The 72,089-nt window shown below is 48.1% G+C and overlaps 1 long non-coding RNA gene across 1 annotated transcript; it reads right to left on the reverse strand.

Annotated features, from left to right (window-relative positions):
• Window positions 1-1,125: 1,125 nt before the first annotated feature.
• Window positions 1,126-58,230, reverse strand: LOC146049921 (uncharacterized). Its single transcript, XR_014466235.1, has 3 exons — window positions 57,575-58,230; window positions 32,798-33,054; window positions 1,126-1,595 (listed from the first exon to the last, which is right to left on the reverse strand). It is a non-coding gene; the product is annotated as an uncharacterized LOC146049921 (long non-coding RNA).
• Between the last annotated feature and the right edge of the window lie 13,859 nt (window positions 58,231-72,089).

Here is a 72,089-nt window from a genome sequence, read left to right on the forward strand (position 1 = left end):
CAAGACGTCAAAAAGTGAATAGAATTTAACGCTCATCAACCTTGTTATTATTATGAGATTTGAAACAAACATTAAATTAAAATGAAATAAAAATGTGATTTTTTTTTTTCCCCAATAGTTTAACTTTTAGTGAGTTTTCTGGTTTTATTAGCAATTGCATGTATTTGTTTTTTATTTAAAAACCTGTCTAGCTACATAAATACACATGGTAATTATAACTTTTCCTTGGTTTGTTTCATCTGGCTGTTTCCGCAAGGAGGAGAAATCGTTCACCATCGAATGATTTCTCTAGCCTAAGTCTATACTTACTTTTGAGATTCCCGCTATCCACCAAATTGGATGCATGTTCACGCTTGCATTTGCAGGGGTACGCCCAGAGTTTTCATGGGCGCGCCTATGCAAACTCGGAGATTGCAGTTAACTAAGCTGCTGTGACATCACTAATCCTGACCCTCTGTAAGCGATTACCATTCTGCAGTGGTTCATTTCTGCAGAGTAGGTTTGCCCGACTGTCAGCCACTCTGTGCTCATTTACCAGCCCACTGTCTGTCACACCTTCCTCATTGGTGGCTTGTCACTGCATCACCCAGTACATGAATGTGGTTGATGCCGGCATTAGCCTCATACAGAGGGGTAAATTTACTAAGATCAGAGTTCTATTGAAGATAGGATGTTGCCAATAGCAACCAATTAGATTCTATCGATTATCTTCTAGACGGTGCTAAATAAATAAGAAGTGGAGTCTGATTGGTTGCTGTGGCCAACATCCCATCCTCAATAGACCTCCCATGTTATTAAATTTACCCATACTTGCCGACTTTTAAGCTGCTCTCTCCGGGAGAGGGCAGCCAGCTCTGTTAGGCAGAGGGGCGGGGCCATATCCGGGAGTGAAAAAGAGGCGGTTCAGGGTGGGACCACATAGATGCTGTCCTGTTGGGGGGCGTGTCTACAGTGTCGTGTCATTTTAGCCCCGCCCCCCGCCGTGCAATGCTGGTATTTCAGGCATTGCTCTGCAGGGGGTGGGGCTAAAATGCCGTGATCGCGGCATTTTATCCGCGGACCCCCCGCCGAGGGACAGATCGCGGGAGATGAGGGGATATGTGGGAGGATTGCCACCCTTTCCTGGGGATCGGGAGGGGGACCCGATTTCCGGGACCCGACCGGCCATTCCAGGAGGGTAGGCATCCCTGAATTTACCCCAGAGAGTTTTGTAAGTATCGGTAACTACAGTAGGCCATGATGGGTTAAGGGTGCAGAAATGTTTTACAGATGGCAGGGAAGAAGTATTCCCTATATACAGTACGTGCCATCTGACTCCGTCTCACTGAGGATTACAGAGCCGTGCTTTATTATCACAGAATAGTTTTATCGCTGTATATTGATATACTGTAGAACATTTTGCAGCGATTTAGCTGTTCGTATTTCCATGTTCTTGTGCCGCCGGAAGCAGTGTGAGATTCCCGGGCTGTGCACTGAGGCACAGAACATGTTGTTAGATTTAAGCTCTCCGAGGGCCTTCTGCGTCTCATCCTCCCCTTGCGCTGCGCCCCTCGCATGATGCATCGGTCCCCGGGAAAAGATCTGTCCGTGCTCCGCTGTAAACCAAAGACATGAATTTAAATGACTGATTTTCATGCTGTAAGCGCAGACAACCTGGGGTAGAAAAGCTTTTACTTGTCTGTAATGCAATATGGAAATTGCTGCTTTTTGTTTTGTTTTCTGCTTTTTTTTTTTTTTTTTACATAAAACTAAGTTATTTCTCATCAACTTTCTGCTGGAAGAATCAGAACCAGCGGCAAATCTGTGACATCCATCTTGAGAATGAGGGTGAAAAGAGCGCGATGGCGTAAAGGTCCAGGTCCAAAAGTACTTTAGTAATTATTGACCCTACTTTGACTCCTCTGTCGGTACTGTACAGCAAGTGCAAACTCTCATTGCCTCTCATTACCTCCCTAGTCCATGTACAGCTGTGACCATTTTTACTGGGCGCTGTGTCCAGTGCCGGTGCAAGGCACTGGGGGGGGAGGGGTGTGTGTGTGTGTGTCAGGTGATACGGCGACTGCTAAGTAATTATGGGTAGTGAGGGGGATCGGGTGACCTAGTCTCTCCGGGGGGGGGGGGGGGAGCTTCTGCTGCAAAGTGGCGCCCTCCAGTGGCTGGCGCCCTAGGCAAATGCCTAGAACTGCCTAGTGGTGGCGCCGGCCCTGGCTGTGTCCAATCACTGTAGCTGTGTTCCATATAACATTTGTGCTATAACATTTCATTCTTATATTCTTTCAGACCGCACTCTCAACCCTGGTTAATGCCGGGTCATTGCATCACCAACCCGGGTTGAGATGTGGTGTGAAAGCGACAATCCTGGGTTGAGCAATCCGGGATGTAAACCCTAGTCACAACCAGGGTTGAAGCGGCTATGACCTGGGTCAAGGTGCAGTGAGAACAGGTAACCCAGGTTGAGGGATCCGGGTCCCGTTCACAGTATGGAGGAGTCAGCGCTTGCGCTGTCAGCTCCTGGCGGAGGGTGACAGGGAGATACAGTAGTGGGTTACAGGGGTGGCAGTGGGTGACAGAGAGGTAGGGGCATCACATCTTGCCCACGCTCAGTCCAGTAAGGAAGAGGATGCGGTGTACAGTTACACCTGCGCTATGGGATCACCTGCATATGGTGTGAGCTCCTGATGGGTTGTAGGTAGCTATTCGTATAGAACCTACCAACTACAATGACATCCCTACACTCTGTTACAATACAACGTATCTCTGTTTCCTTTAATAAAACACATAGTTTCTGCTGTGTAACAACCTCGTCCCTAAACGCTGAATATGATTAAGATGCGTCTGGCTGCTGACTGTAAGCACAGATTCGGGGCGTTTTACAGATGCTAATTACATTGCTTCTTTTAATTGAAAAACAACTTTTAGCAATGTCTCATTTGCATTTATGTTGCCAAAAATCCAGGGAAGATAAAACATGTTTATGATGTCGAGAAAATGCAATTTCCTTTTTTTTATTTTCTTGACAACTATAATCTATAAAATTAGTTTACAATTCAAAAGTTTAAAGAAAATGATATGTAAGATGATATACTTCTGCAGAAACAGCAACGCAAATTAAAGGGAGCAATGCCTGATAATGGGACCGCCGGTGTCCTTTTCTGGAGGCTTTCCATAAATTTCAGAGCACGATTTTACGCCCTATGCCCCTATATGCTTCATAACAGAGAAAATGGTGTCCTACATTGGGCCCACTATCACCATAAATGTAAATGATTGCTCCTTTAACAAAAATGTAAAAAATCAGAGAGCAACAAGCACTTCCTGTCATGTGACACACTTTTGTCACATGACAGGAAATGACACCATAGCTGAGTTAATCACTCTGGGTATAAATATTAGTCCATTCTCATTTTACCCCTACCCCTTGAAGAAGTCTCAAGGACAAAACGCATAGGGTTTCCCATATTGACCTGCTACTTCCAAAAAAGATAAGGAAATTACTTGTTTTATCCGGGTTTTTTGTAAATTGTTTTTATAATTTATTTTTATAATATATATTTAATAGAAATTTTCATATACTAAAAAAAATTCTTGAACCTTCGTATTTCACCAATTTTTTTTAATCATTTGTTGAGCATAAATTACCCATGAGTCCGTAGGTTTCTAATACTTCTATTAATTGATTTTGACATATATATATCTACTAGGTGATTCAAACCGTCGTATGGGGCTACGCCCCATTAAATTTACATATAATGTTGTTTTTTAATTATGTTTGTATTTTGGTGAATTGTGTGTGGGGCTGGGGGGGGGGGGTGTTGTGGGTTAGGGGTATGTTGGGTTGGCGTTGTTACAATACACATTGACCCATAGTCACATTACACAGCACATAGTGACTCATATTCGCATTACACAGTGCATAATGACCCATATTCGCATTACACAGCGCATAATGACCCATATTCGCATAACACAGCGCGTAGTGACCCATAGTCACATTACACAGCACATAGGGGGTTATTCTAGTCCATTCCTTCTAACAAAATCCTTCTTAGATGGACAAAACCATGTGCACTGCGGGTGGGGCAGATGTAACTTGTGCAGAGAGAATTAGATTTGGGTGGGGTTTTTCTTCAAAGTGAGATCTATATTGAAGTGTAAAATCATGCAGTCAGTATTTTCCCTGCACAGAAACAAAATAACTCACCCAAATCTAATTCTTTCTGCACATGTTACATCTGCCCCCCTGCAGTGCACATGGTTTTGTCCATCTAAGAAGGATTTTGTCAGAAAGAATGAACTAGAATAAACCCCATAGTGACTCATATTCGCATTACACAGTGCATAATGACTCATATTCGCATTACACAGCACATAGTGACTCAAATTTGCATTACCCAGCGCATAATGACCCATATTCACATTACACAGCGCGTAGTGACCCATATTTGCATTACACAGCGCGTAGCGACCCATATTCTCATGTAGTGACCCATATTCATATTACATAGTGCATAGTGACCGGTTCATATTACATAGTGCATACTGATCCATATTCACATTATACAGGGGATGGGCGTTTGGCAGGCGGTGCTCTGCTCGCTAAGTGGCAAAAGGCCACTTCTTTGCGTGCGATCCTGAATCAGGCCTGCTACACTCTCACACACAGCCAACTCCCTCACAATCTATCATACACACACACGCACACTTACTCTCTGGTTCCCACGCTGCACACACATTGCATTACCGTCAGGCTGTCACAGATCACAAATCAGGAGGCAAGGGCTGCAGCAGCAGTAGTTCACCCGGGCACAGGCAAATTGAGGGGCTTGGCCTAATCACGGAGCCCCCGGTGGCCAGGCCCCCTTTTGGAAACTCGTGCCGTAGGAGCCCAGGCCATCGATCGCAGGTACTGCTAGCTGGCCGGGGTAGCAGTACCGACAAGTAGGAGGTGCAATTGTGCGCACCCCTGTCTGTGCTTCACCTCGTCCGCTCCTCAACTTTTATTACACAGCAGTGGGAGGAGGAGTGTGGTGAGCCGGGTGAGCTGGTGGGCAGGCTCCGGGCGCTCAGTTAAAGTGCCAGTGCCGGTAGCACTGACAAACGGATGCTCCACTGATCACAAATGTTAAAAGGGCAGCGGTACTCTTTACCTAGAACGGCGCCCATAGGGATCAATGTTAAAAGTGTGATTGGACGCGATTTTAGTGTTCAATGGCTCAATGGCCGCGATTTTTCCATAGGAAACAATGTTAAATGGGCCACAGAGCCCAAATAGTCACCCTAAAGTCAGAAATGGCCCCCACAATTGTTAACGCCACCCCACGATCAACGTCAACCCGAAGCGTGGCGAGCGAAGCGAGCCCGCGAGGGGCGGCGGTACGCGTCCTCCGACCTTTTCATACCCCCACTATCCACGTCGGCGTGGAGTTGAGAATAGAATAGTGTGGCGAGCGCAGCGAGCCACCGAGCCCGAAGCGTGGCGAGCGGACACGGATACCTTCACAGGTAAACGCGTCCCTTCGCGGGCTTCACAGGTATCCGCGTCCCCTCGCGGGGCTCGGTTGGCTCGCTGCACTCGCCACACTATTCTATTCTCAACTCCACGCCGACGTGGATAGTAGGGGTATGAAAAGGTCGGAGGACGCGTACCGCCGCCCCTCGCGGGCTCGCTGCGCTCGCCACGCTTCGGGTGCACGTTGATCGTGGGGTGGCTTTAAAAATTGTGGGGGCCATTTAAGACTTCAGGGGGACTATTAGGGCTCTGTGGCCCATTTAACATTGTTTCCTATGGAAAAATCGCGGGCATTGAGGCATTTAACACTAAAATCGTGTCCAATCACACTTTTAACATTGATCCCTATGGGAAAATCGCGGGCATCGCGGGCATCGCGTCGCACCCGTTTTTTTAGTGCATGCGATGCCCGCGATTTTTTACCCCCGATGACCGCGATGGACATCGTGGGCGCCGTTCTAGGTAAAGAGTACCGGGGCAGCCGCCCCAAGGCATAGGGCAATGCCCTAGGCAATTGCCTAGGCTGCTCTTTACCATAATGCACCGCCCAGAGCGCACGGCAGCAGAAGGAGGGTCCTGCGCAGTGTGCCCACCCGTGTCACTCTCATCCACTGCGCTAATATCTGTGTGACACAGCCACACGTGTGCCACTACAAGTCTCAGCATGCCCTGCTAGCCCCTGATCTATTATACTCACCAGCAACAGAACATTATATGTATCTTGTGTGTATTATGTGTGGTGTGCGTGTATAAGGCTGGGTGGGGGTGGAGTTTCATGTGTGACCCTGCCCAGCGTTATAGACACACTCTCAGGATGATTGACACATGTAGCCAAATATATAAGAGATGCCTAGTAATCTGCTGCCCTTCCCTGTTGGAGATAGAGGTGTTAGAGAGAGAATACATCTGTGCTTTATTCTGGAGGAAACTCTTTTTATTTCTTCTTTTCCCGGCATTATTCAATTAAATCGGGACACACAGGGAAGGAATCCTTGTTTTTAATTTCCATAGGTTTTCCTTCATATGGGTGTGCTCAAGTACGTTAAAAGAATTTCAAGTATTTAGAACACCATTGGTCACACGACTTCAGACTCAGCTAATAAGGAAGAATTACCTTCCTCCCCTGGAATCTGTGGAATCACATAATACATGCTTTGAAGATGTATCACATTATTCTCCTGATGAAGTCACTGTAGACAAAACGCGTTGGGTCATTTATTGTTTTGCCTGTGACAACAAGATCAACCTAAATGGATAAGTTTCCTGATGACCTATTCCTGTTTGCTTTGCTGAACAACAGATCACAGTATATATGAACATTACTGAATAATTTGGGTGCCACACCACTATTGTTTTATTATATATATATATATATATATATATATATATATATATATACATACATAAAGTATACCAGACAAGATTCCGGCACTACCCCCGCAGCCTGCGGCTCACACAAACAGCTTGCCCGGGTGCCCGTCCAAACAGGGGAAACAATCCTCTGATATAGATACGATAAATGAAGCACGTCATTCCGGGTCTTGTATAAGGTGAAACAGAGTTTACTGTTCTTTGCCTACGGCGTTTCAGGCCAGGGCCCATCTTCAGGACATTAACGTTAATGTCCTGAAGACAGGCCCCGTCCCGAAACGCCGTAGGCAAAGAACAGTAAACTCTGTTTCACCTTATACAAGACCCGGAATGACGTGCTTCATTTATCATGTATATATATATATATATATATATATATATATATATATATATATATATATATATGGGATGCAGTTAAGATCCCGGCGGTCGGGATCCCGGCGTTCAGAATCCCGACGCCGGAATCCCGACCGCCGAAATGCCGACACTTTCTCCCTCCTGGGGTGTCCACGACACCCCTGGAGGGAGAATAAAATAGCGTGCCGAGCGTAGCGAGGCACCGGGCCCGCTGCGTGGCGAGCGCAGCGAGCCCGCAAGGGGGGGCGATCCACGTCCCCCCCTTGTCGGCATTTCGGCTGTCGGGATTCCGGCGTCGGGATTCTGAACGCCGGGATCCCGACCGCCGGGATTTAATACTGAATCCATATATATATCTATATATATATGCAACTTTTGAATATACTGCATATAAATAGAATCTGGATACTGTGACTGAAGGCAAATGAGGATTTTACTCTGGTGCTGTGTCTGCTGTGGAACCTGCAAAATAAGGACGACCTTTGTCTGCAGCGCCGGCTGCTTGGGGACCCATCTCAGGAAGTACACGCTGAAAATTAATTACTTGCTGAAGGATTTCCATGCACAAGCTGAATTAATGCTAGGGCTATTGATATCCTCTTTCTTCTCTCTTCATTGTTTGAAAAATATCTTGTTGGGCGCAGAAGTGTTGGTGCCAAAAACTTGTCAAGTGCAGGAGCTGGGCCTGCGGTAACCGGATCCCAGAAAGTCTGTCCAAGGCTGAAATAAGGGACGGTGCGCGGTGAGCGCGGATCAGGCCCAGCCGCCTGAGATCTCACTTGTACATCTGACAGGGCTCTTCTATTATGCATTGGAAATCATTAGCATCGTTAATGTTGGCCCGAACCTCCCGCCGCTTGATGTAGGTCATAAGAAACTTGTTTTTCAGCTATTTCCGAGCGCGCTGCCGACTTTCTGTCACATCGAGTCTTTTCTCATTTGCGAATTTGCATGTGATTGTTCTGTGTGATGGGAAATAAGAAGAATTTAATAATGAAATGTCCAAATCTGCCTGATGCCCTTCCAAGGAAATAACTGCCAAAGGTGCATGAAGTACAGCTGCTATGGGGTCCAGAGCTGAGAGGGGCCACCTTCCCTGTCACCGTTACATGTGTTATATACTGGGGTGTAATTACCATAGGTGCAGGGAGTGCAGCTGCTATGGGGCCAAGAGCTGAGAGGGGCCACCTTCCCTGTCACAGTTACATGTGTTATATACAGGGGTGTAGCTTCCATAGGTGCAGGGAGTGCAGCTGCTATGGGGATAGAGCTGAGAGGGGCCACCTTCCCTGTCACAGTTACATGTGTTCTATACAGGGTGTATCTACCATAGGTGCAGGGAGTGCAGCTTCTATGGGGCCCAGAGCTAAGAGGGGCCACCTTCCCTGTCACAGTTACATGTGTTCTATACAGGGTGTAGCTACCATAGGTGCAGAGAGTGCAACTGCTAGGGGGCTCAGAGCTGAGAGGGGCCATCTTCCCTGTCACAGTTACATGTGTTATATACAGGGGTGTAGCTTCCATAGGTGCAGGGGATAGAGCTGAGAGGGGCCACCTTTTCTGTCACAGTTACATGCAGGACTGCAGCCCCTCCAGTTAAAATCCCAACACCAGAGACACAGACAGACAGCACCGAACTCCGGTGCATCCCCCCTGTGGGCACCCCCCTCAGGAGCTCTGGTGCTGGCTGTCTGTGTCTCTGACATGCTGGTAACCTCCTCTCACCAGACTCCTTGAAGCCGCAGGGCAGACATAGCAACAGCCCAACCCTGTGGGGAGGAGATCAGCATGTAGTGGATTCCTATTGGAAGCTGCTACTGCTCATCATACACAGAGCTGGAAACTCCTCCCCCTCTTGGGCTGCCAGTACATGGAGCGATGACAGCAATAGCTTCCAACAGGAAGCCATTCTGTGCAAATCACCAGAGCTACAGTGCTTCTATGGGCTGCTGTCTGTGCAGACCTGAAGCAATTCCTCTGCAGTGAGCATGCCCAGACTTCAGTGAGTCACTCAGTGTGATGCAGCTGAAGGAAGGTATGCATTGCTCCAGAGAGGTGCATGGAAGTTTTTTTTATTTTAATAATATTTGTGTGTAGATCTTTATTAAGAGTATCATTTTGTGTACTTTTTGTGTACCCCACCCCCCGCACCCGCACAAATGCCCCCACCCAGCGCCGGCGGCCAGGCTCGCACAATACACAGTGCAGCCTGCAGAGCGCCGAGCCTAGGATACAGAGGGGCTCGGTGCTCTGCAGGCTGCACTGTGCAGTGAGTGCTCCGAGTCCCGGGAGAAGATGCTGCTGCGCCGCTGACACCACCGCTGGTAAGTAATTGGGGTGGGGGAGGCGGGGTGCCGGCGCACGAGGGGGGTGCCAGTGAGCGCGACGGAGGGGTGCCGGTGCGTGCGAGGGGGGGTGCCGCTGGGGGCCCGGGCTGAAGGTCAGCTCCGGGCCCCAACATTACTAGTGGCGGCCCTGGTTACATGTTATATACAGGGTGTAGCTACCATAGGTGCAGGGAGTGCAGCTGCTATGGGGACAGAGCTGAGAGGGGCCACCCTCCTCTGGAGCTCGGCACTGTAACCCAGGTAAACCTGGCAATAATCTGGGTCAAAGCGACAGAGTGAATAGGGTATATATATCTACACCAGGGGTTCTCAAACTGGGTCCTCAGGACCCCACACAGATCATGTTTTCCAGGTCATCCAGCAGGTGCACTCATTACTTACTGACACATTTTAAAAGATACACAGATGGAGCTAATTAGCTCAATTGTGATTTTGTGAGGAGACCTGCAAAACATGCACTGTTGGTAGCTCTCGAGGACTAGGGTTGGCTACCCTAGGTATATTACCTTATTACAGTGGTTCTCATCCTCAGCCCTCAGGACCAACCAACAGTTCACATTTTCCAGGTCTCCACACAGAATTCCAATGAAATAATAAGCTTCACCTGTGGATCTTTTAAAATGTGTCAGTGAATGAGTGCACCTGTGCACCTGCCGGGTGACCTGGAAAACATGAACTGTTGGGGGTACTTGAGGACTGAGGTTGGGAACCATGGCCTTATTATACTATACCACAGGGGTTCTCAAACCCGGTCCTCAGGACTCCACCAGTTCACATTTCCCAGGTCACCTGGCAGGTTCACAGGTGCTCTCATTACTCACTGACACATTTTAAAAGATCCACAGGTGGAGCTAATTATTTCACTTGCGTTTCTGTGAGGAGACCTGCAAAACATGCACTGTGTGAGGTCCTGGGGACCGAGTTTGAGAACCTGTGGTCTACACTAAACACAACACACTGTCGTCATCACATCTGTTACTGTCTGGACCAAATAGCAGCTTTGCACTGTAGCATTGAGCCCAACAAATTTGCCTTGAATCACAATTCCTGCCCATTTTTCAGGTCTCTTCCGCTGTCAGCTATAGGAGCGGTCAACATGACGCAGCCAAGGAATGCCATCAGAGAACATTGGCCTCAGAGATACATAGTACCACGGTATGTGTTTTTTATTAATAATAAATGCAATATAATGACTTCAATGCAACCTGGACTTAGCGTATTTTAGCTTGCTGCGGCAGAGCATTATATACGGAAAAAGATGGCTGTGTGTATTGTTAGGAGGCACATATTGCATGCACTGGCGGAGGGGCTGCTTGGACGGTTTACATTTGTGTGTCAGTAAATCCCCTGCTTTGATTGCTCCCATCTCACCAGCCAGCATTGCCACCCGGCAGTTTATCAGGAGACAGTCATTTACAGCATAAAGTGTGAGGGCTATTTAGGGAATTATAACTAGGAATAAAATAGCCGTGGAGTATTTCCGAGGTGTTGTATAGTTTTATACTTTGCCATATAAATAAATCCAGCCCTCTTAGTGATACTGCAGACGGCGGACCCTGGAGATGGGGGTCTCTGTGTGACAGGGGGACGGAACCTGCCCCAAACGCCACAATTCTCACATCCCTTCTGTTTCATTCAGATAAAGAGGACACAAAATAAATGATCATTGTAGATATGACCGGGGTGTCAGCGTTACAAATCATCCTATAGAGATATTTGCATGCAACGAGTTTCTCTGACAAAACTGCAAAGATGATTATAAAACGTCAAATATGAAATAAAATATTCTCTTAGGGGCAATGGATGATATTTTTGAGGTACAGAGCAGAAGCAGCGTATTGTTTGTGACGTTGTCACGCACATTGAAGCCCATTTATATCAAATGATCGATGAATTTAGTCATTGATCCCGACAAATATCAGTTGCAGTGCTGGTCAGGCTGTGCTGGTCACGGTGCGCTGGCTGGTGCGTGGCGCGGCTGGCTGTAGGTGGATCTAGGCATTAGTAACACTGGTTAGCCGGCATGAAAATAAGTGCAAAAACAAGATTCTGGGTGAGATTTAATAGGATGCGATTTTTAGTAAGGTTCTGAAATCGCACCTTATCGCAATTTTTGGAAGAATTTCGACTATTTAATAAGATGCGAATTTGCGTCAAAAAAATGTGTTGCATGCGCACAGCGTCTATTCCTTCAGGCTGGGGGGACTACCAACTGCCTCACACCCCCCCTTCCTTCCCCCCGCCGCATATGGGGGTCGGGACTGATCCTTTAAAAAACCGGGGCGGTCCCGCAAAAAACGGGACTGTTGGGAGGTATGATTTACCTGTTATCAGCCCCAAAAGCCTGTCAATCAACTTGCATATGACGAGCGATTAAAACAGTAGCAGGATTTTATCGCAGGACAGCTTCACACATGCGTACTACAATCAGTATGCATGCACAGTCTATCGATAATCGCCTGGCCTGTTGTTTCACAGCCTAGGGATCAAGTCTGAATAACCCCCATCGTTTCGGGATGAGGTTGTATCCAGGGAGACAAAGGTTAAACTTACACCCATAGCATTGAGTTTGATAATACGTTTAGGTGAGTGTGGTACATGTTCCGTCTGCTGCAGTAATGTAATATCATGGAGAGTAACCAGTGATATCGGATCTCTCATGTACATCTGCGCCTGTAATATCATTATACTGATGGGAACAGAGATGTAATGTACAGCGCACAAGTATGATCAGCCGGGAATTGGGGAGAAGGTCCCTAGGACACACTGAGGGCCTGATTCTGGTTCACTTGCAAAAGCAAATTCTCTCTCTAATGGTCAGAAATATGCTGCACTGCAGGTGGGGCAGATGTAATATGTGCAGAGAGAGTTAGAATTGGGTGGGGTTTTTACTTTAAACTGCTATCTACAGTATATTGCAGTGTAAAAGTAAAGCAGCCAGTATTTACCATGCACAGAAACAAAATAACACCCAAATTATACTAACTCTTTCTGCACATGTTACATCTGCCCCACCTACAGTGCAGCATGGTTTTGTCCATTAGAGAGAAAATGTGCTTTTGCGAGTGAACCAGAATCAGGCCCTGAGTCCTATTCTTTCCTTACAGCGTCTAACTTTGGCTTTATGGTCATATAATCACCCAACTTCCAATAATGGAGCCGCTTATTAGATTGTATTAGTAATGTGCGGATGGGGCAGAGGGAAGCGGAGAAGATCTAAGCGCTGCCCTGGGAAGGGGCCGGGAGCAGAGGGGCTCTCTCAGTACAGAATAAATGTAACTCAGACTAATGTGCTACGATTAGCCCTCTGCCGTAATGGACACCGGCGCCTGCATCCTGTGACCTGTGCCGGCGTGGGGGGCTGGCAGTAACAGGAAGTATGGCACTGCCAGGAGAAGCAACGTGGCACTCTGGGCGGCTGTACGAGCTGTGTGGTGCATGCTTCCTCAGGGCACACCAGGTGGCACCGCATCGGTGATACTGGGTGCAGGGGGCACATCCTGGCATGCTGCTAGCAAGATGCAGTGGTAATTTTCGAAAGTCATTCTAAGCAATTCACAGACTTGCACAGGGCACTGAAAATTAGCTGCCATGCAATCAGGTCTGAATGACCCCCATAAACAAAAGGGCTTCAGCACATAATGACTTCTTTCCTTTCTCCCTCTCGCTTTTACAGCGCTCCCCTCCTCAGCGCTCAGCGATAACGAGGAAGAAGAGGGTCACTTGGCTCCTGGGCAATGAGAGACTGACAGCAGTTGCTAGGAGGGAGGGTGACTATTGTTGTGTACTGTGGGAGATCTCATTATATTCTCAAACACAACCCTAATGCCTGTACCCCTCGGTGTAAGAGGAACGGGCGCAGATAAAGTCCTCACCCTAATTGCCACATGCTGGAGCTGATATAATTGCATTTGGTTGCTTGTTTAGTGTCTGTAATAAGCTGAACGCTGAATGTAACAGCATCAGTGAGCATTAATAAGTGATTGTGTGTAATCGCATCCCATTAATACAGTGTCTTAGATATTATTAGTTTCTATGATGAAAAGGCTGACAGACACTCATAACAAACGTATCTCATCAGCGACACACATAGCCGCTTCTGTGTATGCGATCAAACACCCCCGTAACACACAATGTACATTGCACAAATGCGCAGAGCGCGGCTTTGGTTTATTGCTGTAATCACCGCGTTTCGTATTAACACAATGTTGGTTTGCAATGCCTGCATTTAGGCTTGTTCCTATATCCAGAGATTGTTTCCGCTCTGGATTAGCTATGATATGTCGATATTCATAATGTCAACAAGAGAATGTCGACGGGTATGGATCATTAGGTCTACAACAAGTTGGTTGACAAGCATTGGGTCGACACCATTAGGTTGACATGCAGAAATGTCAACATGGGTCTAGGTCAACATGGGTCTAAGTCAACAGGTCATTAGGTCGACTTGGGCAAGGTCGACAGTCAAAAGGTTGACGTGGGGTTTTTCACCGGTTTTTTTTTTTTACCCGAATGTCAACACAGTCGACATGGACACTGAAATGTAGCACCATGTCCCCTTGCATGGCTCGCTGTGCTCACCATGCTTCGGGCACATTATTTTATTCTCCCACAACGCCCTAGTGGATGGTAGGGCATGAAATACCGCCTGTCGGCACGTCGGCTCAAAGAACCCCCATGTCAACCTTTTCACTTTCCACCTTGCCCATGTCAACCGTATGCCTGTGTTGACCTAATGACCTGTCGACCTAGACCCATGTCGACCTTTCTGCATATCGACCTAATGGTGTCCACCCAGTGCTTGTCTACCTAATGACTATCCCATATCGACATGGTCATAAGGTCGTCTTGGTCAACATTCATCCTGTAGACACCGTTTAAATGTACAGAGCGACAAACTGTGTGGACTGCTGATGTCAATTCTATTTTCCTTCATCGCCAACAAGTCTATCCCAGCTTAAACAGGTTCTAAGATATTCTGTGAAAATGAAGAAAATAGTTGTTTATAAATCTGATGTTGTTAGTTTGCAGTTAATTTCTTCCACTTATCACATGACCTTCCACAAATGAACTTCGTCTACTTTAGTGCACAAATTAAATTAAGACTTTCCAAACTGCCAAAAACCCCATGAATTAGTATAATGAATAAATCAATTATCCCGTCTCTAGTAGTGAGTGAGATTGAGATACCTGTACAATAAAAAAGTAATTAGAATCTCAATTGATAACTTAGCCCTGCATTGAGATACATTTACTTATGTCACGTTATACGACATTGCACTAATTATCTGTATACAGCTGTATCATGTCTAATAACATGTATTATCAGATATAGGCCCTTATTCTGGTTCACTCACAAAGGCAAATTCCTTCTCAAATGGCCAAAACCATGTGCACTGCAGGTGGGGCAGATGTATTGTGCAGAGAGAATTAGATTAGGGTGGGGTTTTACTCAGGGTTGCTGACCTGACCCTCTCCTTCAGGGAGAAAATGCTCTGTTATGCCCCTTTCAGACCGCACTTTTAAAACGGTAAATTGCCGTTTTTTTACCGTTTTAAAACGGTAATGTGTGCGGTCTGAAAGGTCCAGTCCCACTTAACCGGTTAGAAAATGCCGTTTTTTCTAACCGGTTAAAATGCAGGGTCCTACCCGTTTCTGAACCGGTATTTTAGCGCAAAAATCGGCTCAGAAACGGTATTTAGGACCCAGCCAATGAGCTGGGTCCTAAATTCAGCACAGTGAATACTTAATGAGCGCTCATTAAGTATTCACAGCACTGGAGCCCCCCCCCGCGCGTGTCGACGCCCCCCCGCGCGCGTGTCGACGCCCCCCGCGCGTGTCGACGGCCCCCCGCGTGTCGCCCCCCCCGCGCGTGTCGGCGCGCCCCCCCCCCCCCCCCCGTGTCGACTTACCCCGTGCCGGTATCTCCGTTGTGGTTCCCGGCACTGCAGCTCAGTATGCTCGGAAAGCACTTATGAAAAAAGTGTCTTTCAGAAAATGGCTGCCCCCCATACGGAAGACAGTTTTTTTAAACAGGGTTTCCTATGGGGCAGCCATTTTCTGGAAGACACTTTTTTCATAAGTGCTTTCCGAGCATACTGAGCTGCAGTCCACAACGGAGGTACCGGCACGGGGTAAGTCGACACGGGGGGGGCGCCGACACGCGGGGTGGGGTGGGGGCGTCGACACGCGCGGGGGGGCGTCGACACGCGCGGGGGGCGTCGACATGCGCAGGGGGCGTCGACATGCTCGGGGGGCGTCGACATGCTCTCGGTCGACACGCGAGGGGGGGGGGAGCTGCACGGAGGGGAGGGCTGAAGGCTGCACTGGCTTTGACCCTGTATTTGGAAAGTTTCCAAAAACGGGTCTGCCAGTGTCAAAAAATCGGCACTTAAACGGTAATATACCGTTTAAGTGCTGCGGTGTGAAAGGGGTTTTATCTGGCAGACCCGTTTTTGGAAACGTTTCCAAATACAGGGTCAAAGCCAGTTATGCGGTCTGAAAGCAGCATTCCTGGACTTCCCTGGTAATGTATGATTGCCAGCACCTGGGAAGACCAGGAACAGAAGTTCACTATGACATCAAATCTGATGTACACATGCTTCGAATCTGTACACATGCTTCGATTTTTGGCTATTTTCGATTAGGGATGGCCATCGTTGCCTTTGCCATCAATGTTTGCCATTGATGGCAAAAGTGCATAACTATGGATGACCATCGATGTTTTTACATATCAATGGTCATCCATTGTCTATGATTGGCCTGTGGGCCAATAAGAATACCAGGGTGGTGCTTCATGGGTTTCTGGGCGGAGCTATGCTCTGCGTCCCAGGAAAAAAGCAAAACTAAACTATTCGTTTAAGCTTGACATCGATGGTGGGAAACCGTCTGGTTCTCCCCATCAATGGCTAACTATTCAACATCGGCAATAAACCATCGATGTTGCCATCCCTAATCAGAGATGTACTGAAACCACTCATCACACAAGTGGTCTTCTGCTGTGTCTTCAGACCCAGCAGCAGATCACACAAGCATCAGGTGGCGTCTTCTTACCCCTGCTGCATTAGCATTAATGTTGACAGGGTAAAAATGTCAACATGAAAAAGGTAGACACAGGAAAATCGCGACATGACTTGTGTCAGAGTCGACAGCTGTCAACATGGAACCCCAATTAGTGTAACGCATACACCCTGCTTCTGGCTCAGTGCCTCGCTGCCCTTGGCACACTATTAGATTATCCATCTATGGCGACATGGATGGTAAGGTAACAACAAGCCGGTTCTGACCCGCTCTTGCACATGTGGGGTCTTCTGACCATGTTTAGGAGGCTGCTGCGCTACTGCACATGTGGGGTCTTCTGACCATGTTTAGGAGGCTGCTGCGCTACTGCACATGTGGGGTCTTCTGACCATGTTCGGGGGGCTGCTGCGCTACTGTGGTTCTGACCCGCTCTTGCACATTTGGGGTCTTCTGACCATGATAGGGGGGGCTACTGCACATGTGGGGTCTTCTGACCATGTTCGGGGGTCTGCTGCCCTCTCCTGCACATGCGGGGTCTTCTGACTATTTTTGGGGGGCTGATGCCCACTCCCGCACGTGTGGGGTTTTCTGACCATGTTTGATGGGGGGGGGGGGGCTGCTGCACTACTGCACAAGTGGGGTCTTCTGACCATGTCTGGGGGGCTGCTGCACTACTGCACAATTGGGGTCTCCTGACCATGTGTGGGGGGCTGCTGCCCTCACCTGCACATGTGGGGTCTTCTGACCATGTTTGGGGGGCTGCTGCCCTCTCCTGCACATGTGGGGTCTTCTGACCATGTTTGGGGGGCTGCTGCCCTCTACTGCACATGTGGGGTCTTCCGACCATGTTTGGGGGTCTGCTGCCCTTCCTGCACATGTGGGGTCTTCCGACCATGTTTGGGGGTCTGCTGCCCTTTCCTACACAAGTGGGGTATTCTGACCATGTTTGGGGGTCTGCTGCCCTCTCCTGCACATGTGGGGTATTCTGACCATGTTTGGGGGGTGGAGCTGCTGCACTACTGCACAAGTGGGGTCTTCTGACCATATGTGGGGGGCTGCTGCCTTCTCCTGCACATGCGGGGTCTTCTGACTATTTTTGGGGGGCTGATGCCCACTCCCGCACGTGTGGGGTTTTCTGACCATGTTTGATGGGGGGGGGGGGGGGGGGCTGCTGCACTACTGCACAAGTGGGGTCTTCTGACCATGTCTGGGGGGCTGCTGCACTACTGCACAATTGGGGTCTCCTGACCATGTGTGGGGGGCTGCTGCCCTCACCTGCACATGTGGGGTCTTCTGACCATGTTTGGGGGGCTGCTGCCCTCTCCTGCACATGTGGGGTCTTCTGACCATGTTTGGGGGGCTGCTGCCCTCTCCTGCACATGTGGGGTCTTCCGACCATGTTTGGGGGTCTGCTGCCCTTCCTGCACATGTGGGGTCTTCCGACCATGTTTGGGGGTCTGCTGCCCTTTCCTACACAAGTGGGGTATTCTGACCATGTTTGGGGGTCTGCTGCCCTTTCCTACACAAGTGGGGTATTCTGACCATGTTTGGGGGTCTGCTGCCCTCTCCTGCACATGTGGGGTATTCTGACCATGTTTGGGGGGTGGAGCTGCTGCACTACTGCACAAGTGGGGTCTTCTGACCATATGTGGGGGGCTGCTGCCTTCTCCTGCACATGTGTGGTCTTCCGACCATGTTTGGGGGTCTGCTGCCCTCTCCTGCACATGTGGGGTATTCTGACCATGTTTGGGGGGTGGGGCTGCTGCACTACTGCACAAGTGGGGTCTTCTGACCATATGTGGGGGGCTGCTGCCTTCTCCTGCACATGTGGGGTCTTCCAACCATGTTTAGGGGGTCTGCTGCCCTCTCCTGCACATGTGGGGTCTTACGACCATGTTTGGGGGTCTGCTGCCCTCTCCTGCACATGTGGGGTCTTCTGACCATGTTTTCTGGCTGCAGTACAGTCACTGAGCACCGTGAATCTGATTATTGCTCTGAAGAGCTGATAATTGTAATTCAAGTAAAAAATGCACAATCTCTAATTTTTGTAAACACTTTTCAAGACCTCATTAAATCTGTTTTATGTCCTTAATTCTGCCGCCAGCATTTATTATCTGGGGATCTGAAGCTTCTGCATCAACACTTTGCCCAGTCCTGTGCCCTGCTAATGAATTATGTGTACTGTAAATAGGTTCCGAGCCAGCTCCAAGTCTTCTCACTAATGAAATGCGCCACTTGTCTCACACGGCGGTAAGAGATGCTCATAAATAATAAGACGGGCCAGAGAAATGGAGCTGTGAGATAGGAGTGGAATCGTGCATCAAATCACACAATACCCTGGGTTATATTTAGCGTCAGCACAGTACAGTGCCCTGTGTCACTACACTCGGAGCTCACAAGTCCACGCTTAGTGACGTCACTACAGGGCAGGAAGTGACATCACTGCAGCACAGGAGGACATAAATGCTTGCAGGAGCTATATCATTACATGCTCCACACCAAGTGACATCACATATTGCATGAAATCTGAAAGCTTTTCATTTAAAGTGCCTTTTTGATGTATTCCATGCTATTTAGGAACCGCCAATAAACCGTCTGTGTAAATGAGCCCCCAAAGTATATAACACAAAAACATTAGAATTTCAAAATGTCCTTATTTAAGTATTTGTTGGAACTTTCTTTTATTCAGGTCAGTTGATCCGGATGATAGACCAACGCATACTTGAGAAGCCTGGAGAGGCAACATGTCAGGGGGGCGGGAGCAAGGCTGACATCACTTGGGCCGCGGAGAGGGGCGGAGCTTAGATGTTGTGAAATGCCACAATCGCATCATTTTAGCCCCGCCTCCTCTCCACGGACCCGCGATTTCCGGTAATTAAACCAGCGGGCAAGGGGGGAGCGGGGGCAATTACCAGAATGCGGGAGACTTGCCCACCTTCTTGGGGGCCGGGTGGCGGACCCGATTTCCGGGAGGCTTCCGGCCATTCCAGGAGGGTAGGCAAGCCTGGATCAACGGTCAAGAGGTCATATGATCAACACGCACAAAGTTGGCATAGACAAAAGGCCGGCACAAGCAAATGGCCGTCATGGCAATCGTAGACACGTGAAAAAGATGGACATGAGTGTTTCACAATTTATTTATTTTTTCATACTTTACCATCCACATGGACTGCCATTGGGAATAATAAAGTGTTCCTGAAGCATAGTGAGCCAGGGTACATGCTACAATAATTGGGAGTCCGTGTCGACATTGACACCAGAAAATTTGGAAAAACTCATGTCAACTTTTCACGTGTTAACTTTTAAAATGTTGACGATTTGCTTGTGTCAACCTCTTGTCAATCTTGACCTTGTGAATGTTGACGTATTGGTATTGAACTATTAACTGTCGGCCTAGACACTGTCTACCTATCTACCTGGCCTGCGAGCTGTGTGAGGGTCCCCAGTTCACTAATTGGGGGTTCACATGCTCAGGTGTCGACATTCTCTTAGACACCAAAAAACTGTGCAAAACTCATGTCTAATTCATGTGTCAACCTTTTTCATGTTGACATTTGGCTTGTGTCTACCTATTGACCCAATAATCAATCCCGCAATCGGGGTCTGGATCGTTTGCATTTGTAGCTAAGAATCCGCATTTCATATTGTAAACCGCGCACTTTTGTCCCAGCTCTGACGCGATTCTTGTGCCCTCTGTAACATGTATTAGCCTGATGACAGAATGACAGACATTAGAGTCACGGCCATTTGTAGAACACTAAGAGGGTGATTCAGTACCGCTCACTAAGCAGCGGTCGTTTTATGCTTAGCGAACGGCTTACCGCTGCCCAGCTGCATCCAGCCCCTTCCGAATGATGTTGAATCAGGGCCTAAATTCAAACATCTTCATTTTGCTTCTGATGACAGTTTACGGGCAATAACTCTGCAATTCGCTTAATAAGGTGTCATTTACTGCAACATATTGAAATATACTGTGAGTGACTGGGATGTCCCCTGACAGCCCGACCAGGGCACTCTGCGCCACTACTATAAGCCACAGTTGCCATCTTGTCCCCTAAGTCCTCAGCGCGTCGTATCGTTTTATGTCCTGCAGTAAACAAACGTGTTGGAGAAATAAACTGTCCTGCATGAGTCCATTAATAGTAGCTGCAGTCCTGGCGGCTAACGAGATTGATGACTATGTAAAAGATAATTAGACAGACGTGCAGTGATACAAATATCCAGTCGCCGATAAAACGTTATGTGCTGTAATAGCCGCTGATGGCTTCTGGGTGTTGGGAAAAGCTCTTAAAATATCTCTTTATTAATGAATCTCCCTTTCTCTTGTGGAATCAGTAACTCAGATATAACAGCTGCCAAATGTCTCTAATATACAGGCGCAGCCCTGGGATTTACAGATTCCTCTCATGTTCCCAGCTTCCTTTTTTATTACTATTTCCTCCTACATCAAAGGGTTCCTTCATTCATGGTAGTCCTGGCGGATGAGTATCGCGGCGGTACCGTGCCCGTTTTACTGTAATACCTGTTCTGTGTTACCTATCCTGCCGAAATCAATACTGGTTATAATCAGTTTATCTGATTTTTAATTCTTTATTTTAAGTAACTGTCATACAGCCTGTAATATGAAAGTAAGAAGCTGATTGGCTGGTACTTTATCTCTGTCCACTTTATCTCTCTTCAAGGCTCCTTAATGACAATGGGAGGATCAGGCCTGTAGAGAGGCAGGTTAGTGAGGCTAAAGCATTAAGAGCAGTGTATTTTGAGCAAGGAGCATGCTAGTTTAAGCTAAGGCCACTGTGGTGTAATGGGAACGGTTGGCACTATAACATGGCCTAATGTGAACAGGGGGCACTGTGTGGCATAGGACCTTATTTTGGTCCAAACAGCCGCCAGTTTAAACGCCTCCTGCACTACCAACCACAATTGGAAATTCCTAATTTCTTATTTAAAAACCCTGTTATTATCGATTTTAGTAAAATAACACATGATGGCGATTGCAGCCCAGCAGGTGGTCATGTGATTAGCTGCAGCGGCCTCTCGGACAGCGTACAATAACTGAATGCCGCACATATTTTGTCAGTAAACGCTATAGAGAATGAATAAAGGTTCTCTTTCATGCCGGCTCTGGAAGACAAAATGCTAATCTCTAATAATATGTATGAAGTTAATTGTGACATCCTGCTGAAATTCGGGCCTGTACGCCCTGACGGCGTCCGACAGTGACAGTGATCTCAGCTGGTGACCAAGAGAAGTCCAACATGGTGTTTGTAGTCCGGCGGATTCACTTTCATCTCTTCCCGAAAACACATAGCTCCAGCCATACACGTTTCAAGCGTTATTATTTTACGTTCAAAGAGCTTTTATCCAAAATGACATAACTAAAGCTAAGAACTGTCAAATTCCCCGTGTCTAATTTGGTCCCGCACTTCAAAGGCAAGGAACGTGTTCGTAATCAGAGCGGAGAGACAATCTTCCATTTCGCCTCAGACTTGTGACTCCACGTGCCACGACAAAAGACCCCCTTAAGACGTACAGAGTGCAGCCCATTAATATGCCATTTGAATGATATTAGAGGGACACTGTTGTGAATTGAAAGGACTGTAAATGCCTGCTAAAATTTATTGAAATTTAAATTATTTGGAGGGAGAGAATGAATGATTTCACAGTTAATTTAGAAACATATTTCTGTGTGGAAAGCCCCAAACCTTAAAGGCAGAATGGTAGAGAGAAAGGAGTAAGCTGGTTACACATCTCTGGTTTCAGAAGATAGTGAAACGCGTGGCGCTTTGTCCGTTCAACCCAGCTTCCTTTCCCCAAATGTATGTTTTATTGTGCTCTATAGTTAGAGCAGTGTAGGAGAAGATATGAAACTGAAAAAGAACAGAGGGGGAGGGGAATAAACTGACAAACCCAACCACGCGTTTCTCCCTTATAAATATCATGACAACCCGTTCCAATGCTCTCTGTTTTAAGGGAAAGGGTAAGTGGGCATCTGTCGGCTGAGAGAGTAGAGAGAACTGTGCCACAGGGGCTAAATTGCAAATGGGGGGTGGAGAGTAAAGCTACAATGGAGGGGTAATGCTACAACCCATTGACATAATGGGTTGGTGAGGGGGATAATGCAACAGTGGTATAAAGTGTCAAAATCAAACCCAGCACCCTGCCACCTAAACCTAACCACCTAACCTAACCACCCCACCCACAGCTGATTCTTAACTCCCCCCCCCTGCATTCTAACCCTAAACTCCCCCCCCCCACCCCCATTCCTGACCCTAACCGACCCAGCATACTTATGTTCATTGCTGTGTGTGTGGATCTAAAGGTGCCCATACACTAGTAAGATTTATCTTCAGATCTGGCTGGTTGGAACAAAAACATGGTTATGGATGAGTGACAGTTTGTCAGTTTTCCAGCATTTCCAAGCAACTGGTCAACTGTCATTTGCTCTCATCCATAACCAGGTTTTTGTTCCAACCAGCCAGATCTGAAGATAAATCTGCGTGTGTATGGCCACCTTAAGTCCTCAAATCAGTGCACTTGACCAGAAAGTAGCTACCAGGAAGAAGAGACAGAGAGCCTTACCATGAGGTGGGAGAATGTGTGCTTTGAACGTGCAGTACTTGTTCTATTATGTTTGTGTATTTATTAATTATGGCATGTGCAACCCTTTTCCTGGCAACTTATTTATATTATTTAAAAGTTTAATACAGACTATAATATAGTATAAAGTAAGACATATATAGTGATAAATATTATTACTGTACTCCCGCTCTTCTTACAACATTCCACAGAGTGATAATTTGTGTACTGCATTTGGAAACCCCCTCTAGAAATCCTGCCCCCAGTGCTTAATCCTAACCTCCCCCCACAACCTAACTCTAACCTCATCCCGCTGTCCAGCCCTAACCATTGGTGTCCTCAGAATGTTGACATTGCCGATATCTACATTGTGAACCTGTCGACAGTTTGAAACCTAGGCGATATTGTGATGTTGCCACTATTAATGTCAGCCTGGTTACTGACGACTTTACAACCAGATACCAATTCTTGGGAGGGATGTATCACAGGGAATAGCCAGCAGTAATCCTTTAGTGGATAGGGTGAAGCCCTAACACCCGGGAAATTACAGGTCAGCGGGAAGTGAAACATTTGGGATACGGTCATTTGGTCTGCAGCATGTTGGTCGTAGAGCATAAGGTTGAGACCATTAGGTCAACATGGCAATAGGTCGACATGGTTCTAGGTTGACATGGGTCTAGGTCGAAATGGGTCTAGGTTGAAAGGTCATTAGGTTGACACAAGCATTAGGTCAACAGTGTCTTGGTTGACAGTCAAAAGATCAACATGGGGTTTTAAACTGCAAGGGGATGCGGTACATTTGAAACTGCCCATGTCGACTGTGTTCAAAAAACAGTGAAAACCCCATGTCGACCTTTTGACTGTCGACCTAGACACTGTCGACCTAATGCTTGTGTCAACCTAATGACCTGTCGGCCGTCCCATGTCAACCTAGAACCATGTCAACCTAGTGGTGTCGACCAACATGCAGTGGACCAAATGATCCCAACCCAAACATTTATCCCCATTATATGTGTTCTTGATAAAATGTTCCCCGTCTACTCTCAGACTTTATAACGGAATTTATTTTGGCGCATTATTTTGACAAACTAATAACAATAAAACAATAAACCGACTTTTGCTGGATCCGGAAATATGTTCTCACAATAAAAAGTAAAAAAAAAAACACAGAAAAGAAAATCCGCTCCGGGAGCCGCGATCAGAAATGGCGCTGTGAAAACACAAATGTTTGAATAATAGGAATTATGTGCGGCAGAAGGGGGAACAGGGGCGATAAAAGCTCTTTGTGCACCCAGGATGGATTCCGAGTGGACTCTCAAATTATTAGATGGGACATAAAATTGTTCTCTGCGCCAAGAAACGCTCCAGAAAAAAATACATAACAAGAAGAAACACGATGGCTAAAATAAACTTTTGCCGGAGTTTTATTCTCCAGTCTTCCTGACGGCGTCTGAATAGACAATAAATATCGTCCTCGGTAATATACAGTACGGGTATTATTCTTGTGCTGCAGAGCAGAGGATTTGCTGGTCGTTTTAGATTTGCGCTGTACAGTACATAGAGGCTGCTGAAAGCCTGGAACTGCTCCCTCATTGGATGATAATAATACACCGGCTGGAGGATGATATACATCTTAATCCCAATGCCAGGATTTATATAGGCAGTAAAGGTTGGGCCCACCCACGGAGCGCAGATCCTCTGCAGGTGAGAGAGGAGAGGGCAGCTGAGGACACGGATCATTCCCATGTTATCTATAAAACATTGTATGCAATGTCATCTGATTTCCTTAACGTGTACAATGTGTTCATTTGTTTTATTTATTAACAGTTTCATATATAGCGCAGCATATTCCGTTGCGCGTTACAAGGGAGACAATGCATGTGGTATATATAGGATAATATTGTTAATAATTACCCTAGCAGTCTAGCGGCTGTGCTCTCACACCAGCACGCACCGTGACATGGTTCCAGGTCCGCACGGGAGGGACTTTCATTGAATGGAAATCACGCCAGTTCTGCTGCTGGATAGATGATGTTTTGCCTTGTTTTGGAATCCAAGCCTGGCGGGAAAATATTACCTCCCAACATTGGTGGGGTATGGATCATTAGGTCACCAGCATGTTGGTCGACACCATTAGGTCGACATGCATTTTGGTCGACATGCCGAAAGGTTGGCTTGAGTCTAGGTCGACATGGGTTAAGTCGACAGGGTCATTAGGTAAACAGGGGGTAGGTTGACAGTCAAAAGGTCAACGTGGAGTTTTTCAAATTTTTTTGCCCTGAATGTCGACACAGTCAACATGAACACTGAAACGTAGCACCGCGTCCTCTTGCATGGCTCGCTGCGCTCGTCATGCTTCGGGCACGGTTTATTCACCCACCACGCCCTAGTGGATGTTTGGGCATGAAATAACACCTGTCGGCATATGCCGGCTCCAAAAAATGTGAAAAACCCCATGTCGACCTGTTCACTGTCGACCTAACCAATGTCGACCTAATGGACCTGGCAACCTAATTACCCTGTCGACCTAACCCATGTCGACCTAGACTCAAGTCAACCTTCCTGCATGTCCACTTAGACTCGTGTCAACCTAATGGTGTCGACCTAATGACTCAACCAACATGCTGGTGACCCAATGACCGTATGCCACATTGGTGTTAGTGGAGGAGGGATACAGGTGCCCGAAATTAGGGGGCATGGCCTATATCCACTGCACTCCCGGGGCCCAGGACCCGCACAAAAAAACAACACAAGACAATCTGGGGTGTAATGCTGGAGAATCAGCCTGTGCATCTGGCTGAGGCTACCTGCGGTATGGGGGTGCCTGCATTATGGGGGATTTCTGTGGTATGGGGGGTGCCTGCACTATGAAGGATGCTTGTGGTATGGGGGGTGCCTGCATTATGGGCATACCTGCAGTATGGGGGGTGCATGCTGTATGGGGGATGCCTGTGGTATGCGGGATGCCTGCATTTTTGGGGTGCCTTTGGTATGGGAGATGCCAGTGGTATGGGGATGCCTGCGATATGGGGGGTGCCTGCATTATGGGGGATGCCTGTGGTATTGGGGTGCCCACGGTATGGGGGATGTCTGGGTTATGGGGGATGCCTGCGTTATGGGGGTTGTCTGCGTTATGGGGGTTGTCTGCGTTATGGGTGTGCCTACGGTATAGGGGTGTCTGCTTTATGGGGGGAAGCCTGCATTATGGGGGTGCCTGTGGTATGGTGGACTGGATGCCCGTAGTATGGGGGATGCCTGTGATATGGGTGTGCCTGCATTATGGGGGATGCCTGTGTTATGGGGGGAAGCCTGCATTATGGGGGTGCCTGTGGTATGGTGGATGCCTGTAGTATGGGGGATGCCTGCGTTATGGGGGTTGCCTACGGTATAGGGGTGTCTGCTTTATGGGGGGAAGCCTGCATTATGGGGGTGCCTGTGGTATGGTGGACTGGATGCCCGTAGTATGGGGGATGCCTGTGATATGGGTGTGCCTGCATTATGGGGGATGCCTGTGTTATGGGGGGAAGCCTGCATTATGGGGGTGCCTGTGGTATGGTGGATGCCTGTAGTATGGGGGATGCCTGCGTTATGGGGGTTGCCTACGGTATAGGGGTGTCTGCTTTATGGGGGGAAGCCTGCATTATGGGGGTGCCTGTGGTATGGTGGATGCCTGTGGTATGGTGGATGCCTGTGATATGGGGGTGCCTGCGGGGTGCAAGCGGCATTATCCAGGATTATTCTCTAGATCTAAACAAGGCAGCAAATGAATCACTTTGTGGTCTTATCTGAACTTCACAACTATCAATATTTAAGAAGGACAGTAATACATCACAATGGGCGTCACACAGAATCTGCGCTGCGCTGGTACACTACAAGCAGAACAACTTGACGCGCAGGGGCGTAGCTAAGGGTTCATTTTCCTCTCCTCCATTACACACCACCTACTGACCCAACATAAAACCCATATACCGCTACCCCCCACACATCCTGCACTTCAGTCCCTGTTACCCAAAATACATCCCATAACCCTTTATCCCCACCAAAAATACCCTATTCCACCTTCATACACCCTATAATCCTTTACTACTCCCATATACACCCTAGCCCCCCTGTTCATTTCAAATACACCCCCCCCCCCCCCCCTCTCACATCCCACACCTGGGTGGTGACCTCTTTTATGCTTGTATGCAGGACCTCTTACCAGTGCATCTGGGGGACCCGGGCAGGATGTTGTTAGCTAACTGGCTGTCACTCTCTCCTTCCCGAAGAGTCACTTTCCTGGCGCTGCGGCGCAGGCTGGGCTTCTTCCTGCACTCCCGGCGCAGGCTGCCCACCCGGCGCAGGCTGCCCAATCACAGAGCTCAGAAGTCAGCCGCCCGTCCCAGCCGCTGGCGCTGGAGATTCAGTGACGGCTGTCTTCTGAGCTCTGGGCAGCCTGCGCCGGGAGCTGCCTGTCACAGGCGGGAGCAGTGCAGCGGATTGGACACAACAAAGTGCCGAACCGTCACTCGTCGCCCTGCCGCATAACATCGCATTAGCCCACAGTGAACACCCGGTAAAGCTGCCGAAGTGCTGCCCCTAGGCGGCTCTGGGCACCTCTCCAACAGTGGCGGGGGTTGGGCCCCCCTGGCTCAGGGGCCCGGTCGCAGGTGCGACCGCTGCGACCCCTGTAGCTACGCCACTGTTGACGCGTTATCCTGCTACAGCTGTGGTTCTCCCTCTCCACCCACACGTAACACCACCCACACCCGAAAGGTCATGGTCTGTGGATTATAACTGATCCAGCAAAATTGTTGCCTGTGTATAAATAAGGATCCACAAAACCCCAGTGTGACAGTATCCCTGCGCCTGATTGGTTAGAGCACCAGAGAGCCTGCCCTGCAGAACAACTGCCCCTCATGTTGGCGTTACCCATCGCAACCATGCGAGTGGATGTGTTCTGAAAATGGAAACGCATTCCCCAGCATTCTGCCACAACAGGAGAAATTATTCGATGGTCACCAACCATCAAACGATTTATCGTGCCTTCGCAAATAGTAATAGTGGTAACTGATTGTTATTTGGGAGTGCCCGGGAAGAAGAAAGGGCGGGTGGCTGACATCATGTTGCATCAGACGCCCGTCCCGGGTATACATCGGCACGCCCACGTACTCATGGGAACACCCTGGGATGGTCTGCGTTCTGATGGCCGACCCCCATCCCCACCACTGTCCGCCCCCGGCCTGCCCCGACACTATGCAAGTCGCCAAAGCCGTTCGCCAAGGGGAGCTGCACATGCGCACAAAAGACCAAGCACATGTGCAGACCCCCAAACATCGGAACGCTGCTTGTGCACAGACCCACAAACATCGGAACACTGCTTGTGCACAGACCCACAAACATCGGAACACTGCTTGTGCACAGACCCACAAACATCGGAACGCTGCTTGTGCACAGACCCACAAACATCGGAACGCTGCTTGTGCACAGACCCATAAACATCGGAACACTGCTTGTGCACAGACCCCCAAACATCGGAACACTACATGTGCACAGACCCCCAAACATCGGAACACTGCTTGTGCACAGACCCCCAAACATCGGAACGCTGCTTGTGCACAGACCCACAAACATCGGAACACTGCATGTGCAGACCCCCAAACATTGGAACGCTGCTTGTGCACAGACCCCCAAACATCAGAACACTGCATGTGCACAGACCCCCAAACATCAGAACACTGCATGTTCACAGACCCCCAAACATCAGAACACTGCTTGTGCACAGACCCCCAAACATCGGAACGCTGCTTGTGCACAGACCCCCAAACATCGGAACACTGCATGTGCACAGACCCCCAAACATCGGAACGCTGCTTGTGCACAGACCCCCAAACATCGGAACACTGCTTGTGCACAGACCCCCAAACATCGGAACACTGCTTGTGCACAGACCCCCAAACATCGGAACGCTGCTTGTGCACAGACCCCCAAACATTGGAACGCTGCTTGTGCACAGACCCACAAACATCGGAACGCTGCTTGTGCACAGACCCACAAACATCGGAACGCTGCTTGTGCACAGACCCATAAACATCGGAACACTGCATGTGCACAGACCCCCAAACATCGGAACACTGCATGTGCACAGACCCCCAAACATCAGAACACTGCATGTGCACAGACCCCCAAACATCAGAACACTGCTTGTGCACAGACCCCCAAACATCGGAACGCTGCTTGTGCACAGACCCCCAAACAATGGAACACTGCTTGTGCACAGATCACCAGACTGACTGATGCACTAATTCAATGTACAACCAGAGGTGTTTACTGCCCATTTCTGGAGTCACATTCCCGCCCTTTAGGCCAAGGGTAATACAATATAAGTTGTGTGTTTGTGTTTCTAGGTTTTCTCGTGAAGGTCACATTGGGATGTGAGGTACAAGCCCCTCACTGTTTCAGGCACATGTCCGTGTACGTCTCATCAGTTTTCCAGGAGCTGAATGTCCCTGAGTCTCGTGGCTGCAAATAAAACCCATGAGCGGAACTAATATGACAGCAAAATGAATTCCATTTAAATGAACAATACATTTTAAGGCCTTCTGGGGTCAAGGTTGCAGCGAGGAGTCTATTGTTCTCAGCCGCCTCCCGGACAGATGCGATAACCTGGTACAGCCTCTAGCAGGCATAGAACGGGTTTATCCCGTCTCAAATAAAGTGGCACCAGCTCCATGGGAGGGTTACATGAGGGAGCTTATTGGTTCTGCACTCAGACTCATTTCTAGGAGGTAATGATATGGGTGAGAACAGGCTTAAATATTCTGTGCTGCGAGGGAGTTGGCTATTCTAACCACTGTAAATTGATAGAAAATTATATTCACTAGCATGCTGTAAAATCCAAATTGCATCAAATCAACCTCTTCTCAGTAGAAATATAATTTCTTTAGCATGTATTATGGTTAATTTGTCAGCATCATTATAACCATAGCTCCCAACATTATAGGATCATGGTCTTCCCATATGGATAATGTTTTGGGGGCACAGCCACATATCTAGCCACTGTTTCTCATCACTCTGTGGTTTCCTGTATCGGTGTGACATCAGCCTCACATCACTGCTCTGTGCTGCTGGGGACCCTGCTCCTCCGCTCCCATTATGTAACTCTCAGCCTGTGGCTTCCTGTATTAGTGTGACAGCAGCCTCACATCACTGCTCTGTGCTGCTGGGGACCCTGCTCCTCCCATTATGTAACTCTCAGCCTGTGGTTTCCTGTATCAGTGTGACAGCGGCCTCACATCACTGCTCTGTACTGCTGGGGACCCTGTTCCTCCCATTATGTAACTCTCAGCCTGTGGCTTCCTGTATCAGTGTGACAGCGGCCTCACATCACTGCTCCTCCCTCTATGTAACTCTCAGTCTGTGGCTTCCTGTATCAGTGTGACGGCAGCCTCACATCACTGCTCTGTGCTGCTGGGGACCCTGCTCCTCTCATTATGTAACTATCAGTCTGTGGCTTCCTGTATCAGTGTGACAGCGGCCTCACATCACTGCTCTGTACTGCTGAGGACCCTGCTCCTCCCATTATGTAACTCTCAGCCTGTGGCTTCCTGTATCAGTGTGACAGCGGCCTCACATCACTGCTCTGTACTGCTGAGGACCCTGCTCCTCCCTCTATGTAACTCTCAGTCTGTGGCTTCCTGTATCAGTGTGACGGCAGCCTCACATCACTGCTCTGTGCTGCTGGGGACCCTGCTCCTCCCATTATGTAACTTTCAGTCTGTCGCTTCCTGTATCAGTGGGACAGTGGCCTCATATCCCAGCTCTGTGCTGCTGGGGACCCTGCTCCCTCCATTATGTAACTCTCAGCCTGTGGCTTCCTGTATCAGTGTGACAGCGGCCTCACATCACTGTTGTGTGCTGCTGTGGACCCTGCTCCTCCCAATATGTAACTCTCAGTCTGTGGTTTCCTCTATCAGTGTGACAGCAGCCTCACATCACTGCTCTGTACTGCTAGGGACCCTGCTCCTCTCACTAGGTAACTCTCTGTCTGTGGCTTCCTGTATCAGTGTGACAGCGGCGTCACATCAACTGCTCTGTGCTGCTGGGGACCCTGCTCCTCCCTCTATGTAACTTTCAGTCTGTCGCTTCCTGTATCAGTGGGACAGTGGCCTCATATCACAGCTCTGTGCTGCTGGGGATCCTGCTCCTTCCGCTATGTAACTTTCAGTCTCTGGTTTCCTTTATTAGTGTGACAGCTGCCTCACATCACTGCTCTGTGCTGCTGTGGACCCTGTTCCTCCTGCTATGTAACACTCAGCCTGTGGCTTTCTGTATCAGTGTGATGGTAGCCTCACTGCTGTCACAGAAAGGTTGTGACTTTTTCACCTTCACCGAAAGGACCCGGACGTGGCAACAGGTAAGGGTGAAAGCTGTTTGATGCCCTTACAGCAATTTTTTTTTCTCAAATCTAGATTCGTTGTAGGTAATTTTCTTTTGAGCTGCATTGTATCCTGGCAGGCTCACTTCACTCACCACAGGTTACTGTTGCCCCTGCAAGAAGACGTGGACCCAGTACATGATGCATAACTCCCAACATGACCCTCTATGGGAGGGACACATCGCTCTGTTCCTGGACTTTCTTCTTAATGTATGATTACCTCCATCTCTGTTGAACAGGTTAATTGATAAGAAAGGCGTTTCAACACAGGTGATGGCAATCATACATTAAGAGGGAAGTGCAGGAGCAGAGCAATGTGTCCCTCCTGGAGAGGGAAATGTTGGGAGGTATGCATGATGGGAAAGGTCCTCCCGCAAAGGGGAGTTACCATCACAGAATGGGCTTACCGTATCTCTGCTTCATAAATACATTCATACATGCTAAAGCCTTGCTCTATCCAGCACTGTGGCTGCACCATAAAATAATATATATTTTTTTCTTATGGCGCTTTTCTCCAGCAGGGTTTAAAAAAAATGGAGATCGCTACAGTATTTCTGCAAGGTATCAAGGAGGAATAAATATATGCGCCATATAATTATATACTGTACCGCTGTATTACTACAGCCCTGCATTATAGAATATAAAGAAACAAAAAGACATGATAAATAAAATCCAGTATTCTCCTGTACTATGTACCAAGCTGCGCACGTGCTGCCTTGTCCCTTTAAATGCAGCAGCGGGGAACAAGCAGTGCCATTTAGTACCTAAGCACCCGATTAATATTAATGTCGTACCCTGGCATTGTCTGTCACTGAGCCTCACGCAGAGGACCACAGCAGTGCCTGTGAGAGGGGGGGATACGCCAACCACTAACCTATCACAGCCCAAGTGTAGCACTCTCCAGGAGAGCATGGCAGCCGGCATTCCAGGCATTTAGGATATTCGCCTGAAATTATTAGAAGTACTTTTAATAAATGCTGCATAATTTGGTCCCAATAGGTGCCAGGCGGGCACGCTGCCAGACTGCCGGAGCAGCTCATTAATAGACGGGAGCGGCTGTGTGTGGGATTTCATTTATTCCTCTAACGGTTCTAGTTATATTCTCCCCTTGAACACACAGAACCGCAGTACACGGGCACTGGCTTGTAGTACACTTAATATGTTTTCTCAGCACAGGGAGATTAGAATATCACTCACACGTCCCTGGCACCGTCGTACCATGGCCGCAGAACTTGCGCTGGGAGAGGGGGCTGAGGGGGCTCCTGCCAAAACAGATTAAGTTTTCCCTTCTTCATCTACCTATGCTTAATGCTCCCTGCGTGTTCCAGATATTTCCTCCACTTCGCTGGCAGCTGTTACCTAATGCACGAGACGTTTCGTTCTAACGAGAGGCAGGAGAGAGAACGAGTAGGATTCTAGCGGTGTAAAAGGGAATGGAGCCCTGCGCTGTGGTCCTGCAGAGAGGGGAGAGAGGAAGGGGAAGGAAATTATATATTAGAAACATACAGGGGGGGGGATCATCTACAAAAATGATCACCCCACAGCGCCAACGCAGATTTCACATGGTGGTGGGCATTGATTTGCAGAGCACTTTCTCATTTCCATTTAAAATCAGAGTCCACGTGGATACCACAAGTCTTGTGGACTAACGTGGCCACAATAAAATATTTCCTAAAATCCGGCCATGACCCCCTAGACACACACATAGCTACAGTCCATGCCGCATCTTACCTGGCCCCCCACACCCTGTTCCTGGATAGGCCGCCATGTGTACCACCGGTGAGGACTCACTGGCAGTTGGTGTTTCTCCCCTATTTGAATTTTGAACTGTGCTCCAGCCCCCCCTCCCCTCCGGATACGCCACTGACCACTACCCCTGTCAACCTGCCACACAACCCTCTCCTCGGTCGTTCCACAGGGCATGTAGAGCAATGGATTGGGATATGGGTAGCTTTATACAGAGTATAAGCACAGTAAAGGGGGCTGAACACTCCTCATTGGGGGTCTGATCAGATGGGCACCGTGATCCCATAATCAGACAATTACGGCTCTAATGATATAGTCTCTGGGAATTGGGATAGAACGCGTTCTATGTTCTATCTGCTTCAATTTAGAGTAATTTCAGCACGAGGTGCTCAGTCCGACTTCAAATCAAATCTTCTCCCCATAGACTTTGCAGTGCTCTGTGCCTGCGATCCTGCCTTAATTATCATTCCTGATATATCACGCTACCTGTTATCATACCTCCACAAGCCAATCAGTATTTAAATAGACTTTCTAAATGGAAATCAGCCTATTGTTCTCCTTACCTGATTGTTGCCTTTATAGTCCTAGTTATCCCAATTACCCCAAGTGAAATCAGATCAATCACTCGCTGGTGAGTAGTAATAGTCAGGTATCTCTGCTCAGTGCCTGGGCACAACCTAGGTTTCTCTATGTCTCTTAAGTGGGTGTTTTATTCGGCGGTCTTCCAGATCCCACTGAAAGTAGGTCTAACTTGAAATGAATTATTTAGCAATGGTTCAGTCTGCAGTGTCTGTAAAAGCGAATGCTTCTCAATGGCTTTATGTGAAATGTCTGAGCTGCCGTTTATCCTGGATGCTAGCCCAAGGCTCAGATCATGCGAGATAGAACATGCAGGCCACGCGGTCATGGGATAAGGACTGGCACCATACTGTACTGTATGTTACTGGCAAACGACATAGCTACAGCATTAATCTATTTTGGACTGGTGTCTCCTTCAGTAACACAACAGGATAGCCAGTGCCAAACGCAGGATTTCTAAAGGCGGTTTTCCAAATGCCATCCATAATCTCCCACTCTGCAGACTCTGGGTCGGGGTCTCAGGGGAGCGGTAGAAAAACCCTGGACATTAATGTACACATTGGCTTTTTTTATACACTGGATAATGTATGGAATACTCCCACCTTATAGTAAGGCTCCTGTCTCTTTTTCCTGGCAGCTTCTCTCTGGTCCAGTGCACTGATTAAGGACTCAGATCCATACACAAAACAACCGGAACCCCCCTGTGTTTGCATATGGTAGCAGTATGCCCTTTACCAAACCATCTCTCTATAGCGTCAGGGCTAAGGGGTGTGGCCACCTGCATACTCACCAATACTACCCATTCTATTATGTACAAAATGTTTTATTCTTGGACTTCCTTCCCGGTGGCAATTGCTGAGGTCGGGCTTGCTGGTGCTTAGATCTTTGGACTCTCTCCAAAAGGAGAAGGGTGCCATTCCTCCCATTTTGCAGAGGAGTAGGAAGGCCCCAATAACGCGAAGAGGAAGACTTTGACTCCCACTTCACCAAATCTAGGGAGGAGCTCTTCTTGACTCCCCTGGGGGGCAAAGGTCTTCAGGAAACCCTGTGCTGCAAAGTCACCCCTTTAACCCCAGAATTGGGCAAAAATTCCCCCTGGGGAACAGATTCTTCACCTCCCCCCAAAAGGAAAGGGTTCCCATATGGGCCTGCAGCCAACCTCCATAAAAACGTTTCAAATACACTTGAACACATAAAATATACATACATACATTCAAAAAGGTGCAGAATATACAATAAATAACTAAATAAATAGGTCCCAGCCTTCCGGTCAGGTATATAATCCCGAAATTAGGGGTGATTTTGCCTAGCTCAGTAATCTGCGATACTCCTTATGACACCGCCCCAGCGAATCTCCGCCGTTTCCCCTCATAACCATGTAAGGGGATGTGTCACGAAGACACATGCCCGCGGATGTGCCTGCTGCTGGACAAATTATTCCATGGTCGCAGTCCACCGAATGATTTCTCCAGGGCTCACAAATATAAATCAGTGGAGACTTCCGGCTGAAGACAGGACGAGGGGCTGATGTGATGTCAACTGCCAGCCCCCGCACACCTCGTCGTGCCCACATTCCCATGGGAACACCCATCGATTTCTTTAGGATCACCATGGACAACACCACTCCCGGACGCTGCACACCTCTGAACGGCTCTGCGACTATGCAAGTCACTGTAGCCTTTTGCACAGGGACCCTGCACATGCGCATAAACCATTATGCGCAGTAAAAAAAAACATCAGTCCCCTGTGCGAATCCGTGGGGGGACCGAATCTATTAGACTGAGGGCCTTAGGGGGGTTATTATAATTCACTCGGAAAGGCACAATAATTATCCAATGTACAAAACCATATGCACTGCAGGTGGGGCGTATGTAACGGGGGGCTGTAAAATGTGCAGAGAGAGTTAGATTTGGGTGGGGTTTGTACTTCAAACTGATATCTATATTGCTGTGTAAAAATAAAGCAGCCAGTATTTACCCTGCACAGAAACAATAAAATACCCAAATCTAACTCTCTCTGCACACGTTACATCAGCCCCACCTGCAGTGCACATGGTTTTGTCCATTAGAGAGTGATTGTGCCTTTCCGAGTTAATTAGAATAACCCCCTTAGTGCCTTAGTGCATCCTGAAGAAGTGCTTAGTGTAAGTTCCATACTAGTGCAAAGGTCACCAGAGTAGTGCGACACCAGTGCACCTATTCAGTTTTCAGGCTCACATGTAAAGAACATTTAGTTTGCAGATGGGCAAAACATGCTGCACTGCAGGTGGGGAAGATGTAACATGTGCAGAGAGATTTGGAGGAGTTATTTTGTTTCTGTGTAGGGTAAATACTGGCTACTTTTTTTTTACACTGAAATTTAGATTTCAGTTTAAATACACCTCACCCAAATCTAACTCTCTGCAGTGCAGCTTGGTTTTGTCAATTAGCAAACCAAATGTGCTTTGCGAGTCAATCTGAATCGGGCCCATAGTATATTGGGCTTCAGGCAACTGGCCTCTTGGCCAGTGGACTATTTGATGGCCCATCATCTACTGGAGGTGTCTTTAAGCCCACGAGTTAGGCTAAGGCATGTGAAACTGTAAGGTATTTGTGTATAGAATATTACATATATCTCAGCATTTTTCTCAAGTGTGCCACCTGAGCTAATGAGGTCCACACCAGTTTACAGCCTCCACCTACAGTTCTAGTATTATTCACTGGTCTCTTGTTTTCATGTGAGGGCCAATGTATTTTATTTTTGTTACCTGTGGGGACCGGTGTGATTGTTTTTTCGGTACTTGTGTATTATGCGATGCGATTTCACCCAATTTCTAATTGTACAGGCACCCAGATGCCTTATTACCTTGTTAAATGCCCCCCAGACCCGATTTTTAATTGTATACCCACCCTCATGGGTCATGAGTATGTGAAATGCCCCCCATTGTTAACGTCACCCCACTATGAACGCCAACCCGAAGCGTGGCGAGTGCAACGAGCCCGCGAGGGGCGGCGGTACGCGTCCTCCAACATTTTCATACCCCCACTATCCACGTTGGCGTGGAGTTGATTTTATAAAGTGTGGCAAGCGCAGCGAGCCACCGAGCCCAAAGCGTGGCGAGCGCACGCGTATACCTGTGAAGTAATGCGTGTCTGCTCGCCACACTTCGCATTGTAATGACATGCGATGTGACGCGATTTTAAAATTGTATACTCAGCCCGGGAAAAGGCTGAAATTTAGTCCATCGCATGCCATTGCATACCTTAATTAGTGGTATGCGATGTGATGCGATGTTTTTTCATATGGAGCCAATGTGTTTTGTTTTTTCCTGTGGGACCCAGTGTGTTTTTCCCTGTGGGGGTCTGATGGTGTGCCTTGGCAATTTTAACATTTTGTTTGGTGTGCCGCAAGTTGAAAAAGGTTAAAAATCACTGATACAGTATATAGAATGTTCTTTTTTGCTTCTATATTTCATATTGGAGTGATGCAGCAATTTACCAAAATGCTCTTACAATCAGATAGCAGCCGGTTACATCATCTCACCAGGAGGCAGCGAGGAACATCCTACGGTATAATGGCATTGTGATATTGCCCCAAATGTTCTATAAAATACGTTTCCATCTCCGTTTTTCTTTCTTTTCGGGTAACATTAGTGTTATATTGATGAGTTTTATGTGTACATCCCTTTGTGTCAGAGCTCGTTCATAGAAGTCGCAATTGTTTTTACTCCACTGTAAACCACCTGCATCTGCCACACGTTCCCTGTAGAAGATGGAGGAGATGGAACAATCACTGGGAATGATAAATGGTTCCACACCCCCAGGAAGCCACTGAGAAGTGCAGACCACCTGCTGGGCTCCCGGTATGAGCGGACATTTCAGATAACAGCCCCCACGCTGCTGTACTCATCTCCGGTAATGACACACAGACCAAACGCCACAAATCACAATGTCACCAGCAGAGCTGCGTGTGTGCAGGACACTAATAGCCTTGCCACGCACCTCTCATCTGCCAGAGATTGCAGAGGCTGCGGCCTGATGTGCACTCTGATAGACAAAGGACAAGGCACAACATCTATCTATCTATAGTATCAATGTATCTCTCTATGTATGTACAGTATGTATGTATCTATCTACATGTCTATCTATCTATGTATCTATCCAACTTAGGGGCAGATGTATTAAGCCTTAACAAGAGATAAATGCAAGGGTAATAAGGAGAGATAAATGTCCAGCCAATCAGCTCCTTACTGACTTTTTTTAAATACAGCCGGTAACATGGCAGTTAGCAGGTGATTGGCTGGACGTTTATCTCTCCTTATTAACATTGCATTTATCTCTTGTTAAGGCTTAGTACATCTGCCCCTATGTATCTATTGAGTGAAAAAGGGTGAGTTTCACCAGGATACGGTCATTTGGTCTACAACATAATGCTCGACAGTCATTAGGTCGACACCATTAGGTTGGCATGGGAAAATGTCGACATGGGTCTAGGTCGACATAGAAAAAGGTCGACATGGTTCTAGGTTGAAAGGTCATTAGTTCGACAATGTCTAGGGAAGTCCAAGAACAGAGCATTTTCTCCCGCATGGAGAGGGTCAGGTAGGCAACCATGGGATAGATACATAGATAGATAGTGTAACAGGTTCTCCAGGTGCGGCACATACATCTCAGCCACCTGTCCCAGTCAAGTCCCCTTGGGTCCTATCTTGTGGACCAGAGCCAACCCTCCTGCACTCACCTCCAGACTTTTCGAGGTGAAACTAAACACAGGAATGAAAGCAGGTCAGCAGACTGCAATTTATTGGTGGTCCACTGCACATCTACCACCATTGACCACAGGAGATCCAGGTCCCTTTGGATTCACATGCCACTCACCGCATCGACTTTCCCTGTGTCCCCCTAATGGGACATTCCCAAAATTGAGTGGACACAACACTTTTCTGCACCTTCCCAAATATTGGAATATAATAACAGCGGCCACGGCACATCTCACCTACCAATAGGAACAATATCACAGTTCCAACTTTCGGTGGCTTCAACATCCATCCTGACAGTGAGACCACTTTATCAAATTACTAATATATATGTTATGCTATTTTTTATGTACTGAATTTATGTGTGTTTTTATTAAAATTTAATTTATATCCCATGGTGCTTATTCCTCCTCAAACTAGCGCTGTACCACCATTCTATTCCTTTTTCGTTTGTGGGACTAACTACCCCACAGCTGGGATCTGAACCAATTACCAGCGCCTGTTCATCCCCTAGGACAGTGGTTCCCAACCCTGGTCCTTAAGTACCCCCAACAGTGCATGTTTTGCAGGTCTCCTCACAGAATCACAAGTGATATAATTAGCTCCACCTGTGGATCTTTTCAAATGTGCCTGAAAAATGAGTGCACCTGCCGGGTGACCTGGAAAACGTGCACTGTTGGAGGTACTTGAGGACCAGGGTTGGGAACTACTGCCCTAGGGGACCACCTTTCGCATTAGTTCCCTGGTATTGTAGGATTGCCATCACCTGTGGTGAAACACCTTTCTTATCAATTACCTACCTCACCACAGGTGATGGCAATCGTACATTACCAGGGAAGTCCAGCACAGAGCATTTTCTCCCTGAAGGAGAGGGTCAGGTAGGCCACCATGATCTAAGTTGTTGAAATTAGTTTATAAGCTCATCCCAGGTGCATGTCAAGCAGTGGCGCAGTAATAATCCCAGCAGACCCCGCAGTGACTTTGAGGTGCTGGGTAGCTGCACATACTGTACTTCTCTTCAGTCCTGGCGTGCCTGCCTCCATTAAAAGTTCAGGAGCGACAGACCCAGCGGCGCCACCTGCTGGAAGAGGGAATACTTTGATCCCCTGATGAGAAGGATGTGGCACATCGTCAATGATGACGGCCCCTAACAACAAGCAGATAATAGGGGAGATACCATAACTTTCTTGTAGGGGGGGGGGGGGGGGCACTATAGTTCTTGTTCTATTAATATAGGGAATCCAGGGTGTTTGAGAATCACTAAGCCTTGAAAAGTGATAAAATGGACAGTGATAAACCACCAACCAGGGCAGCCGAGAGGGAGGGGAGCGGGTACTAATTACCGGAGCCCAGGCTTGCTGGTCCAACCCCTCCCTTCCCCCTCCATCCCTCCTGGGTAGCAACAGCAGCACACACTTCTACAGCATGTGCTGTGCTGACAGCAGGCTCAGCATGAGTGTCTCACTGACAGCGTGAGAGGTCATGCTGAGCCTGCTGTCAGCACAGCACATGCTGTAGATGTGTGCTGCTGCTGAGATTACAGTTTGTAGAGTTTTCGATCACCCTCTAAAGATGTTGGGGGCGTGGCCTAAATGTGGGAGGTGCCCACACCTCCCGCACTTAGGCCACGCCCCCAACATTTTACCAGGGCCCGGCATTCCTCTCGGCTGCCCTGCCCTGCCACCAACCAATCAGCTCCTACAGTACCTGTCATTTTTTCAAACACAGCCTGTGACATGCCAGGTAGGAGCTGATTGGCTGTCAGTTTATCACTCTCCATTTTTATCACTTTTCAAGCTTAGTACATCTGGCATTTTCTTTGTAGGAAACCCCCAGTTACAGTTGGGAATGGAAAACTAGCACAGGGAGTTTGTGGAAGCAGCCTTCATGGAGGTGGGGTCTCTTGAGGGGGTGGGGTCTGTTGAGGGGAGATGGGTCTGTTGCATCAGCAGTATCCCTCCTCTTAGGGCCTAATCTGAGTAGGACACAGTTGTAGCCGTCCCAGTGTGGGCAACATTAGGCTAATTCCACTACAATACCCTTTCCGGTTGCCATGGGATCGGAATTTAAATTGACCCTGGAAAATCCAAACAGTGGTTCCCATGAACATCCTCATTGCAAGCTTGCCGCCTTCTAACCCCTAATATACCCACACCAGCATGCCACTCTCACCTGGCCATAGTGTGTCAGCCGCCCTGGGACTCTATTGCCAATTGTCCCGGAAGTAACCAACACTTGTACAACAAGTGTTTGGGTTCGCAGGTTCCTCCTCGCTGGCAGTTATATAGATAAAATGGGCCTTATTCCGTGGAGGGCACTTACTGAGCGCAATGCCGATGTTTGCGTTCTTTCTACTGCACAAATCAACAAATACTTTTCTCAAAATGTAAATAATTGGACCAGTGCTGCTTTAAATAAAACACATTATTTCAAGAACAAAGTATCCTTTAAAATGCTTCTGCTCTGTGGGATACCAGCTTGACAAATAGGATGGGGTTTGTTGCCGACGGTAACCATCTCGTTACATAATCAGTCACGAGTCCAAGCTTCTGGCCTGGTAAGAAAGCTTCACAAATCTCAAACCTTAAATCCACACAGGTCCTGGGTCATTAACTCAATTATCTTTACTTCAAGTATTGTAGAGAAAAATTTAATGAAATAAAAAAACAGTATAAAAACTTTTTTCAGTTACAAAACAATAAAACTATTATTGCCAACATAACAAAAGACCCTCATTGCGTTCCACTGAGACCGTGTCATGTGTTCACCGTACACCAAACCCCCACCCCCTTGTTTCCAACATACACAAAGAGGACACCCTGAAAAATCGAACTGGTCAAATTCTATTGTAAGGGGCATCAGACGAGCTGAATTATCCACAGACCCCGGTTGCACTTTTTCTTCTTCAGCTCAAGATGCAGCTGGTAGACCCCATAACAGTACAGAGGTTAATGTAAATGAGGTCTCCTACGATGCGAAGGTCATCGATGGTCGTTCGCTGAGCATCGTCTATAGAATGTGCCCAGGGCTGCCGGTTTCAAATTCTGACTTACGCAAACACATCCATATTCATTAGGTTTCGCTCAGAATTTGCTAAGAGCGAGGTGGGGATGGGGGAGGGAGGGTAGCATGCAACAACATGAAACAGCCCGTTCTTCAAGCGGAGAAAAAACAAACTAATGAGCCTGCAGTTCATAAGGTTTCTCTTTAATGCACATCAGACACCTTCAGCCGCAGCGATGTGCTACGAAGTGTAGCTGGGTCATGCCAAATGTGGCTTTTCCTTCATCTCGTGTGGAGAGGATGGGGAGGGATACAGTGCAATGCGTCTTATGGACGGTCCTCTCCTAATGAGCTCAGTGGATTAATGCATCCATTAAACTGAGTTGTAGAGTTTACGCTGTTATTTCAGAGTGGCGTGAGGCACTGCCAGCCTGGCGGTGGGCAGCAGCAGCCAAACAATCTCCAGTACTTCCTCATCTTTGCGGCCACCACTACGCTAGTTATGTTAGCCGCTACTTAACAGCTACGTAAGGATTTTCAGCGAGGAAGTACCCCACCCTCCTCTGTCCAGGCCACCCTCCTGTGTCTATGCCACCATCTATTACCTTTAGTAAAGTTGCGGCAAGCGAAGCGCAGCAGAGAGAGCTATCGAGCCCGAAGTGTAGACAAAGGTGCTACGTAAATTCCATAGCGTAAGCGGTGGCCGCAAAGATGAGGAAGTACCCAATCGCCTGTGAGCCTCAGGGGACGCAGTCACAATGTTGGCAATTAGGGGGCGCCTTGGTCTGCACATCCTGATTCTAAACATGATGGGTCAGATGCAGGGCAGCCGAGAGGAATGCCGGGCCCCGGTAAAATTTTGGGGCGTGGCCAAAGTGTGGAAGGTGTGGCCACCTCCCGCACTTAGTCCACGCCCCAAAATGTTTAGCGGAGGATGAAAGAAAACTCTAAAATCAGCAGCAGCACACACCTACAGCATGTGCTGTGCTGACAGTAGGCTCAGCATGAGCTCACACGCTGTCAGTGAGACGCTAATGATGAGTTTGCTGTAAGCACACCACATTCTGTAGAAGTGTGTGCTGCTGTTCTACCTTGGAGGGACAGAGGGGGGAAGGGAGGGGTTGGACCAGGGCCCCTGCAGGGCCCCTCCAGCAAGCCTGGGCCCAGGTAATTAGTACCTGCTCCCCCCCCCCCTCTTGGCTGCCCTGGTCAGATGCACTAAGCTTCAAAAGTGATAAAATGGAGAGTGATAAACAGCCAGCCAATCAGCTCCTACCTGCTTTGTCACAGACTGTGTTTGAAAAATTACAGGATGGAGCTGATTGGTTGGATGTTTATCACTCTCCATAGTTTCACACAGACAAAAAAATGCAGGTGCACAAACACTGCTAATCAGAATCTTTATAAGAAGTCTGCAATATAACATAGAGGTGTTAGCAGAATTTTAACCAAAAATATGGGTCCACCAATCGCGTCCAGGTGACCTCATCCTGTGGGTCCCTAACACTCAGGTTAAAGTTTTAGGGCGCGGCATCCCTCAGGCCAGCATAAACCCACCGCCACAAGGCCTAAAGGTGCCCACAGACGCATCGATCCCGGCGTGCGTTCTGTGCTTAACTAGCACGCATCGCATCGTATGCCTTGTGCATGCGATGCAATGCGATAGAAAGCTAGTACAAAAAGTATGTGCAGCACATACTTTTTGTACTGTGCGATGAGGTGCCGCGGGAGCGCGCACCCTATCGCATAGCATCGCACCGCCGGGATCGGTGCGTGTGTGGGCACCTTTACACTAGTGAGAGGTGTAAGTACTAAGGAGCTATGTGCTGAGAGTGTTACAGAGGTGAGAGGTAATAATTAGTGTAACAGAGGTGAGAGGTAATAATTAGTGTTACATGGGTGAGAGGTAATAATTAGTGTAACATAGGTGAGAGGTAAGATTAATGTAATGCCAGCACTAGGCATGGAATGGGTTAAACATCCCAGGCTGTGTGTGTGACCCTTGGGGAGCATGTGACTCGGGGATCCAATAAGGTGCTTGGGAATGGCAGAGTTAGCTGAATATTGGGTCAGGAAAGGGAGGAGTCTTCCTCTCTTTCCTGCTGAAATTTTGGAGAGTAGACGTTTTTCCCTTGAGCTCCCACTTGTCCTAATTTAAGCACCTTTCCCTCTGCTAGGCCATGTCCTCACGGTCCCCGCGCCCACCGCGTTCTGCCAGGCTGCCTGCCCGTTTTGCTTCTGAGGATGCCCAGCTGCCCACCGCCGCGCTTACCGCGCGGTCGGCAACGGCGTCCGCGCCTCCCGCAGGTCGGCGTGTGAGGAGGGCTGTGTCTGCTAGCCCCAGACCCCGGGCTGTGGGTGCGGCTGCGGCCTCCTCCGGGTCGGCTGTTGGGCAGCGTGGAGCCGTGGCGCGGCGCACGTCCGCGGGTGGGAGGGGGCCTAATGCTGCCTCAGCATCCCCGGCCCCTGCTAGGAGTCGGCGGGGGGGTCCCGGGAGGGGTGAAGCTACCGGATCACAGAGGAGTGTGTCTCCTCGGTCTGATAGGGGCCTCATTCAGAGCTCCCAGCCTGCTGCTGGGGCTCCGAGGGCTCCGCTTGCGAGCACGCCAGCCAGGGTGCGGGGAGGTGTGGAGGCACGGCGGTATCTGGGGTTAGCGAGGGATTTCCCACCGGGGTCCCCGAGGCCATATATGCCCACTTTGCTGGGCAATAGGTCCCGGCTTGCCGGAGGTGACGCTGCGGGTGGGGGACATAGGGGTTCTGGACATGCTCGGGGCAGAAGCTCCGCCCGCGGTGGTCGACACGGTCGAAGGACTAGTCGGGGCCCTGCGGCGGGAGCTGCCGATGTGGCCTTTGACCCCGAGACCCTCTCTGCTGCTTGGTCCTCGGTTGCTGGGGCTCTGGCTCCCCTGGTGCAGGCAATGCATGTATGATACTGCCATGGAAGAGGATTTCCCTGACGCCGACGATGTCGTCGGCGAGGAGGTCGACGCGTCTGACTATGCCGACACGGGTGATGATACCTGGGCTGCTCAGCCAGAGTCGGCAGGTGAGGCCTCTGATGAAAAGGGGGCAGGGTCTGCTTCTCGGGGGTCGTCAGGTAGTTCCCAGGGCACCCGATCTACCTCTTATTCCTCTTCTTCTGCCGGTGGGTCTGACCACGGCAGCGCGGCGAAGGCCGCAGTTCTGACGCAAGCAGGATTGCTTGCACATATTGGACATGGGGTGTAAGGATGTGGAGGTGTGGATGGAAGTGGTCAGGGTCCATCTGAGTGCAGTCGAGGGTGTAGCGACAGCTGCTGCCGCTGCCGCTGCCCCCTCCAATGCATCCAGGGTTCCCCCGGGCACCCCGCAGGCGCAATGTCCTGCGCCTGGGGCCAGGCCTGCTGGGACAGGGCAGGCGAAGGGGAAATGTTATGCTTATAACAACTCCTCTTGCCAGCTGGGACAGAAATGCAGGTTTAAACATGTCTGCATCAATTGTTCCGGGAACAACCCAGCCTCCAGCTGCTTTCGGGGCGGCCGCCCCGGCAGAGGGGCGGGCGCAGGTTCCTCCTCCAAGGCGGGTCCCTCCGGGAACCCTCGATAGGGCTCATACCCCGGTTAGGGTCGAGGCGATGGCCGGCTGGCTTAGCCGATACCCAGATAGGGCGACTGCAGAGTTTTTGTTTCAGGGTTTTAGTCAGGGGTTCCAGTTGCCAGTTCAGGGCGTAGTTAGAGGGGCTCTTTTTATAGGTGTGGGGTACGATAGGTTAAAGGTGTGGGTAGTGGGTCACTCCTTTATCTATTGGGCTACTAGGTTGATTGCCTCTGGGGAGGGGCCTGAGTTTCCTTGCTCTCAATCCATTAGGTGGTTGGGTGTTAGGGGAATGACTTGGGGCGCCCTGAAGTCATTCCTTATGGTGAATGTTCGCAGGTTCGGTGTGCCCGAAGTCCTGGTGCTTCATCTCGGTGGCAACGACCTTGGGAAAATGTCCCAATTGAGATTGCGGGCCCAGATCTTGAGTGATCTGGAGGCCATTTGTGCAGCCTGGCCACACTGTAGGTTAGTGTGGTCTTTTATTGTGCCTCGTATTTGTTGGAGAGGGGCCAGAGATGCTAAGGCGGTTGACGAGGCCAGACAGAAGCTTAATTCGGCTGTTGCAAGGTGGGTTTTAACGGCCGGTGGTGCTGTTATACCTCATACACGGATTGGGTTTAAGTGCTGTCACCTGTTTAGGCCTGATGGGGTTCATTTAGTTCCAGAGGGGCTGTTTATGTTTCTGGAGGATCTGCTTCTGGTTGTTGCTAGGGTGTCTTAGGCTGGTGGCAGGGCTGTACCCTGGGATCAGGGTTCATGCCTTGGCGGGAAAGAACGGCAGGTTAATAGTTTCTTAGCCTTCATTACCCGTTTATGCAACGTATATAGATTGTTTTCGGTGCGCTTGCCTATTCATTGACTTAGGCCTTTCGCTCGATCTCCCGCTCAGGGGCAGCTAGACCACCTGGCTGCGTGGTAGTCAATGTAGTAGGTTGAGTGGATACCGCTTGGTAGGGAAGTTTGATTACGTATGCTGAGTTTGAGGGTGGGGTTTAGTTTAGTAGCCGTTCTGTCTTGGCCACCATTTATTTAAATTAGTTTAATCAAATCAAAAACTAGCTTAAATATTTAAATAATAAATCAGCTAACAATTTCTGCCAAACCTATGTCTTCGAGTCTTTATTTCAGGTTTTATGTTAAGATAAGTTAAGTTAAGGTTTAACATGATAGAGGTACACACACATGAGGTGCTAGAATGTTTAGATTAATGGGTACTCTTTACTTATCACAGCGCCCATCGTGGCCATCGCGGGCATTGAATGCACTAAAAAATCGGGTGCGACGCGATGCCCGCGATTTCCCATAGGGAACAATGTTAAATGTCTCAATTGACCCGATTTTCCTGTTCAATGCCTCAATTGACCCGATTTTTCCATAGGAAACAATGTTAAATGGCCCACAGAGGCCAAATAGGCACCCTGAAGTGTTAAATGGCCCCCACAATTGTTAACGCCACCCCACGATCAACGTGAACCCGAAGCGTGGCGAGCGCAGCGAGCCCGCGAGGTGCGGCGGTACGCGTCCTACGACCTTTTCATACCCCCACTATCCACGTCGGTGTGGAGTTGAGAATAGAATAGTGTGGCGAGCGCAGCGAGCCACCGAGCCCGAAGCGTGGCGAGCGCACGCGGATACCTGTGAAGCCCGCAAAGGGACGCGTTTACCTATGAAGGATCCGGATTCCAAGAGGAAGTTCCTGCCCCCAGAGCTGGACCCTAAATACCCTGCTTAAGCTACCTCCCCTTTTGGTACTGATTAGCCCAGCTACCCCACATGCTAACCTGCCTGTGAATCATCACACTGCTCTGTGCTGCATTGCATCTGAAGTTAACCCCCAAATCCCCGGGCTCTTAACTGCACTCTGGCCTATGCTGCCCTCGTTTTGCCTTAGTGTTACAGAGGTGAGAGGTAATAATTAGTGTTAGAGAGGTGAGAGGTAATAATTAGTGTTAGAGAGGTGAGAGGTAATATTTAGCGTTACAGAGGTGAGAGGTAATAATTAGTGTTACAGAGGTGAGAGGTAATAATTAGTGTTACAGAGGTGAGAGGTAATAATTAGTGTTAGAGAGGTGAGAGGTAATAATTAGTGTTACAGAGGTGAGAGGTAATAATTAGTGTTACAGAGGTGAGAGGTAATAATTAGTGTTACAGAGGTGAGAGGTAATATTTAGTGTTACAGAGGTTAGAGGTAATAATTAGTGTTACATGGGTGAGAGGTAATAATTAGTGTTACAGGGGTGAGAGGTAATAATTAGTGTTACAGAGGTGAGAGGTAATATTTAGTGTTACATTGGTGAGAGGTAATAATTAGTGTTACAGAGGTGAGAGGTAATATTTAGTGTTACAGAGGTTAGAGGTAATAATTAGTGTTACAGGGGTGAGAGGTAATAATTAGTGTTACAGGGGTGAGAGGTAATAATTAGTGTTACAGGGGTGAGAGGTAATAATTAGTGTTACATGGGTGAGAGGTAATAATTAGTGTTACAGAGGTGAGAGGTAATAATTAGTGTTACAGAGGTTAGAGGTAATAATTAGTGTTACAGGGGTGAGAGGTAATAATTAGTGTTACAGAGGTGAGAGGTAATAATTAGTGTTACAGAGCAGTGCAACTGGGCCCCTGAGGACTGGGGTTGAAGTGATTCTCTTCTCCTCAGTATTAAGCTAGAATCATTCTCGAGTGATTCTATTGTTCTCTATATCAGTCTTCAGAAATCAAAGTGCGTCCGTATCTGTGATCACGTTTGCGTCCCTTACCCACGTGCTGGTGCATCCTGTGATGCAAGTCCTTGTTCAGCGCTGTCTCCAGTCATTCTCCATGGGGTGATGTGCATGACAATTCCCTGGGGCCTAGTCAGCATCCCATGCTGATCCCAAGTCAGTCCCATGCTGCAATGGCGCCGCCATGACACTTGCAGTCACATGTCACATTCCTCCAATGAATTCCATGGGACCTTGTTACTCTGAAATGTGCACTTGATCATGTGATCAAGGTGTGCACAGGTACTTCCTTGGGTAATTGATTCTGTGACTTGCAGCCAATCACAGACAGGCAAGGGGAATATTGGTCAGGCCTCTGGCACTTCCTCCTTGCCTCAAACAACTTGTCTGATCCCTGCCCAGAGGTCAGCGTTCTAGGCTCCAGGTTCCCTGTCCCAGAGTTACCTGTGAAGTGCACCAGTGATCCACTGCTGCTGATTATACTAGAGCTCCCTGGTTAACCATTCACCTGCCAGGTTCCCTCCCAGCCAATAACATCTATTGCTGCCAGGAGAAGAGGTCTAAGCTTATCCAGCTTCTATTGGCAGAGTGTCTATAAATACGTGCAGTGTGGTTGTTAGACGACACACTTAGAAGATATAACCAACTTGAGGTTTATTCAAGTGACAGGCTTGCAAAGTATAACAGTACTTTGGTAGTTAACTTCAGGCAGTATACAACTGATTGCATAGGAATCACAGTTTCTGGTGTTACTTAGCTGTAGCGTTTAGCTTGTGCAGGGCTGATGGCAATTAACTGGTTTACGCTGCGGTATCTCTCCCAGTCGTCGCTGCTGCCAATGATGATGGATGTCCCTGTGCAAAGGTCACGCTTGTAACGGGATTACAGCGGGGCTCTGTCTTGTGCGCTCCGGTGCTTGTGGAGCTACAAACAGCATGGAGGATGTCACACACGCTCTGAGGCACACACTATCACGCGGGGACTTCCTTACAGGAAAGGAAACGCTGCCAGCAGGGTCAGGGGTCTCTGCCCTGCTATACGCTTAAGCGAGCTGTCACTCAGGGTGACATCTAACTACAGCGGCTGCAAGGGGACAAAGGCAGTCTGTTAGGCTGCACACCAAAACAGTGTATGGAGACAGACGCCGGGCGCTGCATTCTAACACTCCCCCTCGCTCAAGGCTGTCTTCGGCTACATAAAAGAACTCAATACAATACTTTGTCCTTTTGTAATACCTGTAACCGAAAATATGGTTAGAGAGAAAAGACATTCAGAACATCAAAACTTCAAATCAACATTTTGAACTTAGACAAGTCCACAGTCCTTCATGAACTTAATAAGCAAGTTTGTCGACAGTCCTTTTGTAAGCATGTCAGCGACATTCTGTTCACTTGCAATGTATTTAACATCGATGGACTTGTTCTCCACTAGTTCTCTGATGAAGTGGTGTCTGATCGCGATGTGTTTCGACCTTCCATGGTGCTTGGTAGTACAGGAAAGATCTATTGCTCCCCTGTTATCACATGCGATGCTGATAGGAAGAGACTAACTCACACAAAGTCTCTTTGATCCAGAGTGCTTCCTTTGATGTCTCTGTAAGAGCTATGTATTCGGCCTCGGTTGTTGCCTCGATGTACATTTGTTGGTCGACTGTGACTGTTCCCTTTTGCAAGTTTTGAACAATTCTCATTCCCAACAAATGATTGGCTGGACCTAAGTCTTTCAACTTGAATCTCTGTTTTAGTTGATCTCTCACACTTGTGATGTGATCTTCGTGACCTGCTATAAGTATATCATCCACATAGACTGCTGTGATGAACAACTTTTCTCCCAGAGTTTTGTGATAAAGGCAGTGGTCAGTCTCTGATCTAATAAAATTCATTTCAAGTAGTACTGTGTCCAATTTTATGTACCAGCAACGACCACTCTGCTTTAGACCGTATATGGATTTCTTCAGAAGACACACCTTCTCTGTCTGAAGTTCATCCTCATTATAGTGATCTGGTGTTTCCATATAGATTTCTTCAAGTAACTCTCCATTTAGGAATGCTGAGTCGAAGTCTAGTTGATATAGCAGTAAGTTTTGTAAGGTGGCGACTGCAATTACTAATCTTAGAGTGTTGTACCTCGCAACAGGTGAGTATATCTCCCCATAGTCAATTCCGGATCTCTGTGTGTATCCCTTAGCAACAAGACGGGCTTTGTAACGGGCAACTTCTCCGTCTGAATTTAACTTCCTGCAGAAGACCCACTTGTTCTTGACTGTCTTGCGGTTGCTTGGCCTATCTACTATGGTCCAAGTATCATTCTCTTTCAGTGCTGATAGCTCTGTATCTATTGCAGATTTCCATTTCGCCCAATCACTGCACGCTTTCGCTTCTCGAATACTCTGAGGTTCACTGAAGGCAATATTCGCATATTCTTCCTCATATCTTCTAGCTGGTATGCCCTTGTTCCTTCTTACGGAAGCTCTGTTCGTTGGTTCGCTTCCCTCTTCAGTATTTTCTGTTTCAGGTATGCTTTCTATTTCACACACCTCTACTAGTGCTTGCTTTTCTTGCTCTTTGACTTTTGTGGGTGGTGCTGTTTCTTGAAATATCACATCCCTTGATTTTAGAAGACGTCTGTTCTCTGCATCCCAGAGTCTGTACCCTTTACTCTCCTCACAATAGCCTAGCAATATGCACTGTCTTGATTTCGGGTCAAGTTTCTTCCTTTTCTCCTTTGGTATATGCGCATAAGCTCTGCTCCCAAAGACACGGAGATGACTGATGTCTGGCTTCTTCCCAGACCAGGCCTCTAAGGGGGTTTTTCCCTTCACGGCCACTGTGGGTGTTCTGTTTTTCAGGTATACTGCGGTAGATACAGCTTCTGCCCAAAAACTCTTCTCCAGGCCAGCATCGTTCACCATCGCTCGTGCTCTTTCAACGATTGTTCGATTCGCCCTTTCACTTACGCCATTCTGTTCAGGTGTATAGGCCATCGTCAGCTGATGCTTTATGCCATGCCTTTTTAGAAAGTCGGTTAGCTCTTCATTTTCGTACTCTCCCCCATTGTCGGATCTCAGGACCTTTAGCTTTAGGCCCGTCTGAGTTTCCACTAGGTTCTTGTACTCCACAATTTTCTTGACCACCTCACTTTTCTTCCTTATGAAGTATACGTGTGTCATTCTTGTGGCGTCATCAATGAGAGTCATGAAGTACTTGTAACCACTGGTTGACTCCTCTTCCATTGGTCCGCACACATCTGTGTGCACCAGAGCTAATTGTGATTCTGCTCTGCCTGCTGACTTGGGAAATGGGTTGCGGGTCTGCTTGCCTTTTATGCAACTCTCGCACACAGGTCTTCCGGTGTCTTTCACTGTGATTCCTGTTGCCATCCCATCAGCTAATTTCTGGACATTATCATATCCTAAGTGTCCCAAACGCCTGTGCCAGAGTTCCATCGACTCATTTTCAGCAGAGGCTGCCAAAGCTACACATTCATCTGTGTCTAGGACGTATAGTTGGTTGCATCGGGTTGCTGAAGCAATTACAGTCCCTTTTTCATTTTGCACCATACACTTGCCCTTTGCAAACTGGACTCTGTAGCCTTTTGCCTCGAGTACGCTGATAGCGATGAGGTAACTTCCCAATTCTGGTACATATAGGACATCTTGGATATCTGTGACTACTGTCTGTCCCTCAATTCTTAGTCTCACTGTGATTGTCCCAACATTTGAAGCAGTAAGGACCTTTTCACCAATCCCGGTAACTGTTGTGGGTGTACACTGTGTTAAAGAATTGAACCACTCCTTGTTGCAGCTGAAGTGTCTAGAGGCTCCCGAGTCCATGTACCAGAGATCCCTCCTTGGCTTGTCTGTTACATTCAGTGCTGACTCGTTCTTCTTGTCATGCCGCTTGTGCATGCCACTAGTGTTCTTCATCCTGCATTCTGAAGCCTTGTGCCCTACTTTGTGGCACACATAACATTTGAATGTGCATTTCTTGGGTTTTGCACCCTTTGCTACTAAGGCAGAACCCTCAGCTATGGCATCCTTGTGGATTCTCTCTTGGAACTGTAGTAGCTTGGCTCTCACAACTTCAGTTGTAAGCTTGGTTTCATTTGACTCTAGTGCGACAACTAGGAAGTCAAATTCTTCTGTCAAGTTCTGCAGCATTACCATCGCCACTTCTTCCTCATCCACTTTTGCTCCTACACATGCCAATTGCTGAGCTATCGATAGTATCTTATCAATGTAATCGTTCATGTCCTTGCATGCATTCAACTTTGTTCCATACAGTGTGCGTCTCAGACTTATTCTTCTCATTAAGCCTTTATTTTCATAAGCACCTTGTAGAGTTGTCCACATGTCCTTAGCGGACTCCTTCCCACAGATAGTAGAATAAACATGCTGCTCCACAGCCAGGCCTATTGTGCCAATAGCCTTGTCTACCTCTTCTGGGTTTGGACTATCTCCTGGGGCTATTGTGACTTTCCATAGCTTCTCCCTTTTAAGCTGCATTTCCATAGCGAACTTCCATGTAGTATAATTCTGTGAGCCTTTGAGTTTTGGAAAGTTCATGCTATGCCCTGTACTGTGCATTCTCGTTAACTCTTCCACAAATGACAATTTAGAAATAATTCCTTTGTGTTCTTTTATGTACTGCGCTAGCACTTGGTCTTTAGGGGGTTAATCTTCGCGCACGTGACGTGCTGGGCCCATAACCTATTGGCAGAGTGTCTATAAATACGTGCAGTGTGGTTGTTAGACGACTCACTTAGAAGATATAACCAACTTGAGGTTTATTCAAGTGACAGGCTTGCAAAGTATAACAGTACTTTGGTAGTTAACTTCAGGCAGTATACAACTGATTGCATAGGAATCACAGTTTCTGGTGTTACTTAGCTGTAGCGTTTAGCTTGTGCAGGGCTGATGGCAATTAACTGGTTTACGCTGCGGTATCTCTCCCAGTCGTCGCTGCTGCCAATGATGATGGATGTCCCTGTGCAAAGGTCACGCTTGTAACGGGATTACAGCGGGGCTCTGTCTTGTGCGCTCCGGTGCACTTGGAGCTACAAACAGCATGGAGGATGTCACACACGCTCTGAGGCACACACTATCATGCGGGGACTTCCTTACAGGAAAGGAAACGCTGCCAGCAGGGTCAGGGGTCTCTGCCCTGCTATACGCTTAAGCGAGCTGTCACTCAGGGTGACGTCTAACTACAGCGGCTGCAAGGGAACAAAGGCAGTCTGTTAGGCTGCACACCAAAACAGTGTATGGAGACAGACGCCGGGCGCTGCATTCTAACAGCTTCCACCAGCAGAGACCGCCATTGGCTCCCAAGCCATATACCATCATCGACTCTTAAGTCAACACAGTCTGTCCACAGCTCCAAGGCTGTTCCTATCTCAGCTCCCAGGCCGGTACCCTCTTCAGCTCCCAGGATGTTACCCTGTCCGGCTCTTAGGCCATCGACATCCCATTACGGCTCCCAGGCTGTCAGCATCCATATGGGCTCCCAGGCTGTCGACATCCATCTCGGCTCCCAGGTCATCGACATCCATCTCGGCTCCCAGGCCGTCACCATCCATCTCGGCTCCCAGTCCGTCAACATCCCTTTCTGGCTCCCAGGCTATCAACAAGCATCCCTGGCTTCCAGACCGTCAACATCCCTCTCCGGCTACCAGGCCAATGCAGTCCTCTGTTCAGAGTCACCTCAACTCTCCCACCTAGCTGTGTCCTCAGTGCCCAGTGTTCTATGAACTGTCCTTTCCTCATACCTCCCGTTTTCCAGTTCCCTGACCCTTCCACTGGCTCACTGCCACCACAACCAGCTGAGCCCTGACAAGGCTAGAGTGATTCTATTGTCCTCAATATCAGGCTAAAGCAATTCTATTGTCCTCAATATCAGACTGGAGTGATTATATTGTCTTCAACATGGGCTGGAGTGATTCTATTGTGCTCAATATCAGGCTGCAATGATAAATAGGGCTCCTTGAGTGTGTGAATTAAAGTCACTGAAGTATACAGTGATGTAGCTCTCTGGCTTACACATTATTACTACACATTGGGGTTTATTCTAGTTCATTTTTTCTGACAAAATCCTTCTTAGATGGACAAAACCATGTGCACTGCAGGGGGGCAGATGTAACATGTGCAGAGAGAATTAGATTTGGGTGAGTTATTTTTTTCTGTGCAGGGAAAATACTGACTGCATGATTTTACACTGCAATATAGATCTCACTTTGAAGAAAAACACCACCCAAATCTAATTCTCTCTGCACAAGTTACATCTGCCCCACCCGCAGTGCACATGGTTTTGTCCATCTAAGAAGGATTTTGTCAGAAAGAGTGAACTAGAATAACCCCCATAGTTATCTCCCCTCCTGCATTCTGCATGAGACTCCCTGACATAGCAGCAATCTCCCTCTCTCCCTCATTAATCTAGCAATCTCCCTCATGTCACCTAGCCCACATTACACTGTTACATTTTTAGGGAAAAAAGGAATGAGAGACAGATACATTTACATTGAATCATCAGCACCATTTCCCAGCACTTTACCAAGTATAGTACCTCTTACTAACTGCTTTCGGGCTCATATACATTTGGATATAAGCAGGGCTATTTTTCAGCAGGCTCCAGCAGGAACTGAGGCCCTTATTCTAGTTCACTCTTTCTGACAAAATATTTCTTAGATGGACAAAACCATGTGCACTGCAGGTGAGGCAGGTGTAAAACCCGACCCAAGTCTAATTATCTCTACACAAGTAACACCTGCCTCACCTGCAGTGCACATGGTTTTGTCCATCTAAGAAATATTTTGTCAGAAAGAGTGAACTAGAATAAGGGCCTCAGTTCCTGCTGGAGCCTACTGAAAAATAGCCCTGGATATAAGTCATTTTACAAGATTCCTCTCAGATGTAGCAGTACACACCCACACTTCTAGGTGCCACGTATACAATCTCTTCTCACAATCTCTCCATATATGGAACTAGACACGCCCTTTGGGAGGAGCATGACACGCCCCCTCAGTGGGGCGCTGTGCAAAATTATATTACCAACTATAATCTCCCTGAAACTAGTTTTCAAAAGTAGGCAAGTATGTTACTACATTTTACATAAAGATACAAAACATAATATGAACCACAAGCAACATAAACAAGTCATAACCACGTGAGTATATACTGTGCTCTGTGATATCTGATGTCGGTCCTGGTATGGGCGCGGTTCTCCGGTACAACATGGAACGCGTCTGCCGGCCATTATATGTCTTGTTGATGCACAGGATAGATCTGAGGGGTGAGGAGAATTAACAATGAGATTGACTTCATTTTCCTTTTGTTGCCTGCAGGAACCAAGATCAGCGGTGGCACCAGGAAACATGACACGTAGAGCGCAGAGGAGAGAGCAGGCGCTTACTGTCACTGCAATCTGTCACAGCAGCCTCGTCCCTGCACAGGGACACACACAAGACCTCTCTTAATTATTTCATGTTGGATTTTTAAATTGCAAATTGCACTTGTTAAAGTCTCAGAGAAGCGGGTGAGTGATGACGAACATGACAATATATTCTGGGAGCTGTAAACTAAATATGTATATTTGTGCTTTATGAGAGGGTGAGAACATCACCCCTGTATAATGTATTAGCCTAATTCACACCTGATCACAGGACAAATTTGTTCTCGAAAAAGGGCAAAACCATAGGGCCGATTCACACCTGGTTGCAAGGCTGCAACCTTTTTGTAGCTCAGCGATCAGTTAGCCGCAGCCCCGCCACAGTGAAATCCCGCCCATGTCCATGGCTGCGAATGGCATCACAGCTGTGCAAAGAGGTGGAAATCCATTTGCAAACACTCATCATCTAATGTATTTGTGATAAACTGGAACCGGCAGGCCAGTAACCCCTTTACCTTGCGCTCTGGGATTCCCTTCTTTGCTCTTCTTACTGGACACGGGACAAGAACCAGACCAAGGAAACGGTGCAACGGAATTTATTTAAACTTAATAGGATACTTGAGATCGGGTAGCAGGCAGGGCTACCTAAGGCATAGATAGCACTGAAAGGGGTGCACCGTTATGTAACACAGCAAGTTCACAGTAATAACACAAGGCACGTCTGGATAATTCAATCAAACAAAGTTATCACTTGGTAGAAACATACGATACTTAGCAATCACATTAAACTATACGCATTAGTTAGGTCATGCTATATAAACAACACATTAGTACTACTTTACTGTACACAATATTACGCTACTGGGTATCCAGTTCCTATATAAACCTCTAAGACAGACCTGTACGCCAGGGTTTAGAGTTCGTGGGAGGCCTCTCCTTGGTTGCTGCGCAGGAAATGTAAAACATAGACTAACAGTCCTCTTTTGAATATAAGCAGGGGAAAAGTTTGGTCGGGCAATGTCCCAAAGAAATGAACGAGACTGGAAGGCCTTTGATAAATCAAACAAGACAGTGGCGATTCCGGAGTTACACCACTAGGTGGTCCCATTGACCTGTTGGTCCCTTAAGACTTGTGACTTGTCCCTGAGGCTTTTACTCCACCGCACAGGGGCCGTGCTGTTGCTGATTAGGAATCAACGGGGCCCTTAGTAGTTACAGCGTTAGCCTCTTGGCTCTATTAGGGGACTACGTGGGCAAAGTCAGGGGCCCTGTTGCTGGCAGTCTGTGGACTCTTTGGGGGCCTGCAAATAGGGATGTCCCTGGGTGGTTCAAGTTAGGGTGCGGACAACTGGAAGTGAGCTTGTGTGATTAGCAGTGACGTGCGGTGATGGCTGTGAACGGAGAGGCACTGTCACAGCCACCACCGCACCGCAACACCCCCCCTCCTCCTGATTGCCGCCGACGCCCGCTGCCCCCCTCCTCCAGCAGCAGCCAGCACCCGTCCCCTGCCGCAAACCTCCATCCCTGCCCGCTGTACCCCCCTCCCCCCCCGGCAAAAAAATGATACTCACTGGGCAGGGGGAAGGGGAGAGGGGAGCAGCAGCCACACAGGCAGGGAACCGGGACTCGGGAGCCGGCAGTGGCACAGGTCACAGGCAGCGTAGGGAGCAAACGCGGCACTGTCGGCTTACATGACAGGGGCTGCTGTGATTGGACAGCAGCTGGATCTGCTGTCCAATCACAGCAGCCCCTGTCAATTAGGCACTTCTAGAAGTGCCGCTTTTAGTGTTATTTTTAATGGATTTTTTTAGACCACTGCTTAGCCCTGCCCCAAGCCCCACCCCCCGCTTCATCCCCTTGCAGTTCTGTGTGGGAGGCACGCTTATTGTGCCTCCCAAACTAGGTTAAATAATTCAAACTAGTAAAATAATATAAAGAAAATACGGTACTTATGTATTATCTGGACTCCCATGTTAAATGCACCCCATTTTTTTATACCCCTTCTATCCAACTACGCATGGAGTAGATTTTATACAGTGTGGCGAGCGGACACGGTCTCAAAGGAAAACCGGGAGCCCAGATATTACATAAGTACCGAAAATACTTATGACACAGAATATGTGTCATAGGTATATTCTTTGTATTATTTTAAAACAAATTGACAGGGGAAGCACTGCCTCCCCTGTCTCCCCTGACTGCACGTCCCTGGTGATTAGGTGTTGGTGAGTTACCTTAACAAACCCCACCTGTTGCCGGCTCCTGCCAGTCACTACTTTAAGATACGCTGCTGGGGTTTCTCTCCTCCGCTTGTCCAGGGTATCAACCATCGCCGGGTGAAGGGCAGACAGCCAAGTCCTGCTCTCTGCCAGGCACTGCTCTCGCTGCTCTGGCCGGGGGCTGGGCACTTCAGCAGCGCGCAGGCCCCTCACTGCCGCCTGCTGTGTCTCTCTCTGCCGCGCTGGTTACCTCGCACCGGGTCTCTCTCCAGCGGTGGAGCTGTCAATCACCGCCGGGGGTCGGGCCGCTGCTGCGTCTGAGTCTCTCCCTGTGCGTGGGCGCCGCCGGATCTTTGCTGCTGCGGGGCGACGAGCTGCTGCTTCTCTCTGGGCGCGGATGCCGGGTGTCAGAAGGTTGCTGTACACCCACTCTATGCGCCATCACACTCGCGCCGGGTCCCGGCCGCTGCCAGCTTTTGGTTCACCGCTCGGCTTCCCTCACGTGCCGGCCCCACTGCTGCACACATCGGAGATTTCTCTGTCGGCTCCTCACGCGCGCCTTCCACACTTCCGGGGGCACACTATTCGCGCTTCTCCTCCGTCACTCCATCTTGGACCCTCCTCTTCCCAGAGGCGTAGGGAGGGCGGAGCCACCGGAGCTCATGCTCCGGGCGCAGATTCCGTTACAGTGTCTTATATAGCGCAGCAGATTCCGTTACAGAGTCTTGTATAGCGCAGCCGATTCCGTTACAGTGTCTTATATAGCGCAGCAGATTCTGTTACAGTGTCTTATATAGCGCAGCAGATTCCGTTACAGCGTCTTATATAGCAGCAGATTCCATTACAGCGTCTTATATAGCGCAGCAGATTCCGTTACAGTGTCTTATATAGCGCAGCAGATTCCGTTACAGCGTCTTATATAGCGCAGCAGATTCCGTTACAGCGTCTTATATAGCGCAGCAGATTCCATTACAGCGTCTTATATAGCGCAGCAGATTCCGTTACAGTGTCTTATATAGCGCAGCAGATTCCGTTACAGTGTCTTATATAGCGCAGCAGATTCCGTTACAGTGTCTTATATAGCGCAGCAGATTCCGTTACAGTGTCTTATATAGCGCAGCAGATTCCGTTACAGCGTCTTATATAGCGAGCGATTCCGTTACAGCATCTTATATAGCGCAGCACATTCCGTTACAGCGTCTTATATAGCGCAGCAGATTGCACCGGGGCCCCTGAAGACTAAGGGGCCCACTTCTGACACCCACTGCTGGGTGGCATATTGTGAACTTGGGTTGGAAGGGAATAGGAGGGCCCAAAAATGTAGTTTTGCACCTGGGCCAACCACTCGTAAGTTCCGACACTGCCGCTGCCTCTTCCTCACGCCAGGATGCCTGTGTGAGTATCCTCCTCCGGCACTGTCCTGGTGAAACGGGGTGCCCCCCAGGTTGGATAGATAAAGGAGGCACCCCCCATTCTGGGGTGCCACATATTTTCCTCATCATCACGCCCGACCCCCACCCCCTATGTGCAGCAGGCGCGTAAGCCAACACTTACTTGGCGCTGCGATGGCCGTGGGAAGATCGGGGCCACAGCTGATATCCGCATCCTTCCCTCGCAATGGCAGGGATCTTCCTGCTCTGTTTGGCGACACTCCCACAAAATGCCAGGGTGCCACCCACAAACGCTTGCCACCTGTCACTCATCTTGCGAACGGCCAGTGATGGCAAGCTGTTGTTCGCTGTGTTGCGCAGTTGTCAGATAATCGTCAGAGCTGAGAATTCCCAAACCTACGTTTGGGCCTGAATCAGCCCCCATGCTGCACTAAAGGCGGGCAGATGTAACAGGTGCAGAGAGAGTTAGATTTGGGTGAGGTATATGGTTTCTACGCATGGTAAACACTGACTGCTTTATTCTTACACTGCAATTCAGATTTCAGTCTGAACACACCCCACCCAAATCGAACTCTCTCTGCACCTGTTACATCTGCCCCACCTGCAGGGCAGCACGGTTTTGTCCATTGATCAGGTCTGAATTAGGCCCCTAGTAAGGAGCCTCACTGATCATCACACAATAAAAATGCAGCTTTCACCTCGAAGTTGCTCAGTTTTACAGGAAATCGTCAGCTCTACAGCTATTAGAAAAGCTTCATTCATTATGGTATGATTTATAAGGGTTCGGTATATTTTGTTGACGGTTAGAATGTCGGCATGAGAATGTTAACATATCAATGCTGTCGACATGTTCAGCTTGATGACATCGACCAACTCAGCATTGGGCATGTTGACACGGTTGGAATGTTTACATGCTAACAATTTTTACAGTCGGTGCTGCTGTTAAGCTGGTTGCGCCATTACGTACCCTAACCCTACCCCCAACCCTAATTCCAACTTGGCCTCCGAAGCTTATGTTGCATTTTGTGACTATGGGGGAAATTTACTAAAGGAAATTTGTAAAAAAATAGGTGTATTTGTATCCAGAAAAACACTTATTTTTAACATTTACTATCCCGAAAATACGGCAATTCGTATTCGTATTGATGTGCTATCAATACGAATATGAATTGCCGTATTTTCAGGATAGTAAATGGCAAAAATAAGTGTATTTCTGGATACAAATACACCTATTTTTTACAAATTTCCTTTAGTAAATTTCCCCCTAAGTGTCAGCTTGCTGATTGGTGGATGGCTGGAGCAATCAACCAATCAAAGTGCTGACAGTCACTCACTGTAGGGATGGCCATCGATGGTTGCCATTGATGGCAATTCTGCACCCAGCCATCAATAGTGGCAAACTATTTGATGGATAACCATAGATAGTTTTAACTATCGATGGTCATCCATTTTATTTGACTGAATGGCCCCTGGGCCAATCAGAACACGGAAGCGGGACTTCCGGGTGGAGGTGGCCATATATACTTCTGGGCCGGTGCTCTGTACTTGCCCCTCAGCCTAAAAGTTGCCAGCCAGCCCCTGCCAGACAGAGCAATATAACGCTGTCATACATGGTCAGGTACAGCAATGACAATGACGGCTGCATGCGTGTGACGCACCGAACAGTGGGAATCGGTACTGACATGCCGCAGAGCTCCATGGGCGATCGCCTCATGTTTATTCACCTTCATAGCAACGACCTTTATGACGGACTCACGGTGTCATGTAGATCTTGAACATTTGGACACAAAATACAAATGCAAGCTGAAATATTTCTGTGTAATTATACCCCGCTGAGCCTTGTCATATACCAGCCAGCAGGGTGACACTGTCACCGCATTAATGCGTCCAATTAGGTAGAGTGGGCAATGGTCTGTGCCATATCGCTATGTGCGGGCTGTATACTCACCAGGAACACATTGCCATCAGCAGCTGTAGGGAGGGGAGGCCACAAGTAGGACAATGGCAAGTTTATGGGCATGCCCTGCTGTTGTTATCAGGGGGCAGCCACAGATCTCCCCGGATCTGTGGCTGCGATTGCTCCAGCATCGTGTTAATGGACATCTGTAGCTATGTGACTGCCCCTCCCCTATCTGTACGCTTGGGCTTCATCATTATCAGTGGCTACTTGCAGAAGCCCTACCTCAATATATTTAGGCTCTGTCACCACCCACTTATGCCCCATGTGCCACAAATGGCATTGTCATCAAGATGCAGATGATTGACAATCACCAAGAGATGCCATTGCTCAGCAAAGCCACAAGAGACCGCGTTATATGTCTGGCATCACATCAAGAGCCCACATAATATGTTCAGCATCACATCATGAGCTAGTGTTATATATGTCCGGCATCACATCATGGGCTAGTGTTATATATGTCCCTCATCACATCAAGAGCTAGTGTTATATATGTCCTGCATCACATCATGAGCTAGTGTTATAAATGTCTGGCATCACATCATGAGCTAGTGTTATATATGTCCCACATCACATCATGAGCTAGTGTTATATATGTCTTGCATCACATCATGAGCTAGTGTTATATATGTCCCGCATCACATCATGAGCTAGTGTTATATATGTCCGGCATCACATCAAGAGCTAGTGTTATATATGTCCCGCATCACATCATGAGCTAGTGTTATATATGTCCCGCATCACATCATGAGCTAGTGTTATATATGTCCTGCATCACATCATGAGCTAGTGTTATAAATGTCTGGCATCACATCATGAGCTAGTGTTATATATGTCCCACATCACATCATGAGCTAGTGTTATATATGTCTTGCATCACATCATGAGCTAGTGTTATATATGTCCCGCATCACATCATGAGCTAGTGTTATATATGTCCGGCATCACATCAAGAGCTAGTGTTATATATGTCCCGCATCACATCATGAGCTAGTGTTATAAATGTCCAGCATCACATCATGAGCTAGTGATATATATGTCCAGCATCACATCAAGAGCTAGTGTTATATATGTCCAGCATCACATCATGAGCTAGTGTTATATATGTCCCGCATCACTTCATGAGCTAGTGTTATATATATGTCCAGCATCACATCAAGAGCTAGTGTTATATATGTCCAGCATCACATCATGAGCTAGTGTTATATATGTCCCACATCACATCATGAGCTAGTGTTATATATGCCCCACATCACATCATGAGCTAGTGTTATATATGTCCCTCATCACATCATGAGCTAGTGTTATATATGTCCCTCATCACATCATGAGCTAGTGTTATATATGTCCCTCATCACATCATGAGCTAGTGTTATATACTGTATGTCCCGCATCACGTCAAGGTAAGGCAATAATGAAGGGGGTTTGGCTGTGTGTGTGTGGGGGGGGGGGGGGGTGAAGGTGGTGGTTAGGCACAATAGGCAGAAAAGAAGGGAGTAAGGGGTAAGGAGGTTATAGGAGGAAGGTTAGGCAATAAAGAGGGGGATAGTTAGATTGCAAGGGGGGAAGGGCAATAAGGAGGTGGGTTAAACAATAAGTAGGGGGTTAGACTGCAGTCGGGGTTAGGGTTAGACAGTAAGAAGGGGGATTAGTCTGGTGGGGGTTAAGCGGTAAGGAGGGAGGTTGCGAGGGGGCATAGGGCAATAAGGAGTAGGTTAGGCTGCAAGGGGGGTTAGACAATAAGTAGGGGGGTTAGGTTGTGGGGGGTAGGCAGTAATGAAGGGGTTTAGGTTGCGGGGGGTTAGGCTGTGTACTCCATAGTGGGTGGAGGGAGCTAGCCCTGGGGATGGGCCAGCCATGGAGCATATCTATGCTGGAGTGTTAAAACAGCATATTATTTTCATACAAAATCCTCAAATATAGGGTGAACTAAGGCATCAAGGGGGGAGGGGGGTGCGTAATGGCAATTCGGGCACCCCCCAGTAATTGGATTAAACCCAACATGTACTGCAGTGCAGTTTGCAGATTGCCAGGCTGCAGATGCATGGTACAGTCCGGAGGACACTCACGTTATACAGTGCTATATCCATCCAGGATACACTATTAGCAGGGATGTCTGTTATATACATTATATACATTATATAGCAGGGATGTCTGTTATATACATTATATAGCAGGGATGTCTGTTATATACATTATATAGCAGGGATGTCTGTTATATACATTATATACATTATATAGCAGGGATGTCTGTTATATAAATTATATACACTATATAGCAGGGATGTCTGTTATATACATTATATACATTATATAGCAGGGATGTCTGTTATATACATTATATACATTATATAGCAGGGATGTCTGTTATATACATTATATACATTATATAGCAGGGATGTCTGTTATATACATTATATACATTATATAGCAGGGATGTCTGTTATATACATTATATACATTATATAGCAGGGATGTCTGTTATATACATTATATATATTATATAGCAGGGATGTCTGTTACAGTATATACATTATATACACTATATAGCAGGGATGTCTGTTATATACATTATATACACTATGGGCGGTATTCAATGAGGCTGATTCACCATGTGTTTATGGCGATTTTGTGCTGTAAGGCGAATTTTTGACAAAAACGGTGAATCACCCTATTCAATGACCAGATGGCGAATACATTTCAAGGTTTTTTTCGCCATGATTCACCGAGTAGCAATCGCTATCTTTTTATGGTGAAGTGGAATGTAAACTTTTAAAATAAAGTGTTTTGTTTTTTACATTTGGTGTCAAAAAATCAGGAATTTTATTCTGAGGAGGGGCATGCTATTTTTATTCATGTGCTGTAAGCACATGAATATATATTTAATTTAAAAAAATATATATATATTTTTTTTTTTACACAGACCAGCCAGCAGGGGGCCGGAGCCGAGCCGCTCATTAGATATTCATATATTCACTTCACCCGATCATTACATATGCATGATCGGGTGTAGTAAATATACCCGGTCCCCTGCTGGCACCCCCGGGGGGCAGCCTGTGCTGCCTGGCTCCCGGGGAGCCCACCTCCCCCCCACAAACGTTCTGGGGCAGGCAGGGAGACTTCCATCTCCCTGCCTGCCACCGTCCTCAGGCTCCCTGCGGCGTCCGCCGCAGGAGCTCAAATTCGCCGGTCAGGCGCAGCGAGCCCCTGACTCATTGAATACCGGAGCCGGCCAGGCTCCGGAATGCGGCGAGCAGTGGCGAATGTGCAGCGAATCCTAAACAGGATTCGCTGCACGTCGCCAGTATTCACATTGAATACTGCCCTATATAGCAGGGATGTCTGTTATATACATTATATACATTATATAGCAGGGATGTCTGTTACATACATTATATACATTATATAGCAGGGATGTCTGTTATATACATTATATACATTATATAGCAGGGATGTCTGTTATATACATTATATACATTATATAGCAGGGATGTCTGTTATATACATTATATACATTATATAGCAGGGATGTCTGTTATATACATTATATACATTATATAGCAGGGATGTCTGTTATATACATTATATACATTATATAGCAGGGGGGGGGCTGGGGGGTCACGCGCACCGGGCGCTGGAGGTGAGGGGCGCTGTGAGGTCCGGGGACGCTGTAGCGCAGGGACCGGCAACTGGCGGACCGCTCCGGACCTCACAGTATTTGTGTAAATATGCCATTGCCAGGGGAAGTGAGACATGACGTCTCCTTCCCCTGACGAGCGAGCGTCCTATCGCGGCGCCTCACGGGGGCGGGGGCTGACGACGCGGCCAGCGTGATCATGTGGAGACGGAGACGCCGCGCGCGCCAAGCCCGTCCGCCCGCCCGCCGAGTGAAGGAGCTTCCCGGCCACCCTCCTGCCCGTCCTGCCACCCGCTAAGTGAAGGAGCTGCCCGCCCTTCCTCCCACTAAGTGAAGGAGCTGCCTGCCTGCCCTCCCACCCGCTAAGTGACTGAAGGAGCTGCCTGACGCCGCACCCCACACCTGAGCAGGGGCTGTCGAGCAAGGGCTGTCCCTGGAGAGAGTCCAGGTGAGCAGAATGTGTCTTCATTGTCCCTGTATTGGCAGCATTGTCCCTGAATTGGCAGCATTGTCCCCGTATTGCCAGCATTGTGCCCATATTGCCAGCATTGTCATTGTATTGCCAGCATTGTCATTGTATTGCCAGCATTGTCCCCGTATTGCCAGCATTGTGCCCGTATTGCCAGCATTGTCCCCGTATTGCCAGCATTGTGCCCGTATTGCCAGCATTGTGCCCGTATTGCCAGCATTGTCATTGTATTGCCAGCATTGTCCCCGTATTGCCAGCATTGTCCCCGTATTGCCAGCATTGTCCCCGTATTGCCAGCATTGTGCCCGTATTGGCAGCATTGTGCCCGTATTGGCAGCATTGTCCCCGTATTGGCAGCATTGTCCCTGTATTGCCAGCATTGTGCCCGTATTGCCAGCATTGTCATTGCATTGCCAGCATTGTGCCCGTATTGCCAGCATTGTGCCCGTATTGGCAGCATTGTCCCCGTATTGGCAGCATTGTCCCCGTATTGGCAGCATTGTCCTTGTATTGGCAGCATTGTCCCTGTATTGGCAGCATTGTCCCTGTATTGGCAGCATTGTCCCTGTATTGGCAGCATTGTGCCCGTATTGCCAGCATTGTCATTGCATTGCCAGCATTGTGCCCGTATTGCCAGCATTGTGCCCGTATTGCCAGCATTGTCATTGTATAGCGGCAAAATGGGGGTGTGGCCTCGCGGGAGAGCAGCGATTATAGGCCACGCCCCCAAATTAGGCCACACCCCCCGAAAATTTCGGCGCGCCTCCGGCGCGCAGCAGCATCACTAGGGGGGGGGGGGGGCACCAAAAGACTGCCTTGCCCCGGGCGCCGGAAACCCTAGTTTCGGCCCTGCTGTTATATACATTATATACACTATATAGCAGGGATGTCTGTTATATACATTATATACACTATATAGCAGGGATGTCTGTTATATACATTATATACATTATATAGCAGGGATGTCTGTTATATACATTATATACATTATATAGCAGGGATGTCTGTTATATACATTATATACATTATATAGCAGGGATGTCTGTTATATACATTATATACACGATATATCAGGGATGTCTGTTATATACATTATATACATTATATAGCAGGGATGTCTGTTATATACATTATATACATTATATAGCAGGGATGTCTGTTATATACATTATATACATTATATAGCAGGGATGTCTGTTATATACATTATATACACTATATAGCAGGGATGTCTGTTATATACATTATATACATTATATAGCAGGGATGTCTGTTATATACATTATATACACTATATAGCAGGGATGTCTGTTATATACATTATATACACTATATAGCAGGGATGTCTGTTATATACATTATATAGCAGGGATGTCTGTTATATACATTATATACAATATATAGCAGGGATGTCTGTTATATACATTATATACACTATATAGCAGGGATGTCTGTTATATACATTATATACATTATATAGCAGGGATGTCTGTTATATACATTATATACATTATATAGCAGGGATGTCTGTTATATACATTATATACACTATATAGCAGGGATGTCTGTTATATACATTATATACATTATATAGCAGGCATGTCTGTTATATACATTATATACATTATATAGCAGGGATGTCTGTTATATACATTATATACACTATATAGCAGGGATGTCTGTTATATACATTATATACATTATATAGCAGGGATGTCTGTTATATACATCATATACACTATATAGCGGGGATGTCTGTTATTGGTATTTTTAAGTTTTTTAAAAACAGAATTGTAAAAACAAAACCCCCAGCAGCCACTAATGCAATAACTTCACCTTACTGAACCCTCCAGAGGCTCCGCGAGAGGAATGACAATGAGATACATATTAATGACAGTGTATAAGTTCCTGCCGCAATTTGCATCGCATTACTTTATCTGTGGAGTAATCAGTCCACAATCTATTTAAGGGGCTTCTGGTTTATTTTAGGAAGCCGCTGCCCATGAGAGCAATCTAAGCATAAAACTTCTCCTTCTCGCCGTCCACACGTCACACGTTTCAGCTGTGACATGCACTGGACGAAACGTTAAACCATTTTCTACGGAATTCTTAGTTGAATGACCGGTAAGGGAGGAAGACTGGATAGGGAGGAATGTACAATATGAGGATGAGCAAGTAATGCATGTATACTGACCGGCGGCAGGGATCCACGGGCCGGCTGTTGTAGCAGAGCGCTACTAAAAGGCCAGGACTCTAACACACCCTAGCATGAACACTACGAAGGGAACAATGGGGATTATTCTGGTTGATCCACAAAACCCCCACTTTGCAAATGGTTGGCTGGCGCCACCCAATCACAAGGGCGATTCGCACGCAGGGGTTTGTGAATGGATGTTAAACAGTAACATCCATTCGCAGGGCAGGGGGAACCTCCCACATGTTTCGATGGTCGCCAACCATCAAAAGATGTGGAAAGTGCACGCATATAAAAGTGACTCTCAAGTCATATGCGTGTAAGCTGGGAAGGAAATGGGCGGGCAGCTGACATCCGGTGATTTCAGCTGCCAGTCCCTCGCACCGCAACACCGCCTCATTAGCATGAGAACGCCCAGCGTTCTCATGGGAACGCCCATGAAACGCTGGGGATTCCCATATGCTAATGGGTCCGCCCCACGCCCCTCTCTGCCCTGCCCGCTGTCTTGGGTGAGTGAACCCGGCAAATAGTCTGTTCACCGTGGGATACACGCACCCTGTGTATGCACCTGCGCAGAAAGGCGCGTGTGCACAGCGCAACCATCGGTCCCCGTGCGACCGAATTGGCAACTAGAATAAGGACGTAACTCTGCTCGAGGATATTACTAGTGTTAATGTTGCATGTTGTTTTGGAAATGCTTTTAGCACATTACAGAGCGCGTCACTCGCTAACACCATTGTTTATGGATTTTCCTCCCTGTGCGTCTGGCTGGCGTTAATAACCTGAGTGAGTATGTAATATTATCTCATACCTGCAGTATAATGCAGTTACAGCCACTTCCATGGTGGGTGGGGGGGGGGGGAGGACACTGTCCTGCAGCAAACACAGGATACTGGCAGATTATTTTACAAGTGTCCGGTGAATGATTTCATGAAGTGCTCTGTCAATCAAGACGAATGGAAATATTGTCGGCTTCAGGAGCAATTACATCCAGGGAACCAACGATTGTATCATCTATTGCAGCCGGCCAGGGACTCTGAGCTCAGTCCTAGGTCTGTATTCCGCAACCCCCCTGTTCTAAGCCTATTGCTCCAGAAAGAATATTCGGTACTCTTTACCTAGAAGGGCGCCCATCGCGGGCATCGCATTCACTAAAAAATCGCATGCGATGCGACCGACGCGATGACCGCGATTTCCCATAGGGAACAATGTTAAATGTCCCAATTGACCCGATTTTCCATAGGGAACAATGTTAAATGGCCCACAGAGGCCAAATAGGCACCCTGAAGTGTGAAATGGCCCCCCCAATTGTTAACGCCACCCCACGATCAACGTCAACCCGAAGCGTGGCGAGCGCAGTCCTACGACCTTTTCATACCCCCACTATCCACGTCGGCGTGGAGAATAGAAAATGTGGCGAGCGCAGCGAGCCATCAAACCCGAAGCCTGGCGAGGGGACCTGGACACCTTCACAGGTATACTCGTGGGCTTCACAGGTGTCCACGTCCCCGCGCGGGGCTCGCTGCGCTCGCCACGCTTCGGGCTCGGTGGCTCGCTGCGTTCGCCACACTTTCTATTCTCCACGCCGACGTGGATAGTGGGGGTATGAAAAGGTCGTAGGACTGCGCTCGCCACGCTTCGGGTTAACGTTGATCGTGGGGTGGCGTTAACAATTGGGGGGGCCATTTCACACTTCAGGGTGCCTATTTGGCCTCTGTGGGCCATTTAACATTGTTCCCTATGGAAAATCGGGTCAATTGGGACATTTAACATTGTTCCCTATGGGAAATCGGGTCAATTGGGACATTTAACATTGTTCCCTATGGGAAATCGCGGTCATCGCGTCGGTCGCATCGCATGCGATTTTTTGGTCGCATGAGATGCGACCGACGCAATTTTTTTTTTCTTACGATGCCCACGATCAAAATCGTGGGCGCCCTTCTAGGTAAAGAGTACCGAATATTCATCCTGCAGGGTTATTAGTAATGATGCTATGTGTCCAGGACCCTCTGTAGCGATAGGTGAACCCCACTAACGAGAGAGGTTGGTCCGGCACAAGGTGTTGACCAGGTGTCAGGGGATCTTCAGGTATGGGACTGGGGTGATTCAGGTTGCTTCGCACAGCACATTTGGGGGTGATTCGGGTTGGTTTGCACAAGCAAATTCCTTCTTTAATGGACAAAACCATGCTGCACTGCAGGTGGGGCAGATGTAACATGTGAAGAGAGAGTTCCATTTGGGTGGGGTGTGTTCAACCTCAAACGGATATCTATATTGCAGTGTAAGAATAAAGCAGCCAGTATTTACCCAGCACAGAAACAGAATAACTCCCCCAAATCTAACTCTCTCTGCACATCTGCCCCACCTGCAGTGCACATTGTATGGTCCATTAGCAATCCAAATGTGCTGTGCGAACCTGAATCACCCCCCAAATGGGAGGCCAGCAACAGAGGAGTGAGTGAAATAAGCTTATATGGGTACAACGGACTCCTGGATGTTAGGTGAGCAGCCACCGAAAGCTGCTGGAAGTCAAGTCTTTAAACAGAGACTGAGGCAGAAGATGTGGTGGATTCAGGGACAGCATACTGTATCAATCAAAGGTGGTACTACAATTGGTGCAGCAGGTGCAATGCACCAGGCCCCCCGAGGACTAAGGGGCTCACTGTTGCCTCTGTCAGCCCGTTTTTTTTTTTCTTTCACACTCTGTCCCCTCCCCCTATGCCTCTCCTTGTCACTCTATGCCTTTCCCTGTCACACTCGGCCTCCTCCTGCTTCACCCTGTCACCCTCTGCCTCTCCCTGTTACAGTCTTCCACTCCCTGTCACACTCTGCCTCCCCCCTGCTTCATCCTGTCACACTCTGCCTCTCCCTGTCTCCCTCTGCCTCTTCCTGCCTCTCCCTGTCACACTCTGCCTCCCCCTGCTTCACCCTCTGCCTCCCCCTGTCACACTGTGCCTCTCCCTGTTACAGTCTTCCACTCCCTTTCACACTCTGCCTCCCCCTGCCTCACTCTGGGGCAGATGTATTAAGCCTTTACAAGAGATAAATGCAAGGGTTATAAAGAGAGATAAACGTCCAGCCAATCAGCTCCTTACTGACTTTTTTCAAACACAGCCTGTAACATGGCAGTTAGCAGGTGATTGGCTGGACGTTTATCTCTCCTTATCACACTTGCATTTATCTCTTGTTATGGCTTAATACATCTGCCCCACTGCCTCTTCCTGTCACCCACTGCTGTATTGCATATTGTGAACTTGGGTTGAGATGGAGGAGGGGGCCCAAATTATATTTATGAACCTGGACCCACAACCCACAGTGTGCCACTGATATCAATGTAACCATGCTGATGGTGTGAATCTGGTGCAGGTGGGTGTGGAGCAGAGCAGTAACTGCATTTAGGAATAATGGGGCAGATGTATTAAGCCTTAACAAGAGATAAATGCAACGGTGATAAGGACAGATAAACATGCAGCCAATCAGCTCCTTACTGACTTTTTTCAAACACAGGCTGTAACATGGCAGTGAGCAGGTGATTGGCTGGATGTTCATCTCTCCTTATCACACTTGCATTTATCTTTTGTTAAAGCTTAATACATCTGCCCCAATGTAACTAGATGCCGTACTAGTCACACTGCCTTGTTATATTAGTTACTACACAGGCATCTTATCCACTATAGCATGTAACCTCCTACCCAGGCGGGGGGGGGGGGGGTACGCTCTGGTGATGCGGCCGCAGTGTCATGCTCCATGGGGTGGGGGTTGGAGATCCGGCAATGGCCGCAGCTCCGGCCGGGCTCCAGGAGGTCAGTGCAGCCACCGCCTGCTGCTGCTCCTCCTGGCTCCTGCTGTTCATTACCGCCCTCCAGTGGCCGGCGCCCTAGGCAAATGCCTAAATCTGCCTAGTGGTGGTGCCGAACCTGCTTCTTACCCTTATATATACTGTGGCAGAGACAACATCTCTTCACATAGGCCCAGAGGCGGGCTGGGCAGGGTGCCATGTGCCCCCCCGGGCCGCTCAATCGTTTTCTGTGCAGGCCGCCATTGCTTTGAGGCTGCTGCTGCAGCCAGACTGACCAGGTTCCAACTGGTCTCCATAAACATGGCCGCTGGCCTCCTGCACTGAGGACATGTCTAGTGCAGGAGGCCACTACAGATTCTCTGTTTGTTCCACCTACTTCCTCATGCTGCTGCCTCACTTGTCTGGCATCAAGGTAAGGGACTGTACAGGAGAGGCGGGCTGGGCAGGGGGGCAGGGTGCCATGTGCCCCCCGGGCCGCTCAATCGTTTTCTGTGCAGGCCACCATTGCATAGGCCCTTATTCAGATCTGATTGCAGTACAATTTTTTTCGAAAATATGCAAAACCATGTGCACTGCAGGTGGGGCAGATGTAACATGTGCAGAGAGAGTTAGATTTGTGTGACTTATTTTGTTTCTGTGCAGGGTAAATACTGGCTGCATTATTTTTACACTGCAATTAAGATTTCAGTTTCAACACACCCCACCCAAATTTAACAATCTCCGCACATGTTACATCTGCCCCACCTGCAGTGCACATGGTGTTGCCCATTTTTCGAACAAATTTGTACTGCGATCGGATCTGAATAAGGGCCATAATGTGGAGGATCCAGACCAGGTTTTGGAGCAGTAGCAGAATCAAGCTTGTGTAATCAGCAGCAACTGTGCTCTCTTGATATAAGTGTTTCCAAGGCAGAAGGATAAGCTGCCCAAGTGATAGGCCAGGACGTGGGCTGCGGTAGGAACGGCTGGAGCTGCCTGAAGTGCTTCACCTATATGCTGCAAATGCTGTAACCATGATTACTGTGCTGATTACGTGGTATGCTTTTTTTTTTATGAAAGTAAAGACCAAGCTTGTATCTGACC

This window comes from Crinia signifera, chromosome 12 (genome assembly GCF_055691185.1).
Source record: "Crinia signifera chromosome 12, ASM5569118v1, whole genome shotgun sequence".
NCBI lineage: Eukaryota > Metazoa > Chordata > Amphibia > Anura > Myobatrachidae > Crinia > Crinia signifera.